The 72,089-nt window shown below is 34.2% G+C and overlaps 5 protein-coding genes across 6 annotated transcripts; 2 read left to right on the plus strand and 3 right to left on the minus strand.

The window, feature by feature from the left end:
• Positions 1–11,515: 11,515 nt before the first annotated feature.
• On the minus strand, positions 11,516–12,756 carry LOC120188217 (protein SLOW GREEN 1, chloroplastic-like). The gene has a single exon (XM_039191716.1). The coding sequence runs from the start codon at positions 12,686–12,688 to the stop codon at positions 11,714–11,716; it is 975 nt and encodes a 324-aa protein (XP_039047647.1). The 5' UTR covers positions 12,689–12,756; the 3' UTR covers positions 11,516–11,713.
• A 2,847-nt stretch (positions 12,757–15,603) lies between these two features.
• Positions 15,604–16,516, minus strand: LOC120188218. Its single transcript, XM_039191717.1, has 3 exons — positions 16,399–16,516; positions 16,223–16,328; positions 15,604–16,121 (listed from the first exon to the last, which is right to left on the minus strand). Exons 1-3 carry the CDS (start codon positions 16,435–16,437, stop codon positions 15,976–15,978), a joined length of 291 nt encoding a protein of 96 aa, XP_039047648.1. The 5' UTR covers positions 16,438–16,516; the 3' UTR covers positions 15,604–15,975.
• A 1,334-nt stretch (positions 16,517–17,850) lies between these two features.
• LOC120188215 (serine/threonine-protein kinase AFC1-like) lies at positions 17,851–35,830 on the minus strand. Of its 2 annotated transcripts, XM_039191715.1 has the most exons (14): positions 35,821–35,830; positions 28,502–28,505; positions 21,402–21,549; positions 20,869–21,043; positions 20,582–20,608; positions 20,286–20,439; positions 20,153–20,201; positions 19,919–20,033; positions 19,564–19,655; positions 19,276–19,432; positions 19,119–19,183; positions 18,703–18,800; positions 18,519–18,624; positions 17,851–18,186 (listed from the first exon to the last, which is right to left on the minus strand). In XM_039191715.1, the coding sequence occupies exons 3-14, from the start codon at positions 21,504–21,506 to the stop codon at positions 18,028–18,030; spliced, it is 1,302 nt and encodes a 433-aa protein (XP_039047646.1). In that variant the 5' UTR covers positions 21,507–21,549; positions 28,502–28,505; positions 35,821–35,830; the 3' UTR covers positions 17,851–18,027. The 2 variants fall into 2 exon arrangements, with proteins under 2 accessions (XP_039047646.1, XP_039047645.1); XM_039191714.1 differs by lacking the exons at positions 28,502–28,505; positions 35,821–35,830 and having other exon boundaries at positions 21,402–21,715.
• An 11,583-nt stretch (positions 35,831–47,413) lies between these two features.
• Positions 47,414–50,862, plus strand: LOC120188201 (diaminopimelate epimerase, chloroplastic-like). The gene is made up of 9 exons (XM_039191707.1): positions 47,414–47,706; positions 47,790–47,957; positions 49,016–49,086; positions 49,267–49,324; positions 49,406–49,585; positions 50,054–50,138; positions 50,319–50,378; positions 50,473–50,546; positions 50,736–50,862. Exons 1-9 carry the CDS (start codon positions 47,431–47,433, stop codon positions 50,850–50,852), a joined length of 1,089 nt encoding a protein of 362 aa, XP_039047638.1. The 5' UTR covers positions 47,414–47,430; the 3' UTR covers positions 50,853–50,862.
• Positions 50,863–53,039: 2,177 nt separating this feature from the next.
• On the plus strand, positions 53,040–58,656 carry LOC120188204 (kinesin-like protein KIN-5B). Its single transcript, XM_039191708.1, has 23 exons — positions 53,040–53,240; positions 53,335–53,464; positions 53,550–53,705; positions 53,792–54,129; positions 54,214–54,352; positions 54,659–54,756; positions 54,849–55,005; positions 55,093–55,162; positions 55,253–55,329; positions 55,477–55,530; positions 55,607–55,687; positions 55,769–55,880; positions 55,960–56,046; positions 56,316–56,491; positions 56,577–56,738; positions 56,832–56,939; positions 57,022–57,180; positions 57,258–57,341; positions 57,421–57,626; positions 57,745–57,846; positions 57,935–58,044; positions 58,136–58,290; positions 58,369–58,656. Exons 1-23 carry the CDS (start codon positions 53,062–53,064, stop codon positions 58,567–58,569), a joined length of 3,141 nt encoding a protein of 1,046 aa, XP_039047639.1. The 5' UTR covers positions 53,040–53,061; the 3' UTR covers positions 58,570–58,656.
• The last annotated feature ends 13,433 nt before the right edge of the window (positions 58,657–72,089 follow it).

Genomic DNA, 72,089 nt, shown 5'->3' on the forward strand with positions numbered 1-72,089 from the left:
TGGATGATTTTTTTGTTTCTGGAGATGACTTTCAAAATTGCCTCGGCAATTTGGCGAAGGTTCTGAAGCAATGCGAGGAGGTCGATCTCGTGTTGAACTGGGAAAAATGTCATTTCATGGTAACTGAGGGCATTGTTCTAGGCCATAAAATTTCTGCAAAAGGCATTGAGGTAGACAAGGCCAACATCGAGGTGATCGAGAAGCTACCCTCACCAAATTCTGTCAAGGGCATTCGGAGTTTCCTTGGACTTGATGGATTTTATAGACGATTCATCAAGGACTTCTCCACCATATCCAAGCCCTTATGTACCTTGCCGCAACAAAACCAACCGTTCGTGTTCGATCAAAAATGTCATGGCATATTCAAAGAGCTGAAGCAAAGATTTATCTCTACACCGTTTGAACTAATGTGTGATGCAAGTGATTTTGCCATGGGGGTTGTGCTTGGACAACGTAGAGGTAAAATCTTTCATGTTATATATTATGTTAGTCGTACCTTAAATGAGGCACAAATGAACTATACTACCACTGAGAAAGAATTACTTGCCATGGTATTTGCATTTAACAAGTTTAGGCCATACTTGATAGGCACCAAAGTCATAGTTCAAACCGATCACTCAGCTATAAAATATTTTGTGAACAAGAAAGATGCCAAGCCTAGACTTATTAGGTGGATATTACTACTGCAAGAGTTCGACTTAGAGGTAATCGATAGGAAATGTACTGAGAACCAGGTTGCAGATCATTTATCTAAGCTAGAAAACATTTCAGAATTCCATGACATTTTTTATATTAAGGAAGAATTTCCTGATGAGAAAATTTTGTATGCCACGATAATTCTGTGGTACGCTGACCTTGTTAATTTTCTTGTTAGTGGTGTTTTTCCTTATGAATTGAACAGCCAGGGAAAGAAGAGGTTTCTGCATGATGTCAAGTTCTATTTTTGGGACGAGCCATACTTGTTCAAGCAATATGCCGATCAAATGATTCGACGGTGTGTCCCCGAAGAGGAGCAATGCGATATCTTACACCATTGCCACACAACACCCTGTGGATGGCATTTTAGAGGTGCGAAGACTGCTGCAAAGGTCCTCCAATTAGGGTTCTATTGGCCATCAGTATTTAAAGATGCCCATGAATTTTGCAAAACGTGCGACAGATGCCAGTGCACTGGGAACATTTCCAGACGACACGAAATGCCGCTGCAAAATATTTTGGAGATAGAGCTCTTTGATGTTTGGGGCATTGATTTCATGGGACCATTCTCATCTTCCTTTGGAGACTTATACATTTTTCTTGCGGTGGACTATGTATCTAAGTGGGTTGAAGCGATTGCCACACCGAGGAATGACTCGAAGACGGTGCTCAAGTTTATTCATAAGAATATCTTCACTCGATTTGGAGTACCAAGGGCTAGGGATGGCAACGGGTCGGGTTCAGGCCGGGTATTTGTCCCCCCGTCCCCGTCCCCGTTTTAAAAACCCATACCCATCCCCGCTTAAAAAACTGCGGGGATTTAAACGGGGATTCCCATCGGGTAATCGGGGAAAACCGTGGGGAAACAGGTATCCCCGTTTAGCATAAACGGTTATTTAAATGGGTATCGGGTCGGGTATATATATTTAAATTAAATATATAAATATTATATATATTTTTTAATTTAAATTAAATTTATTAAATATTATATATATATATATATATATAATTATTTTTAATATTTATCGGGTCGGGTAATTGGGTAATCGGGGCGAGGATTACTAAACCCGTCCCCATCCCCGTTTAACATAAACGGTTTTTCCCCATCCCCGTCCCCGTTTAGCATAAATGGTTTTTCCCCCTCCCCGTTTAATTCGATTTTCGGTTTTCCCCGTCAGGTTCGGGTTTTTTTCCCATCCCTACCAAGGGCCATTATCAGTGATGAAGGCACCCACTTTGATAACAAGCTAATTGCCAAGGCATTACAAAAGCATGGAGAGCGACATAAAATTGCCACAACATATCACCCACAAACGAATGGTCAAGCTGAAGTGTCCAACCGCAAAATCAAGAAAATTTTAGAGAATGTAGTGAACCCTCAAAGGAAAGATTGGTCCCCAAAACTCGATGAAGTACTCTGAGCCTACAGGACAGCATTAAAAACACCTTTGGAATATCGCCCTTCAAGATGGTATATGGAAAAACCTGCCACCTACCAGTTGAGCTAGAACACAAGGCATACTGGGCAATCAAGAAGCTCAACTTTGACACGTAACTAGCAGGGGAGAAAAGATTGCTCGATCTGAATGAAATGGATGAGTTTAGAGCACAAGCATACGAAAATGCCAAGCTCTACAAAGAAAAAACTAAAAAGTAGCACAACAAAATGCTTTTGCCACGGCATTTTCATATGGGCCAGAAAGTTTTGCTGTTTAACTCTAGGCTCAAACTCTTCCATGGAAAATTAAAGTCATGATGGTCAGGACCATTCGAAGTCCACCATGTTTACCCGTATGGTGCTGTTGATATCAAGAACATGGATGATGGGTCAATCTTTAAAGTCAATGGCCAGCGCCTGAAGGTTTACCAAGGAGTCCCACCATTGCGTGACAAGTTTGCGCTTCTCTTGCATGACGTAGATTCTAGGCTAACATCTTGGGGATACTGAGACATTTTAAATTCACTCCTGTGCATAAATAATTTTATTTTGCTATTATTTTAGTATTTCTTCTTTCTGAGTTATAATTTTTATCTTAGTTTTTTAGCAAGGATTATCCCACATAGCTAGCACGTGCGGCGTACGATTAAAGCAAGGAAAATTTGGGCGGAAATTAAAATAAAAAAGGAGGGAAAACCATTTTCATTTTTAATTTTACTTTATAGTTAAAATTTTCACTTTTCCTTTGTCTTTTTCCCGCCTAGGCCCCACCGGTTAATTAAATACTCCCTCCAAAATCTTTTTTTTGTTCTTATCTTCTTTTCTTTTCACTTCACTTTTTACTTTTTACTTTCTTCCATTTTCTTCTTCCCTCCTATTGCACCGACAACCTCCATTTTCACCAAAGCTTTAAGCTTTCTCACTCTTTCTTTGTTTTCTAGTCTAAACAATGGTTAGATCTCGTCCGTCCGCCTTTCCTATTGCCTCTCCACCACGGTTCATGGATGACGCATCCCGAGACTGGTTTCAAAGCATAAAAAGTCGACGGGTATTTTTTGAGTTAGGGTTTATCTTTTCTGATAAAGATGAGGCTGACTTAGGGAGTGACGTGATCGATGTTGTTAACAAGCACAAGTGACAGAAATTTGCCAAGCATCCCGCCACTGTCAACACGTCGATAGTGAAGGAGCTTTACTCAAACATCACCGAGCCAAAACAGCATGCCGTTGTGGTTAGGGATGGTAATGGGTCGGGTCGGGTCAGGTTTTTGGGCCACCCGACCTGAGAAGAAAGGGGTTTTCACCCGTGACCCGACCCGACGAAATTAAGGTTTCACCCGACCCGACCCGACCCGAATATATGACTTAGAAACCCGACCCGACTCGACCTGACCCAAAATAATAATAAAAAAATTTTATTCAATGAAAACAGTGACTTAATTGAAAATAATTATATATGGAGGGACATTATTGTAATTATCCCTAAATATATAGGATAAAATTATATATATTTTTCGGGTCGGGTCGGGTCGGATTTTTTTCACCCTAAACCCGACCCGACCCGACCCGAACAGTACATTTAAAAAAAACCCGACCCGACCCGACCCGAACCCGAATTTTTTTTTAAAAAATCCGACCCGATCGGGTCGGGTCGGGTCGGAACCCGTCGGATTCGGGTTGAGTTGCCATCCCTAGTTGTGGTTCGTGAAATTTCTATTCGATTTACCCCCACTGTCATTAATCGTTACTTTAAATTGCAGGCTGTGGAAGATCGCCATACCACCTTCGCGTAAGAAGCAGATAATAAAACATATCAAGGCATTCTGGAAGACCTTTGTCTTCCCAACACCCAATGGAATTGTCAGCAATTGAGCTGCAGGATCGTAGATCGAGAGCGGTTACTACCGCAAGTTAAGTTGTGGAACCATTTTATGAAGCACAAGCTTCTACCCACTTCCCACAACACCACTGTGTCCTGTCAGCGGATGTTTTTACTGCACTCAATTATATTCGGGCGCTCCATTGACGTAGGGAAAATTATTGTAGAACAAGCTCATTTATACCTAAAGCGACCTGCAAGTGCCCTGGTATTCCCGAATCTCATCACTGCCTTATGCCGTAAAAAGAAGGTCCCTGAAGAACAATTTGACGATATTTTACTGGGCATCGCTGGAATTACTAAGGCAAAAATCCATATGTTATTGGGTCTGAAGGAAGCAAAAGGGAAGGTAAAGGAGGTAACCACATCTCGCGTTTCAACATCTCAACATGCCAAGGTAAAACCAGATGCCTTGGAGCAGGCCATTCAGCGCACTCAAGCGCATGTCGGGCATCTGTCCAACAAACTGATGACATATTTTGCCTACGCTAAGCGTCGGGATGAGTTTTTCACCAACACATTCTTAGAGTTTCTCCCGCATAAAAACTTCACCGTCCCAGACTTCCCTGCAACACTAGTGCCACCAAATACGGATGCCAAGGCATCTGCATAAGTACCTCGTCCTGCCCCTGCGAATGCTCATCAATCACCCAGTGTAGAAAGTCCCTAGCCCGCTGAAGTAGAAGAACCCGCTGAGGCAGAAGAGCATACTGACCCAGATCTAGTCCATGCTGTATCGCCCGATGCAAATCAAGAAGTCAACCTCCAACTCGCTCGTCACCCGGAATCCCAAAAATTTGTTAATCCTTTAGTGGAAGAACATTATGATATGCCACAACCTGCCGCGCCAATGGAAGAAGAGCACCCTGAAGTACCGTAGCCCACCGAGTCAATAGAGGAGTCCTAATCCGAGATGCCACGGCAAGCTCCTTTGCGTAGGAGTCAACGTCCCATGTAGAAGGCATCTAAGCGTGAGGAGCCCCAGCTCTCAACTGTCCTAGAAGGTCCTAGTACTCCTCCGACCGCACCCACCTCTGACTCCAAACACTCCAGCCCCGCTAAACTGAGAAAACGCACTCGTCGAGCGACTGCTGCATCACCACCCGCCTAAAGTGAAGATACCTTGCATTGCATTCATAGCATGTAGTTTTATTTTCTTTCGTTTTAGTAAGCATTGGGGATAATGTTTCTCTCAAGTTTGGGGGAAGTAGGGTTCTCACATCATTGTATGATAGTATCAGTAAAATATATGTCGTGACATTAGTAAATGTTTGAATAGTTCTCTGGAATTAGTTAAGGATGCCCGATGATGATGAATCTTGATGGCTAAAATAGAATATACATGACTGGTTGAGGATGATAGAACCAACTCTAGGACTTGCTTCTTTGAAGTACTTAAACACACGATTGTATGTTTTCCATGCTTAAGAAATTGAGAAAATTTTATAAGAGAATTATTAAAATGTCGTGGCATATAATTTTGAATGATGAAAAACCCACGTAAAAAAATGAAATGAATGAAGTTATGAATAAATGCCTCGGCATATCTGTAGAGGGACACTCCGCTATGCCATGGCATATGAGTGAATGAAAGATATCACAGGATGACTCTACCTGACTAGCTCGGGGGTGGAAGGTATACTCCCTTTCACCTAGAGTGTGGGATGGTAGAGTGATAGGCTGACTCCCCTTGTAGCATAATTAATAAAAGAAAAGAAACCAGGTGGGAGTGGATTTTGTGAATGCCATGGCAAATTAAGAAAGCTTGCTTAGAAAATTTTTAAGTTTGTTAAGCATGGATGGGATACAAACACGCACACACCCACACAAAGAATCTTGTTCTAGGGGACAGTACTTGAATTCTCAAACCTAGTCTAGCATGTTGAAACCATATGTGCGGAGGGCTGAAATTTTATCCCATAAGACTATTATACTTCTGAACTTGTCATGGAATTTTTTTTTTGCTTATTACTATCCATTGCTTGAGGACAAACAATAGCTTAAGTTTGGGGGTGTGATAACTCCGTAAAATGACGTATTTGTGACCTTTTCACTTAAGTTATTGAATGTTTAAGAGCTCATTTAGGACCATGTAGATGCATTTAGAAGCATTTAGTTGCATGTGGTGGAATTCAGTTTGCTGCAACATTTTATTTTTAAAGCGGTGTTGCCTTACGAGAAAGGTACTTGTTTATTGATGTACAGGAATTGAGAGCAAGGAAAAGAGGAAAGGAAATGCCGTGATATCAGGAGATTGCTGAGTAGAATAAAAATGCCAAGTTCGACTGGCATTTCGAAAATGAACAAAGTGCGAGAAGATATTTTTAAGCTAGCTGTATCCTACTCTCCAAGAAGCTCTACCCGAGAAATCTACCTCGAAGATCCGCCTTGAGGGATCGGCACTACAACCGTCGGTCCTGCTAATGACGCCGCTTTCCCCTGTAGATCTTGTCTGTCCTTGGGTGCCTGCAACGGGATCATGCCGGTCACTCAGCCAACAACCCAGGCTGTATCATAGCCTGCTCTGTCCGACTCTCAAGTAACTTAACTATAGTTTTGGGGTTTTCTAGGAAAGTCAACACCAAGTCTTAGGATTAATTTTCCCCTATAAAAAGATGATGAAGCCACAATGTTAGAGACTTTCGTTCCACCCGGATTTGAGCTTAAAATGTTAGAGAGAGAAGGCCTTTTCTCAGTCAATCCTACTTGTCGTGGCATTTCTCCTTGACAAGCCTGAGGGAGTGGCATTCTAAGCATCCGAGAGGAGCTAGTTCGCTGGGGGCAGTTCTTGGTGGCCGAGGGAAGCATCTGGTAGTGCACGTTGAAGGCTTTCTCTCCTCCCCTTAGTTCTTTGCTTTTATATTTTGTCATTGGGTTGTAAGGAACGAATGAAACTTGCTTTGTGCTTGTTTATTTTGAACCCCACCATGACCTAATCCTATTTGGTGGGAGTTCGCTTGGATGTTTAAGTTTTTATTTCAATGAATAGTTGTTTTATATGCTTTAATCTGTTTTGTTTATGAAACTTAATGCCTTAAGGTTGTAGGAGCTACGAGAGTAGTCTTTCCTTAGGAGGTTTTTAGGGTTCGAGAGAATTTCTTGGCAAAATATCCTTATTATTCGAGAGAAACTAGGGAGGAACTACATAAACAAGGGGTTCTAGGTAGTAACTAGGCCTAATCCACCTTAGAGATAAGGTTAGGATTTCATTCGACTAAAATGAGTTGTGCAAGAACGATAGGTTAGATGTTAATGATGCCGTAAAAAGGTATTACCGAGACATATCCTGTTATCTAGACCAATAAGATCACTGCAGGGCTTTACACCAATTGGTTTTTCAAGAGCATCTTTAATCTGTCGAATCCCTTACTAGAGATAGCATAGGGCACCTTAGTAGACTCTGTCGGGCAGGCTAGGCTTAGAAGAAATACCATTCGGAGAAATAGACTTAGATTTTCCCAGTGACTCCCATTACTCATTCCCATAACAGATGTTCGTTAAAATATTTTTCTATCAAAAGGGGACTTAGGCAAGGCTGCCCGCTGTCACAATTGTTGTTTAATGTTGTGGGCGAGGCTCTTAGTGGGCTATTTATAAAAGTTGTTGAACTCGAAGTGTGCGGATGGGTTAATATTGGTTCTACAAGATTGGGTGTCTTTCACATCCAATTCGTTGACGATCTAATTATTTTCTCGGAAGTAAAAAAATATAAGATTAAAAATTTGTTTCGAGTGCTAAAATTTTTTGAGGTTGCAGTTGGTCTGAAACTTAATATGCAGAAGACGAAACTAGTTGGTATAAATGTCGATGATTGCAGAGTTAAAGCGTGGGATGATTCCTTGTTGTGCGATTGGGCTAGGTTCCCTACGTCCTATTTGGGGCTTCCGTTGGGTTATAAAAGAAACCTTAAGTAAATGTGGTAGTCGATCGTGGATAAAGTCAGAACTCGTCTCCAAAGCTGGAAAAGTAAGTTACTCTCTTTCGGGGGAAGGGTTACGCTAATTAAATTCGGGTTGGGGAATTTACCGCTATATTTCATGTCTTTACTTTCTATGCCTAAATCCATAGCAAAATTGATTAATAAGTGTGTTGCTAGATTTCTATGTAACGTTAAGAATGATAGAGGAATTCACTGGATAAAGTGGGATTTGGTTTGTGGTCTGAAATCTCATGGTGGCCTAGGTTTTTTTTATATTAAGAATAGAAATCAAGCTTTGTTGAATAAATGGATTTGGCGATATAGTGAGGAGAGCGAAAGTTATTGGAAAAAAAAGTTATTGTTACGAAATATGATTATGATCCGCAATCGATTCTACCAAATGGTTCTTACTATCGTAGGTCGAATAGAGTTTGGCATAATATACTGCATCTGGTGTTGATGAATGATGACAACTTCGCTTCTGATGTTAAGTGTGTCAACATTGACTTCTGGTTAGACCATTGGACTGAAGTTCGTTCCTTAAAAGAAGCTTTCCCTAGAATATATGAGATGGCTATTAAAAAAAGGGCATGATTTGTGAGTTTGGGAGTTGGGAAAATGGTGTTTAGAGTTAGAGGATCGATCTGAGGCGAGGACTGTTCGAATGGGATGTGGCGATCTATAATCAGTTTATTCGAGTTCTAAATAGAGGTGTTGGTATTTGTTCTGGTCAAGATAGACTGATGTGGCTTGGTGCTTCCAATGGTAAATATTGCTCCAAAAATTTCTGCATTAAACAGGCTACGGTTGGCAAGATAGAAGACCCTATTTGGAAGATGGGTTGGAACAAGTTTGTTCCCCCTAAAGTTGCAGCATTTGTATGGAAAGTGGTGTATCATCGGTTGTTAGTTGCGACTGAACTGAATAAGAGAGGGATTATTGACAATAATCATATCATTTGTTTGAGAAGTGTGGAAAAGGTGGTATAAGTTATGGAAAGTTAGATTTATCTTCCCTGGTAATGTTAAACTTCTTCTTGCGATGTGGTTGTCACAATTTATAAGAAGGAAAGTGAAGGATTTATGGAGAATTGGGGTTTTTGGTTTAATTTGGCAGATTTGGTTGTGCAGAAATAAAGCTAGGTTCAATAATTTGTCATTTACAGTGGATCGGATATTCAATATGGTTCTACTACAGATTAGGGTATAGGCTAATATCGTTTGGCCATCCTTAGTTCCTCAAGGTATTGATTTTGTGCATTGTCTTGAATCTATTATCTATGGTATTGAGTGTTGGTGAAATTGTTGTCATTGTTCTATTTTTTTAGTATTCATAGTTACGCTTTAGTCTGATTGTTAGCTTTCCTGTTGTTGATGTATGGTTCAATTGCAGGTTGTAAATGCATTAGCTTTTCTGGTTTTGGTTTGCAGAGTGTGGTTGCTCATTTGAGAGCATTTCTTTGGTCGATGTTAGGTGTCTTTTACAGTGTTAGATCCGGTTGTAATATGGCCTATGGTCGTTATATGTGGTTCCATCCCAAGGTTCACTCTTTTTCCTCCATTTAGGTTTAGGGTGGTTTTTTAATGAGGTCATTGGGTGGTGTACTTTGTGTGATGTTTAATACAAAGTACCCTCTTTCAAAAAAAAATTGGTTAGTTTGCAATCTTTTGCGTGCAAGACAAACAAAATTGGAAACAAAATGAATTCACTTAAGGGTCATTAGAATCTCATACGCATAATGCCAAAAATAGCTCCTAACATGACCATTTTGGTTTATGTTTTTTTTTTGTTTTAGAGTATTTTAGCCCCAACATTTTTTTTCGAAACAAAAAGCTTCCTCTATAAGTGAAAATCATTAGTTAGCACACGATTAATGCTTTAAAATATGAGTCTTTTTAACCTAAATTAAAACGTTAAGGGCTAAAATGTTTTAGAAAAAAGAATAAGAGACAAAATGATTATTCTATCAAAATGTTAGGAGTGTTTTTGCCCTAAAATGAAATGTTGGGAGCCAGAAAGCTCCAAAAAAATTGAATAGGGGGTAAAATGATAATTTTGATAAATATTAGGGACTAATTTTGGCATTATGCCAATCTCATATTATACAACAAAAATTTCCATAGATTCATGCACTTCATCATTTACCAGGATAAAATAGCCTTATAAATTTATTTTTTGAATGTCCTAAGTATTTAGTTAGAAAATTGGAACTATTCGAGTTGATGAGTCGTATTTTATGACTTAAACTTAATTTGAAGTTTTTCAAGTCGAGTGAAGTTGTTCGAGTATCTATATAAATTTAATTTTAATTATTTGTAGTATTATAGTACGAATTAATTATATTTTTCGACTTTCTCTAACCATATAAAATTTATGTATATTTTTTTCATATTACAATGTTATTTAATAAAATAAATACAATCTAAAATTATAAATTATATTTATAAAATTATATTTCAAAGAAGGTATTTTGAGGGTAAAAGATTGATGGGAGCATAAAGGAGTCAAGAAATTGATGGGAAAAATAATTTGCAAATAATTGTAGGCAAATGATCAAATTAAGTAAAATACAAAGTTAATGAACAAAATTGAAAAGAGGGAGTTTATTTTTAGTAAAATTAAGAATTGAAGTTACATTAGTATTCTATAGTGGGAGCATGTAGTTCAAATTGGTTAAAAACGGATTTAAAATGAAAGATAAATTGAATAAATAAGAAAAACATGCAAAGTTGAGAGATCAAATTAAAAAAATAGAAAATTTGTTACCAAAAAGATGATTTGAAAGTACATAAGTATTCTATGATGATTTAGGAACATATAGTTCAAATTTGATAAAAATAAACTTAGAATGAAGAATGAATTGAAAGAATAAGGAAATTAGAGACCAATTCGTAAAACTATCAAAATACCCAATCAATTTTTCTATTCTTTCAATTCACTCAAAATTTTGAAATTTTAACTCGAACTCGAAAATCAATTTGATAATTCGAATTGACTCAAATAATTAGAATAAATTAACTCCAATAACTCAAAAATTTAAGAAAAATCGATTTGAGATTTACTAACCTCAAAACCTTATCACTAAATGACTAATCAACCATTTATTATGGCCATACATAATCAACAGAGAAGATTATGTAACAAAGAGCATTGGACCAATTAAGGTTGGTTGAAGTGATGAGTAGTTTGATATCGTTTTAGTAAAGTCTTCAGTTCGAATTCTTATGTATGCTAAAAATTAATGTCGGAAGATTCACTTATCAAAGTCAGATGTACAACGTGAAGCTTTGAAATCGAAAGGAGAAAAAAAAAACATAGGCATCATCATCATTCTTTATTTAAAATGTGTGTGAGAGCGTGTAATTTTATACATTCAGGGAAATCTTACTTGAAAGTAATCACTTAAAAAACCCCAGAAATTCAAGGATCGATAATGAAGATCATAACAAAAGCAGGTTTTCCAATATGTAATTATCAGTCATGATCATAAACTGTCATTTTCTAATGGCAGTTGCCAATGATGAAGAAACATGTTTGAAAACCAACTAGAAATGATAACAAAAGAAACTTCAAGTTAACTTCCATATTATATAAAGCTTAGCTCAACTAAGCGATGCTTATCTTTATACTAAACCCAAACACATATGTAATGCAACATTGAATTAAACAGAAGGCCAAAAGCTCAACTGTTGCAATGGAGCTGAAAGAGAATTAAAAGGAAAATAATAGGAAATAATTGAAAAAAAAAGGGACCTCTTTGAAAGAATATCATCCTTCATCTCTCAACGCTTCTCGGCGAAAAGCCTGGTGGCCAGCATGTTGTCAACGAAGTACTCCCTGTAAGGGTGATTTTTAGGAACAAGTTCCTTGAATTTCTCGAACTGTTTCTCAGCTTCGTTTTTGTTCTTCAGTAAAGTGTAGATAATCCCCATGCATAAGTATGGCCTAAAATCCTTTGGCTCTTCCCTAACCAAAGCTTCATAAACCTTCAAAGCTTCAGAATGTCTGCCTTCAATGACCCGGATTTGTGCAATTAATAGCTTAAAATCTCTGAAATCTTTGTTTCTCTTTTCTTTCTTGCATTTATCCATCGCCCCTTCGATTCTTTTTTCAAGTTCTTTCAATTTTTGACCCGAATCGGAATAAGCCATTACAAGGCCGTGAAATGCCTCGACGCGATCTGGGTCTTTGGCTAATATTTCTTCGAACTCCTTCTTGGCTAGATCGAAATCACCGGCGTAGCTGTGAATTTGGGCCTTTAACATTGGCCATTCGGGGTCTTGGGGTTCGAGCTGGATCAAACGGTTGATGACTTCGATGGATTGTTGGAGTTTCTTCAATTTGATACGGACCTCCATGAGGGAGCGGAGAGTTTCGATGTCATTCGGGTTCTTCGATAATTTTTGTTGGAGGGTTTTTTCCTGATCGTGTAATGAGGCACCCTTGTCCGTCGAGGTCTCCATGGCGGGAATTGCCGATATCGAGGCGAGCGCGGGCATCTGGTGGAAGCGCGCGAAGAAGAGTGCGGCAGCGGCGGTGATGGAAATGCAAGTGGATTTGAGGAGAGGCTTAAGCGATTGGAGAAGCAAAGGCTTCGGGGGCTCATAGGACGGAGATGAAGCCCTGATGGAGGATACTTTGAACGGCGACGCCCTGAAGGAAAGGGAGGAGATGGGTTTGGGGAAATACGGACGGTGGCGATTGAAAGAGAGGTGGAAAGGCAGGTTTCGGTAGTGCAGGTTAACGATAGACTCCATCGTCGTAGAGAAAGAGAGACCTTTTCTTTGTGTTCTCCCTGAAACACAGGTAGATGATAAGGAAGAGTAACGAAAACAATTCAAAATCAAACCAGTTGGAGCAACGAAGAAAAAGGTCCCAAAAGGTGCGGTCTTTGAAAACTGAAAACCCACTCGTTTGAAACTTGGGTAAACTATACGGATGGTCCCTTATATTTTAGTCCATCCGAGTTCAGCACTGGTTCCGAAAAAGAGTAGGTTTGATTCCTAACGCTATCGGTACTTTCGATTTTAATCTGTCATTAACTCTCGTCAACCCGTTAACAAAAAAAATATGAGTTGTCAATTAAAAAAAATGTATGTGTTTTCTTCTTCTTCTTCTTTCATAACCTGTAAAAGAGGATGATGGATAATTGACAACCACCAACTTATCTTCTTCTTATTCTTTTTCCACCATATTTTTTTTTCAAAACGAAAAAGAAACAAAGGTTATTCAGCCATTCACCAATCATCGCATTCCATAAGCGCTTGAACTTAACAGTGACATTGATTTTTTTCATTTAAGAAAACCCTTTGTCCAATATTAATAAAGTTCTTACATTATCAAAGTTAATAAAGTATTTATCCATAAGTCGAAGACCAAAGTTAGCTAGCTTCTGTAGCTAGCCGTGGTGGACGTCTCATGTGCTCTTGATGTAGCTACTTGTACTTGTGGTTTGACTGGTTGCAAGTTGCAACGCCAAGACATAGTGCTTCGGCCAGTGGTCCACCAGACGATGACTCCATCCATGAAATGGTATCCATCATTTGAGGTGGTGATCTCAAGGTCCTCACATTTTTCGATGCTAAGCCCATGAAATTGTAACCGCTCATCTCATGACTGTTCTCATCGTATTTGAAAGGAGCAGCTTTTGAAATGTTTAGACGTGGCTTTGAGCCAAGTTTGTGAAAGGAGCAACATTTCCGAGTCCGACAACGTATTCGAATGACACAACTACAGCTGTTGATAAATTGCTTGTCGCTCCTATAAACTTGATAATTTTGTAACAAATTATGCTTCCCACAAGCTTTATTTTGGAGTATAAATCTTTTCAAATGGATTCCTTCCATCACTTAGAAAACAAATTAATTAATTCGCCCTAAACATTGGTCACATTAACACTTATTAGAACTCTTTTCTATAGTTGTCGAGCAGTTTATAACCTTAATCTCCATGCATATATTCCCACCTATCAACTTTACATAAAAATATTTTTTTATCATTGAGTTCAAGAATCTAATTCACATAGTATTCAATCGAGGAAAGATTTTTAAACAATTCTGAGAACTTACACTTTATAAAGAAATGACTGAGGATGGTATAATTTACTGACAAATAATTAGCATGCATCCAACAGCACCCAAGATTGCATGTTAGTTCAAGCACTAACTGAACTTAAAGCAAATTAAAAGGTATATGACAATTGCTTATTTTAGTATTGGGGATGATGACTATATACAGTGATGAAAATGCTTGAAACCTTCTTTACTGGGATAAGACATGGAACTGCATGTTGGAAGCTAATCTCATCAAGCATTGAAATCAACTTTGAATTCTTTCTTTTATTCTCACCGTCAACTCCAACACTAAGAGGATCATCAATAAAACTAGTAGCATTCAAATTCTGTAATATTGAGGACCCCATCAAAGAAGAACCAGAGTTATAGCAGCTTCATGAGATTGGAGTTATGCAAATGGATATCTGTTAGAATAGTGGCTAAAAACCATATATATGTGTAATTAAAATGCAGCTTCATGAGATCGGAGTTATAGCAGAATCGATGGAAGCAAGTTTGAAGAAGAAGAAGAAGAATGGAAGCAAGTTTGAAGAAGAAGAAGAGATTTGGAGATTTGATTTCCAGCTAGCAGAACTTCCGTTAGAGGGGGGAAGAAGAAGAAGAAGAGATCTCTGGAGATTTGATTTCCAGCTAGCAGAACTTCCGTTAGTGGGGGTAAGGGAACTAACGATTGAGGGACTAAAATATATTAAATTGATAATGTAAGAACCAAACTCATTTTTTTTCTGAATTGGTAACTGAAATCGGATGAGACAAAAATATAAGGGACTATCTTTATAATTTACCCTTGAAACTTTGAAACCACTCGATGCGTTTGTTTGTTAATTTAGGCCCTCTCAAGTAGCCCAATCCACCAAATATTTTTGATGAAATCAAGGTAACCCATCCATGTTAATTCACTTTTGATTTTAGGGTTAGGTTTATTAATAACTTGAATTCGAGTAGCTGTGTTTATATATATAATTATATAATAAGTTGAAAATTTTATGTTCAAGTTATTCAATGAAATTTTAAGTTATTCGATTGTATTTTATAAATCGATTTGAACATAAAGTTGGAGTCGAGTCGGAAAAATCAATTTAGCAAATCGGGTTTTTGCTCATCCCTACTTACATTGAACCAATTTAAAAGTTTAGTGGTATAATATATTACTTTTTTTAATAGTCTAGAGTGATTATAAGATATTATATATTCATAATCTTTCTTAGTCATTAACAACGTACACAAACTCTACAAATATAATTATTCGAACTCAAAACCTCTAAAAAAAACAACACTCACTTTAATCTTTAAGATTGTTGATTAGTTCATAATTATATTAATTTTTAATTTAAAGATGTAATCAATACAAACAGTAAAATTCAATGATATATAATACAATTTACCTTAAAAATGATGGAATTGGAAAGCGAAGCCAAGCGGAAGAGAACAAGAATTTACAGAAAAGCATCTTTGACCAATTGCAGAAATGAAGGAAACGACAATTGGGCGAGCCATTGGCAGCTACCGAGGAACTCATAAATAGTAATACATTGTGTAGGCCATGTTGGTTTTGTCAGCGGAAAAGAACGAAAACAAACAACGGTGTTGCGTTATAATTCATTTGATGAAAACCAAATTAAAACCCAAAAATCTTGGGACTGTGACAACTGCGAAACACAGTCCACTCGTCCTCTTCTGACAAAGAGAAAGAGTAGCCGACTCTAAATGGGGGTAAAGGACAAAGTGTGTTAAACTTATTGGAAATCAACCGATAACATCGGATCAGTATCAGACCCAATTCAAAGAATGTGCTACACTAGCAGACGAAATTGGCCATGGCTCCAATGAAGTTGGTCTAAAGCTAGAAAGCAAACACAAAGTCTGCAGGACTGGCAATTGTAAACATATTCATTTCATCATGATAAGGCTAAACCACTTAAACAAGTCTATATCTTGATTTGAGCTATATAGATCATGGATTAATTAAACTAATCCTTATTGGCATCCCCCTTCATGAAACTGTCAAGCTTGGATTGGATTCTTTGCTTTTTCTCTATTTCAGTAGCTCTCTGGTCTCTATGCCTTGTGTAAGCCTCAAAGAACTCCCTGTTCTCTTTTTCCAACTCATTCCACACTGTAACCAAGAAGAAGAAAATAAAGCTTATATAAGACCATTAATTTCTAGTCTTTATATCACACAATTTCCATGGAAAGAAAAAAAAAGATGAGTGGAACCTGTTGAAGTAATGACTGGTTTAACACTTGCATGCTTAGACAAAGCTTCCATGCACTCTTCTTTGCTCATGTTGAATATCAAGCACTCTTCTATAAGATGGTGCACCTGCATACATACATACATACATGATCATCATGGAAACAAATCATAACTGGATGGAAATTGTTATACTTACCATATGGATGTATGAAGCAGAAGAGTCATCCATGGTCATCAAATTATACGAAAATTAATTCTTAAAGAAGAGCTCTTCTGCTTACTACTGTTTAGGTTATAATATCTAAAGCTGGAAGAGTAGGAACCGAGTTAAGAAGGAAAAAAGATGAAGAAGAAACAAGATATATGATGTCACGGGTAGTTGGTTGGGTGGATCCAATGACCCACGTGGGACGATGCGTATGATTGGTGGGGATGGGATTTTATTACCAAGCACAACCCTCTTGTCCGAAGCTCCATTGTAGTATAGTATAGATAGAATTTTTGTCAAAAGATTGCAGGATTTGTTAATACCAATGCAACAAATAGAGAAGAGCAGGTATGGAACTAGTCAAACTCAGATCGTAGCTTGATTGCAAGATCCTGTACCGGCATTTAAGGATTAACCTCCACCTGACACAGAATGTAGCTTTAAAGAATAAAAAAAGACCTTGAAACAACTCAAGTTGCAAGATCAACAAAATAACCAATTGATTTGTTTTATAAGGACAATAGAACCATGCTGTGATAGGAAAAGAAAGAAAATAATCATATTCATGGTGATCTTCATCCATCCATCACTTTCATTTCCCTACAAACAGTGTGGAATCGAAGGTCAGAAGCAGCTGCTTCAAAATACGGCAAAACATCCATCTCGATTCAATAGTCTCTGTAAATGGTTCAGAGTCATTTATTTACATTTGTCTCAATATTAAGAATTCAAAATCTTTTGACTTACATCACAAATAATACCTATATTAACCTTTTCATCTAAGTATTTAAAGTATTATTTTATCAAAATAAATATCTAAAGTTATCATCTTATTCATCTATGTACGTAAATTATTTTCTGATTAAAATAAATACCTAAAATACAATACACTTTTTGTTTAAGTTATTAAAAGTTGATTTGTAATATTGATTAAAATATACTTTTAGTACCTAAAAGAAAAAAAGATTGTATAATTCAACCTCTACTTTGATAAAAAAAAACTTTAGATGTTTAGATACCAAAAAATATTTTAGATGCCTAAACGGAAAAGTTGATATACTTTATACATTTATTTAGGTATTTATTTGGGATATAAAACATCTTCTATTTTCGTTTATCTCAATTCAAAGGGTACATAATCACTTGTTTACGTTTGTACCGTAACCTAAGAAATTTTTAATTTGATCCTTCAACATGATATTTCAATCAAACAAGTCAACTCCCAATTACAATCATGACATGTTCTATGCAGACTCAAACTTTTACTCCCGGATGGGAGGAAAATATAATATAGAGGCAGTTTTTATAAATTCTTAAACCAACTTTTATATTGATCTTCTAGAATAACAGACCGCAAACCGGAAATTATCAGGTGGGTAACAATTCAAAGATGACTTACCGGAGAACGACAAACATGTTGGTGAAACGAAGAAAATGTGGGACTAACAAACAAAAAAATATGAATCGAACCTTCAGGAATGCGAATGGAGTATATACTATACAATATATGTGTATGTGATCAAGCAAATATATTTTTAAGACACAATGCCATTCCACATTTGCCTCAGTATGCAAGGTTGCTCGAACTCGTCATTTGACAAAGATCCCAATCTCCAATTACAGGGGATACCCGAGCCTTCTATGATCTCTTGTAAAAAATGGATGTCTTAGTGCTTCTCTAGCTTTAAGTCTCTCGACAGGATCATACCGAAGTAGCCCTTGCAAGAGATCAATCAAATCACCAGCAGAATGATCCACATGCTGCATTATTAAGTTCTGCAGCACATAAAACCAAAAAAAAAAATAATGAAGAGTGGTTTAGGAGTAGATGGAAAACAAAAAGGCTAGGGTCATGTCCCAAGTTCCGGAGGATATATCAACTTTAGAAACTAATGTAGGAGACGATACAGATGGACTCCAAATCATATGCCTAAATGATTCACAGGATGATAAAGAGCCTTGTCAGTAAATCCAATAAAATAATTCTGCCTTTTGATAATAGTCAATAAGATGAACACCAAATGCAGCAAATAGTTACCATCAATATCAGGTGAGTTCAGATAATTGCAAATGAGTTACAAAAGAAGAGCATACTCATGATAACATACCGGCAGACGGGGCAGTTTCCAAACTGCCTTCAGGCTTTCTCTTGAAGTTTCACCATCAGGCCAATCCAAACGTGCGCCCCTCCGGAAATATTTCTCAGCACGGAAGCTGCAACAATATCAGACAGAGTGTAAGAACTTCCTCAGCAACAAACTCAAAACGAGAACAAGCAACAGTCACTCTTACTCAGCTCTGACCACCATATGTTGGGGTAATGGCCCTAAAACCCTCTCCATCATGGCAAGATGCTCCAGGTTCTCATGAGTTTGGAAAAGTGCCTCACCCTGGAAGTAAAGTACAATCTTTAGATTCCAGCAGATCAATCATGAAAAATTTTAAGTTGGCATCTTATTTTATAATGAACATAACAAACAACATTCTAGCTACCTTAAAATGAGATTTATCTTCTAGAGGCTAGGTCATATTAAATGAGATTTATGTACTTGATTAATCTCTTGCATCATTTTTAATCTAATCAACTGATGACAAGTTCGAGAGGTTTCTAAAAGAGACTCATTTCCTCTTTCTAGAATATATAGTACTCTGCTCCAGCATTCAGTAACACCAATAAGGTACTAACTTATCTACAAATATTCACTTACAGAGCATAGTTCAACCAGTATGCAACCCACACTCCACAAGTCACAGGCATAGTTCCATCCAAGACCTGTAAAACTGACAAAACATGTCAAGAAAATGTGCACACATGCAAACACACACACAAAAAAAGCACATCTCAATTATGAAGATGATGATAACCAAGTATGACTTCTGGTGCACGATAATGTCGAGTTGACACCACATAGCTATGATCCTGGTGTTCAAATGTTGTACTCCCAAAATCAATCAGCTTTATTGCACTCGATTTTGGCAGGTTCTTAAAATAGGAACCATCTTTTGTAGAGTGTGATAAAAACTAGAGCACATAAAAGAACATTTTTCAAGAAATAAGAAATCAACGATGCCTCAGTTTTGAATTAAGCAATCCTCAATTATGCACACAATTGTCAAACAGCATGCCTAGGGAATAGAAAATTGAAGTAATACCTTATAATCTGGAACCTTTATATATTCGGAAGAAACAAGCAGAATGTTTTCTGGCTTCAAATCAGTGTGAATTAACCGCAAATCATGCATAACTGCACGTTAGCAAAAGAAAATTAATTAAGCTAACTAGAAACAAAACTAACAAAACTTTTAATCCTTTTTAGGGAAGGAAATACGTTATAATCATCAACCCCAGCTTGTCTAATCAAAACTAAGGTTTTCGATTTTTTTCAAGGAAAAAAGAGTAGAAACTTGCTAATAAATTAACTAATATTCCAGAGCTTTGCTTCATACTAAAAGGGGTTCCAAGTAAATATAATACAGATTATAAACAGTGCAAGAATTATCCACACACATGCTACAGACTCCAAAATTTGTTTGCCAAGCTCCCGAACAAGATCAATGGGAACTGAACGGTAGCTGTTTTTGCGGAGAAAATCATATAAGCTAGGTCCAAGCCTCTCAAATACCTGTTGAAACCATTTCAATTCATCCGCAAGTTTTTTTTATATCAAGGAATATTTAGGAATTAAAGAGCTTGCATTGCCCCCTCAAATTAATCAAATAACAAATACCAATAAATACTTACAATACAAATATGATTACGATAGTCAAACCAATTCCGTATTTGCACACAACTGCAAGGAATGAAACCACTTATACCATAATCACTTCAATTTCTACAATGAATAAGATAACAAAAAGGATGAGGACATCCTTACCGAGAACCACCAATATCATGCCTAGCAAGTCTTTGAAGAACATCAATTTCAATCATGGCAGCTTCACGATACTTATTTATGGAACGAACAATTTTAATGGCCACAACTTCTTGTTTTTCATTGTCAAAACATTCCAGAACTTGTCCAAATGTTCCTGCATATACGCAATCCACAGACCATAATCCATGTTAATCAACAATCCAAAATATCTACATGGATTAGAATATTCAAATGCTAATCAAATGGAAGCCGCTCCCCATAATTGCCAAACCAGGATTGAGAACGAGAATACTAACCTTCGCCCATTTTACTGAGAATCCTGTCTGCGAACATGAAGAAAAAAAGAATATAAGCGAACATGAAGAAAAAAAGAATATAAGCGAACAATTTGAATATGAGATAGATGGGGAAAAGATGCAATCGTAATCAAGGTGATTAACAACGATGACTACATAATTTCATTCAAAGATATTGTAATAGTTTAATATTTACCGTCCAAAAAAACGATTTAAGCATGTAGATATTATCAAATCCACATAAAAATATACTATGGTAAAATTTGCAGCAAGAGAGACAAAATTACATCGAGGAGTTAGGCTTTCTCCAACAGCAAAAACATAATGGCCATCTTTATCATCAGGTCTCCATGGAGGAGATCCATTAAGAGAAATTCCCCTGTAAAACATATTACTAGGAAATGAAAAATTAGATATCCCTCCATTCCCGAATTCCTGACCGCAATATATTGCTGGAAGAACCTGCAAAGCCAAAAGAACAAAATGAAAAATCACAAGGGAAAAAAACTCATTCCTCAAATCAAATAATAATTTCTTTACATGAAATATAAACAAAAGAAATTATTCCGAGTGTAGATCACTTCTCATTTCATTGCAATTAAATTTCCTATAATATTATTTACAATTTCTGAATCACAATATAAACATGATTTGATTGAAAATATGGAAAAATTACGGAATTTTGTTAAATAACCACATCAAAGCAAGACGTTGAAAATTACTATTATTCTGATAGTAATTCCCCATCATATAAGAGAAAATTCTGAAAAACTTCAACAAAAATAAAGGAGAAAAAAAAAGATAAACTTCTTTCTTTTACCTTAGGAGGAGGAAGAGGAGGCACATCCCATGTTAATCTGGGCCTTTTCCTGGGACGTTTATCCATAATCTTGTGAGGAAACTCTACTATCCTCTGCGTCTCCATTTTTTTCTTTCACTACTTTTTCTCTTTTTTTCAATCAATTCACGCTTAACTAAAAAAAATGAAGAACTCTCAGAATTTTTTATGCAAGAACTCGTAGATTTGACCTTATAATCCAAAAAGAATGGAGAGATCGATCGATTTGGGAGGTTTTTGAAACCCTAATCATTTTTTGGAAGGGAATAGATAGAGATGAGCTAAACTCCTAAGGCGGAGAGGATCTAACCCGGATAAGAGGTTAATTTAACTCTCGAGATTATCTATGGTTAAAGTGGGACCATCTTCGCTGCACTTCTTTTTCTTTTTCAAGGTGGGCCCCACCAGTTAATTGGTGCGTTTAGTTGACGCGTGGAGATTAGTTTGACCCCGAGAATCATTAATGAGTCGGGCTCACGAGAGTTGGTTTTGGAGTGAGATTATTAATTTTGGGATTGTCTCAGGAAATGCAGGTTAATATACGATTAATATATGGTATTACCGGATACATTAAAAGATATTTAATAAATTCGGTTTAGCGCTATCTATTATGTTGACAGACTAATAATATTTTAGATAGAAAACATGAAAAATTATTAAAATAATTGGTAACTGGTAAACTTTGATTATCGGTAAGTATCTATCCTTTTTATAAAAGTGTCCATACTTTCAACATATCAGATAAATTTTATCGATTTTGTCATAATGAAATTGATTTTGTCATATTTTTACTTGTTATATTGTAAAATATTTATCATTTTTATAAAAGTGTCCATACTTTTTTTACTGTGTAAAACATTAATTTAAGGTTATCTTTTAAGTAAGTTTTAAGATATTAATTTAGTAATTATAGGCGTCTAATGATTTATTTTTTACGTTACGGTATATATTATTATTAAATTAAAAACAATAAACATATATATTACATATTTATTATTATCTTTGGTTAATATTGTTAAATTTAAATTCTAAATAATATTTTATAAAATATCAAAACAATCAAATAATTTTTTGCGTAAATAAAATTATTAAATTAATATTGTAGGTGGAAAACATGAAACACTATTAAAAAAATTGAAACATAAATTACATAACTTTAAAAAAAGTATCGATCCTTTTTATAAAAAGTATGAACACTTTCAATATAATAGGTAAAAATATGATGTAATAGGTAGCGCATATATAATGTAATAGGTAGCGTTTATATAATGTAATAGGTAGTGCTTATATTGTAAAGTATCTATCCTTTTAATAAAAGTGTTCATACTTTTTTCACTGTGGAAAACAGTAATTTAAGGTTATCTTTTGAGTGAATTTTAAGATATTAATTTAGTAATTATAGGCGTCTAATGATTTATTTTTTACGTTAAGATATATATTATTATTAAATTAAAAACAATAAACATATATATTACATATTTATTATTATCTTTGGTTAATATTGTTAAATTTAAATTCTAAATAATATTTTTAAAATGTCAAAACAATCAAATAATTTTTTGTGTAAATGAAATTATTAAATTAATATTATAGGTTGAAAACATGAAACACTATTAAAAAAATTGAAACATAAATTACATAACTTTAAAAAAAGTATCGATCCTTTTTATAAAAAGTATTGACACTTTCAATATAATAGGTAAAAATATGATGTAATAAGTAGCGCTTATATAATGTAATAGGTAGCGTTTATATAATGTAATAGGTAGTATTTATATTGTAAAGTATCTATCATTTTTATAAAAGTGTCCATACTTTTTTCACTTTGGAAAACATTAATTTAAGGTTAGTTTTAAGATATTAATTTAGTAATTATAGGCGTCTAATGATTTATTTTTTATGTTACGGTATATATTATTATTAAATTAAAAACAATAAACATATATATTACATATTTATTATTATCTTTGGTTAATATTGGTAAATTTAAATTATAAATAATATTTTATAAAATATCAAAACAATCAAATAATTTTTTGTGTAAATGAAATTATTAAATTAATATTATAGGTGGAAAACATGAAACACTATTAAAAAATAAATGAAATATAAATTACATAACTTTAAAAAAAATATCGATCCTTTTTATAAAATGTATGGACACTTTCAATATAATAGGTAAAAATATGATGTAATAGGTAGCGCTTATATAATGTAATAAGTAGCGTTTATATAATGTAATAGGTAGTGCTTATATTGTAAAGTATCTATCCTTTTTATAAAAGTGTCCATACTTTTTTCAATGTGGAAAACATTAATTTAAGGTTAGTTTTAAGATATTAATTTAGTACTTATAAGCGTCTAATGATTTATTTTTTACGTTACGGTATATATTATTATTAAATTAAAAACAATAAACATATATATTACATATTTATTATTATCTTTGGTTAATATTGTTAAATTTAAATTCTAAATAATATTTTATAAAATATCAAAACAATCAAATAATTTTTTGTGTAAATGAAATTATTAAATTAATATTGTAGGTGGAAAACATGAAACACTATTAAAAAAATTAAAACATATATTACATAACTTTAAAAAAAGTATCGATCATTTTTATAAAAAATATGGACACTTTCAATATAATAGGTAAAAATATGATGTAATAGGTAGCACTTATATAATGTAATAGGTAGCGTTTATATAATGTAATAGGTAGTGTTTATATTGTAAAGTATCTATCATTTTTATAAATGTGTCCATACTTTTTTCACTGTGGAAAACATTAATTTAAGGTAAGTTTTAAAATATTAATTTAGTAATTATAGGCGTCTAATGATTTATTTTTTACGTTACGGTATATATTATTATTAAATTAAAAACAATAAACATATATATTACATATTTATTATTATCTTTGGTTAATATTGTTAAATTTAAATTCTAAATAATATTTTATAAAATATCAAAACAATCAAATAATTTTTTGTGTAAATGAAATTATTAAATTAATATTGTACGTGGAAAACATGAAACACTATTAAAAAATTGAAACATAAATTACATAACTTTAAAAAAAGTATCGATCATTTTTATAAAAAAAATGGACACTTTCAATATAATAAGTACAAATATGATGTAATAAGTAGCGCTTATATAATGTAATAGGTAGCGTTTATATAATGTAATAGGTAGTGCTTATATTGTAAAGTATATATCCTTTTTATAAAAGTGTCCATATTTTTTTCATTGTGGAAAATATTAATTTAAGGTTAGTTTTAAGATATTAATTTAATAATTATAGGCGTCTAATGATTTATTTTTTACGTTACGGTATATATTATTATTAAATTAAAAACAATAAACATATATATTACATATTTATTATTATCTTTGGTTAATATTATTAAATTTAAATTCTAAATAATATTTTATAAAATATCAAAACAATCAAATAATTTTTTGTGTAAATGAAATTATTAAATTAATATTGTACGTGGAAAACATGAAACACTATTAAAAAAAATTGAAACATAAATTACATAACTTTTTAAAAAAATATCGATCCTTTTTATAAAAAGTATTGACACTTTCAATATAATAAGTAAAAATATGATGTAATAAGTAGCGCTTATATAATGTAATAGGTAGCGTTTATATAATGTAATAGGTAGTGCTTATATTGTAAAGTATCTATCCTTTTTATAAAAGTGTTCATACTTTTTTCATTGTGGAAAATATTAATTTAAGGTTAGTTTTAAGATATTAATTTAGTAATTATAGGCGTCTAATGATTTATTTTTTACGTTACGGTATTTATTATTATTAAATTAAAAACAATAAACATATATATTACATATTTATTATTATCTTTGGTTAATATTGTTAAATTTAAATTCTAAATAATATTTTATAAAATATTAAAACAATCAAATAATTTTTTGTGTAAATGAAATTATTAAATTAATATTGTAGGTGGAAAACATGAAACACTATTAAAAAAATTGAAACATAAATTACATAACTTTAAAAAAAGTATCGATCTTTTTAATAAAAAAGATCGATACTTTACAATATATCAGGTAAAAATATGATGTAATAGGTAGCGCTTATATAATATAATAGGTAGCGCTTATATTGTAAATTATCTATCCTTTTTATAGAAGTATCCATACTTATTTCACTGTGGAAAACATTAATTTAAGGTTATCTTTAGAGTGAGTTTTAAGATATCAATTTAGTAATTATATGTATCTAATGATTTATTTTTTATGTTACGATATATATTATCATTAAATTAAAAACAATAAACATATATATTACATATTTATTATTATCTTTGGTTAATATTGTTAAATTTAAATTCTAAATATTATTTTATAAAATATCAAAACAATCAAATAATTTTTTGTGAAAATGAAATTATTAAATTAATATTGTAGGTGGAAAACATGAAACACTATTAAAAAATTGAAACATAAATTACATAACTTTAAAAAAAGTATCGATCCTTTTTATAAAAAGTATGGACACTTTCAATATATTATAATGTAATAGGTAAATTTGTAAAGTTATCGGTATAAATATACCAATTTACTTATAAAATAGGTCAATATAAGCGCTACCTATTACATTATATAAGCGTTACCTAATATGTTATTGTACTTTATAATATTTCCGGTTAAATAATATAACATAACCAGTCTAAATTTTAACCGGTCACTTGTTTAACCGGTCACGCCGTATATTAACCGTTTTTTAGGGGCCCACCGCAGAACTACCCATTAATTTTAGTTACACTAAATTATTATTTTTTAAATCATTATTAGTATTATATTTTGATTTTATTTTGGTCACTTATAGTTAAAAATTTAACTGACTTGTTATCATAAGTTAATGTCATATTATCATTGAAAAAATTATCGCATCATCAGTTTTGTTATTTTTTTAACATCGGATGACTAAAACAAAACCAAAATATAACGTTAGTGATAATTTTGAAGAAAAAAAATTGTTGAGTGACCAAAAAGGAACTAAAGTGATAATTGGGTTATTAGATACATTGTTTACCTTTTTTTCAAATTGAAAAGGAGCATAAAAGTATAGATAGTATTCGATCGGGTTAAGTCGGGTCAAAAAATTAAGTTAATTGAATTTGGTGAATCCTATTTTATAATTTGAACTTTATTTGTATTTTTTTTTTCAAGTCAGTCAACTTATTCTTCTTTTTAAATTTAATGTAAATATTTATAATATTATGGTACTAATTGATTCTAATTTAAATGAATTTATATATATATATAACTTAATATAAAAATAAGTGTTCAAACTATATCTTTTTTTCATTTAGGTGCCAAAACTATTTTTCAGTCAAACAAACATTATCACTTTAAGTGTTTCGATCGTAACGATCATTAAAAGTATCAATTAAATGATGTGTTACATTTTATATTTTTTATTTAAGAATTAAAGAAAAACAATTCCCCTCCCTCGTGCCTTACCCCTTCCCCTTCACTCCCCCCTCTCCCTTTCCCCCCAGCAGTTCTTGGTCGTTCCTCTCCCTTCCTTCCATGAGAAAAATCAACTCTTTCTCCATCCAATAAATTTAGGGTTAGGGATTAAGATCTCATCCATTGATTTTAGGGTAAGGGTTTAGGAGTTTATGAATTTAGATGTTAGTGATGACAAAAAAGATGATGGCTAGTTCGTGGATGGACGGTGATAGAGACAGTGACTGAAAATGACTAAAAATGAGAACTAAAATTAAAATGTTTAGGATTTTAGAGTTTTTATTATAATTTTAAAGAAATTTTGAATTTTTTTTATTTTCATGTTTTTTAAATAAATTCTTTTTAAAAAAAATAAGTGTGACACGTGTGACTTAACGAAATTTTTTAACGGTGGTTACAACCGAGGCACTTAAAATGTAACGTTAGACACATGGATTGACCGAAAAAAAACTTAGATACCTAAATGGGAAAAATGTATAATTTGGACACCTTCTTTTTACTAAGCCTATATATATATTCTCCGTGTTTTTTATATGTATATATATATATATATATATATATATATATATATATATATATATATATATATATATATCATACAGAGTTGAAGGATTCAACTCGAATTTAAAAATCAATGTATTAAATACTAATTTTTTTTAGTTTTTCAAGTTACTTGAGTCATATTTTATAACCCAAATTTTATTTAAAACTTTTTAATCAAATCAAAATTTTTAACGAACTACAATATCAAGGTGCATTCTTCTCTTTAGGCCTGTAAACGAACCGAACAAACACGAACGAGGGTATATTCATGTTCGTTCGTTTAACTTTAACCGAACAAATGAACTGTAACATCCTTAAACTGGGTTAGTGACCAAATTGTAAAATTTCAGAATTTGGTGATTTAAGCATAATAGTTGAATAGTTCAATGATTTATTTCAAAATATTTCCTGAAATTTGTTAGTAATTATCAAAGGAATTAAAGGGCAAAATGGTCATTTGACAAGAAAGATATTTTCCCCCTTTATATGAATGATTCATGTGGGGAGGGAAGAGAGTTATCTTCTTCCTCTTGCTTTCTTCTTCTCCAACGTGCCCAAGCTAGAACAAAGGTGAGTTTTCTATTTTGTTGATTATTAGCTGAAATTTAAGTTGGGTTTTGATCATTAGATAATAACTAAGCTTAAGGAAAGCTTAAGTTATCTTAAAATCAAAAGATAAAGGAGTTAGAGAATATTAAAGATTTGGAGTTCTTGAGTGAAATCTTGAAATAGAGTTGATAAGTTGAATTTGAAGTTAAATTTGACTTGTCATCAGCTTAATTAGGAGATATGAAGTGATAGAATTGGATTTAAAATATGTTGAAAATTGGGTATGATTCTTGAAGTTCATAAAGAGGAGAGGATTTTGAGGTTTAAGATGAAATAAATGGATATAAATGAGTTTAAGCATGTATATGTGAGTTAGGAATATGAAAGGGAATGAAACATGAAGTATTGAAACTGAAAATAGTGAATTTTCGTGTTTGAATAATGATTTTCTGGGAAAAATTTATAGATTTCAATAGGGGTACCGATACTCTAGGGAAAGGTATCGATACCCCCTAAAGGAAAAAGTGAATATGGGTCTATTAAATTCGTTTAAGCTATTAGTATAAAATTACAAGGTGTAGATATCTGATAATTACCTTAAAATGTATGGTTATGTAGATATTGAATATGAGTGAGTTCCGGAACAATTGAAGAATTAGGATCAAATCAAACCAAGCAAAGCTAAGTTGAGTGCAATTTAATTTGTACTTATATTATCGAATCAATATTGGCTTGCGATGAGCCAGTGACGGAGTTAGTATGGTAAGAAGTGACTCCTAGAATGTTATTTGATATGTAAATTTTTATGTGTGTGCATGAGTACATGAAAACGAGTATAGGTTATTATATATGAAATTATAATATAAGATATGTGTAATACATGAAAATGTGATATAAGTTGTGTAATAAACCATGTGAATGGATATAAATAATTAGGAGAATAAATGAAAAAGTGAGATAAAATAAGTAGTATTTACTTATAAGGTAATAGGAGATTATGTGAACAAATAGTATTGATAAGGCACATAAGACTACATGTTTATCTTTTAATGTAATAAAAGTGATATATGTGATGTATTGGAAACACATAAGAACAAGAAATGACATGATTTGTATGATGTATGAATTCATGAGTAAAGGCATATGAGAATATGATTTGTACGCATTATATGCCATGTGAACATAAGAGGATAGAGCATGAATTATATGATATGAGATATATGAGAAAAGGTACATGTAATATGAGAATTGACATGAACTACGTGAAAAGAAACTACATGATTACATGTATATGTGAACGAAGCTATGAGCTTATATGAAAATGTGAAATGATAAATAATAATGCCCATGTTATATGTCATGAGGGCTAGAGGTATAGTTGGCATGCCAAGAGTCGAGGGTTTTATGTGGTCCTTCAGGACATATATGTAATTCTATGGAACATATATGTGGTACTTTGGTACACTTATTTGGTCCGTTGTATTATGTATATGGTTCTTAAGGAGTGGTCCTTCGGGACATAGTGATCCTTCGGGACATATACAGTGGTCCTTCGGGATATAGTGGTCATTCGGGACAAATATTCGGTGCCCCTAGTGGGAATTTATTCGAGTTGTGGTGACAACATTCGTGCACAACCTCAATGTACTCATTTACCTCATGTTCTCAATAATGTACATGGGCAATACAAAGATAAAGTGAAGTGAAACTTGCATAAGACGATAAATTTCATATATGCATGACATGATCATATATGTTATAGTGTAATGGATACATGTAGGTTATAATGTTACGATTGAACGGTAAGAGTGTATGTTTCATGAATTCATTGTTATATATTTTATTATGCCTCACTAAGTCTATGATTTAACGTGTAAGTGATTTACACGTAGGTACCAAGAATCATGAATAGGAGAAATAGGAGTGGCAAGAACAACAACACTGCTAGAAGATCAGATCAGAAGTAACTGATAGAGTATGTATTTTGATTGTATATAGTATGTTGGCATGTAAGAAATGTTTTAGTACGAACGCTCTGATCGACTTTTCTAATGTTTTAAACATATATATGTAAATGGTAATTTTGTATAGCGATGAAATGATAAATTTTAAGAATTTATGTATGTTTTACGGAAGTACTGTAGCAGTACTGTAGCAAGGTATCGATACCTTGTAGCAGGGTATCGGTACCCTGTCAGCAATCTGGAAAATTTTTAACATTTGGCACTGTTCACGGTACAGTTCATATCATATAGTACTGTTCATAAATACGTTTTTGACTTGAATTTTTATAATGAAACACAATTTAATGAATATAATCATATTTTCTTAAAATGAGTTCAAATGTTTTGATATTTTGTAAGAATATCGTTTTTAAAAGTTAATGTGACATCTCGGACTCGTATCCGGGTCGGGTACGGGTTGGGGTGTTACATGTACCAACACGAACATAAACGAACAAAAAAATTCTTGTTCATGTTCGTTTGTTAAGGAATGTAGCTTGTTCGTGTTCGTTCGTTAAGGAATGTAGCTTATTCGTGTTCGTTCATATAAATGATAAACAAACACAAATGAACGAACATAAACGAACAGATGTAAACGAACATAAACAAACACAAACGAACGGATGTAAACGAACACAATAAATGAACGTAAACGAACACAAACGAACAAACATAAACGAACACAATAAATGAACATAAACTAACGTAAACAAACATAAATGAAAATATATTTTTCCTTCCTTACAATTTTAGGATTATATTTTATTTAATTGTTTTGAGCTTTTTTTTATTGTATTTAAAATTAATTGAATTTTAAAATATTTATGGGTATCAGATTAAAACTTATTGGACTTTAATATTTTAAATGGGTCTAGAGAGATTGGGCTAAACATAGATAAACACACATAAACGAACATAAATGAACGAACATAAACAAACGTATTATCGAACGTCCACGAACGTAAATGAATGAGCGAGCTCTCTGTTCATGTTCGTTCATTTAATTAAACGAACACAAAATCTTGTTCATGTTCGTTCGTTTAATAAATAAACGAACATAAATGAATTTTCATTCAAACGGTTTACAAACGGTTCGTTGAACGTTCGATTCATTTACACGTATACTCATCTTGCATCGATAGTTAGCAAGGGGTAGATTAACTTAAGGTTATTCTAAAATTATTAAATTATTTTATTGACCTTAGGCTAGATTTGTTTTAGATGAATATGTGTTTTTATTCCAAACCAAACTTAACATACAAAACCTCCCTACAAAATAACATAGGCAGAGAACAAACATGTACACACAACAAAGGGAAAAAAAACCCTGCAATAAGATTAAAATAAATAAAATCACCCTATGAACCGGAACCAACAATGCCACAGTTTCACAGAGCAATAAAAATCATACCCCTAAATATATACACTCATTCAGGGGAAAAAACAAACCCCCTGCAACAAAAATTAAAAAGAATGAACAAAACTACCCTATAGACCAGAACCATCTATGCCCCAAGCTCCGCAGAGCAATCTATTACCAGACCCCTAGCTTTAATCTTCATGCCATAAAACCTCATTCTCACAAACTCCCTAATTTACAATCCAATGTCATCAACAACCATAACCCTACTTTGAAAAATCTTACGATTCCTAAACACAAGCCACCAAACAGTTCCAGGCCAGTTTCAAAAGAGCCGAGAGCAGAGCCCTCCATTTCAAATGGTGACAAGCCCAATGAAACTCGTGTTCCCAATCCAGAACTCCCTCCACAGCTGACAAGTCTGGAGAATATCATCCCACACGGCCTTGGAAAAGCCGCAGTTGAAAAACAAATAGTCCCTCGTTTCCTGCTCACTTGAACAAAAAACCCACAAACCATCAACAAACATACCAAAGAAAATGAGTCAGGTTTTAGTAGGCAATCTATCAAGGATCGTCATCCAAAAAGTATCGAAAACCTTGAAAATATGCCTCAGATGCCACACAAGCCTATCCCAAGCTGTTTTTTCACGCCTTACCCTCAACTCATTATAAATCCATGAGCAGAGGAGCAAGGAACCCCAGCAACCCCTGGACCAACATAGCCTTTGGATGAATCCGTAACAAATTCCTCCAAGTCCAACAGCTGTTTTGGGAACACGATAATAACCAAAAAGAAATATTTTTTATAATATAAACATGAATCCAAGCTACCCAAATATATCCATTTTTAAGCAACAACTTCCGAATCAACCCAATCATGTGAGCTTGATTCCAAGTCTTCAAATCCTTAGGCTAGTTTCGTCGAGTGATATGTGCACTTTTTCCCTTCACTGAATATATGGCATACCCGTCCTTTAAGGAAGTCTCATAGTCCTTCACCGAAACACTTATTGGATGATCATTTTTCGAGTTATCATTGTCGCGATCATCTTTCGGGTGGGCCCGAAATTAGGCTTCAACTTGGATAAAACGAATTGGAGTTGTCGCCGATCATTTTAAAACAAATGGGTTGATCGGATACCTTATTTCTTACCAGATATGCATCTTACCAAAGATATGTCGGATTCGGGAGTCGGTTACAGTCAAGGAAGGGTTAACACCCTTGAACTGCACTTTCGGTACTACGTAATTTCCAGTTATCTTAAATTAAGAAAAATGTAATTTAAACTAAAAGGTAAAAAATACGATCCGAGTTACTTACCTCTAATTAATTGAAATACCCTTAAAAGATAAAAATGTTAGATTCGTAGTGCAGTATAAAATCGATTTAAGATAGCAAGTGTGCAATTATGAAAATAATAAACAAAACAAAAAAAAAGGAAAAATAATAGAACAAGTAAAAAATTAATAATAAACAAAATAAAAAAATGGCAAAAAAACAAAGATAAAGATAAAGGAAAAAACTAATGGAATAAAAAACACGAAAAAAATAAAAGAAATTAAAAAAATGAATAAAAATAATGTGTATATATATAATGTGAGAAAAAAATAAACAAAAGCAAAAGAAAGAAAATAATAAAGAAAACAAAATAAGGGGCTCCACTATATTAATGCACCGAAGAAAAAAAAACATATTTGATCAAAAAGAGGGGACATAGGGGCCTACAAAGAAAAACAAGTTAGATAATATATATATATATAATATAGTACTTAATATAAAAAATACTAAAATATATATAACGGTATTTAAATAAAAAAGGGGAAAATAATGATAATATATATATATATATATATTAAGATATTAGTAAAACAAATAAATAAATAAAAATGAAATATGTGTATATATATACATAAATAAAACATCTAAAAATATGAGGGAAAATATAAAAATAATAAATAAGGAAAAAGTCCAAAAATATAAAAGATAATAAAAAATAAAAATAATATATATATATAGTAAACAAATATGACATATATAATAATAATAATAAAGGACTAATTTAGAATCAAATCAAAATTAAAAGGTCCAATTAAAAAAGAAAATTGGTGCAGAAGCAAAATTCAGGATCAAAATAAAATGTTAAAAAAGAAGAGTGATCGAAAACGAATTTCCCCTCTTTATTTCAGAAACACACGGGTCTAGAGGGCTTGGATCGGGTCAGCGGGTCTCCAGTCGGATTGTATAAAGCCCAAATCTTGGCAAAAACCCTCATTTTTCTCATCTTCAAACCAAGAGACCCCCATTTAAAAAAATACTCTCAACTGTTCATCATTCTAATGAACAACCACCCCATTTTCCAGAACATGGCCACCGCGCCGCCTCGCCGGTCATCGGCGGTGAAAGTAAAAAATTTTGCGTTTTTCAAAAAGATTTTCCTTCCCTCTCTTCAAATATCAAAATTGTTTTTTCAAAAACTCGACGTGGAAGCGTAGATCTAAAAAACAAATCTCGAACTTTTTTGTTATTTTTGAATGTTTTTTGGGTCAAGAGCAAGCGAAAACATCACATACATCCTAATAATAACCGAAACAAAAAGTAAAAATGTTACATTTTTTTATTACTTTCGAACGCTACAAGTGCTCAAATTTTTGTGTATTTTTTGAGTATTTTCCGTGTATATTCATGTGTTAATAGTGTTGATTACATCTCTATTTATAATCTAAAAGAGTCCCATTTATTGAGAGTTTAACTTGGACTGGAATTCTTATTATTGCATGTTCGTTTGTTGGTGATGGTTGTTACCGAGGAAATCGTCGGATGATTCGAGGTTGGTGGCATGTAGCCATGAAGATCGGAGTGGGGCTCCCCTTAGCTGCTACGGTGCTAGTGAGAATATGAGTTAGGGTTTGTAAACCCTAACTATTTCGGTTCAGTTCGGGTTAGACCACTACATTCGGGTTGGGTCTTGGACTGTTTCTGGGCTGCTTGTTTTGTAAACGGGCCTGCAACTTTGTACATGGGCCTCGGGGTGTTTGGTTTTGGGTCTGTAAACAAAGAAAGAAAAAATGTAACATAAATATATGTATCCTTAATATAATAATAAAATATAAATGAAATCGGACGAAAATGCGTGGCTACAGTTGCCCCTCTTTGTCATTTTTTCGTGGAACAAAAAATAGGACAAAGATAAAAAGACGCAAATTTTCGTTCGATGGAGTTGAAAAATTGACTCTGAAAGAATAACTCCCTGTCGAATTGAGTTGCGGATGACTCTTCTATTGTGAAGTCCAGTTCATCTTGAAATGATTTGGAATTGAATCCGTAGTTCGAAATTTGGACCGGAATGTGGCTTCTTGTTGCCAAATTCTTCTTCTTGATTTAAAGACATTGGTTTAAAAATTCGTCTGGAAAATAGTTCCTTAACTCCACCATGTGGTTGATAGTCTCTTAAAATTGAACTCATAAATCTTCGTTGACATATAACTTTTCTCGAGTTAAGCTACGTTGCACTACGCTAAGAGATTGCCCCAGATCTTCTTCTTGACTCAAAGACCTTGGCTTCAACCAAAAAGTATTTTTTTGATGATGTGTCATCGAGCTGAATGGAATCGAACTCGACGGTTTTTATTGACAAATAACCCTTCTCGCCTTGAGTTATGTTGTTAATTTGATGTGCCTTTGAGCCGAGTGTAATAGAACTCGAAGGTATTTTGGTGGCAGATTGTCCTTCTTGCCTTGAGCTATGCTGCAAATGATGTGCCTTTAAGTTGAGTGTAATCGAACTCGAAGGTTTTTTGGTGGCAGATAGCCCTTCTTGCCTTGAGCTATGCTGCAAATGATGTGCCTTTGAGTTGAGTGTAATCGAACTTGAAGGTCTTTGTTGATAGATAACCCTTCTAACCTTGAGTTATGCTGCAAATGATATGCCTTTGAGCTGAATGTAATCGAACTCGAAGGTCTTTTGGTGGCAGATAACCCTTCTTGCCTTGAGTTATACTGCAAATGATGTGCCTTTTGAGCTGAGTGTAATTGAACTCGAAGGTCTTGGCTGGAAGATAACCCTTCTTGCCTTGAGATATACTGCAAATGATGTGCCTTTGAGTTGAATGTAATCGAACTCGAGGGTCTTTTGATGGCAGATAGCCCTTCTCGCCTTAAGCTATGCTGCAAATGATGTGACTTTGAGCTGAGTTTAATCGAACTTGAAGGTATTTTGTTGATAGATAACCCTTATCGCCTTGAGTTATGCTGTAAATGATGTGTCTTGGAGCTGAGTGTAATCGAACTCGAAGGTCTTTTGGTGACAGATTGTAACACCCCCAACCCGTACCTGACCCGGATACGAGTCCGAGGTATCATATTGACCAGACAAAGCATATACTTTTATAAAACAAACCATAGAAAATTTAAAACTTCTATTCTATAAGAAATTCTTTTACATAAACGTCTCAAAAACCTTAACAGACTCCATCAAAGTGTACATATTTAGTGACTTAGTTATATGTCAACATACTAAATTATATGATATGTCGTACTTTACAAAAATATTTCTGATCTGAACTTTGCGTGGAGATATACTGCTTTACGGATCCTAAGCTTGATCTTATGATTGATCCACACCTACGTGTAAGACACTTACACGCTAAGTCATAGACTTAGTGAGACATGTAAATATATAAGGTAAACTAACAATTGCATGAACATCTTATGTAATACACATTATACTTATACACCTATTGAACTCATCATTAACATGTCTATCCTTACTTATTTCCTTGTCATTAATTCCATTCCATTATATGAGCATATATTGAATGTAAACATATAATAAACTTCACACACAACAATACATGAATAATTACTATGATCATATCATACATAACCATATAACATCTCATATCACCATTACACATATGCACTTGTTACCATTACTATCATATGATCCTAACTTATTACTTATATATGTCACATATCACATATCACATATAGCATTTCACGAGAAACACATATATCATTATATCAAATTATGTTTCTTTTCAAAGCCACTGCACACTATTGAGAACTTAAGGTATGTGAGTACATAGAGGTTGTGCACTATGCTGTCACCACAGCTCGTATAAATCCCACTAAGGGCGCATAGAATTTGTCCCGAAAGACCACATATAACATATATGTCCCGAAGGACCACTATGTCCCGAAGGACCACATATAACACATATGTCCCGAAGGACCACTATGTCCCGAAGGACCACATATAACACATATGTCCCGAAGGACCACTATGTCCCGAAGGACCGTGTAGGCCCTCGACTCTTGGCATGCCAACTATACCTATAGCTCTCATAACACATGACATGGGCATCATCTTTTACCTCATTACACATTCACATATTCATATCACATAGTTCTTTCACATAGCTCTTTATCACATTTCATATGATCACATAGTCACGTAGTTTACTTTCACGTAGCATTTTCCATGAAATTCACATTATTCACCCTTTTCACACATGGTCACATCACATATACCTTTTTCTAATATGCATATAACATATTATTTCTTATCTTTTAACTTATATTACATATGCATGTAATCTTATGTCTTATTATCAATATCCAATCTATCTTATTATACTAACATATCATATAACATTCTAATAGAAGCACATATGAGTCATATTATTTTCATATATATTTTATCATATATTTCATGATCACATGACCTATTATCATAATACATGCATTTACATAGTTCACACATAGAAATGCATTCAACAATTAAACATATGTATTTACTCATATACCATACATCTAACACCATATCATTATATGTTTATGCTTTAGTACTTATATATCATATAATATCGGAATTGGACTCATCACAAGTCTTAATTCCTTAACATAACATATACTTACTATCATGTACTCACCTGGTCTCAATGAACACTATTAAGCTCTTGTTTTCTTTGCGTATCTTACTCTGCAGACCTATCCGAACTTTACTTTCGAGCAATGTCTACACAATCATATATTTATACTATCAGAATTCCATTGATATACTATAATCTATAATTTCTTAGACTGAAAGAAAGATTTATTTCATTTCCTATTGAAGTGCATCGGTACATTATACCATGCATCGATGCATCCCTTAACATGTGCATCGATGCACTACTCATGCATCGGTACACCAATCTTCTTCAATGTTTTCATTTTAAGGGGGTGCATCGATGCACTCCTTATGCATCGATGTACTAAAGGCATTCGATGTTTATTTATTTGAGAGTGTATCGGTATACATTAAATGTGCATCAATGCACACAACCCTAAAATTACATCTTAAGCACGAAAATGTCTTGTTTTGACCCCAAATTCTACTTATTAATCCTTCCTTGTACCTTAAAACTTATCTATACATATATAAACCTTCTTCTAACACTATAACACTTTACCATCTCCCATAATCCACCATAATTCTTGAATCAAAGAATTTCATTAAATTTTCCATGTGTTCTAAATTCAATTCTATCACCTTTAACTTCTCAATTAACCCATTGACAAGTCAAATCCATCCTTATAACTTCAAAAACCTTTCTATAACAAAAGTTCATTTCTAAACTCTTAATAGAAATTCCTTTCTAATTCTTTCCTCTTGGTGTTTTAAGCTTATATAAGCTTTCTTTAAGCTTATATAAGCTTTCTTTAAGCTTATATAACACTCAAAGAATAAAACACAACTCAAATATTCAAGAATTAACCATCAAAATTAAAACTCACCTTTGAGGCTTAAGCATGAACACACGGGAAGAAGAAAGAAAGAAGAAAAAGAAGAGTTCCAGATAACTCTCCAACCCACGTGTTTCATTCTTATAAAAGGGGGGAAATATCTTTTCAGCTAAAATTACCATAATGCCCTTATAATCCTTTAATATTTACCCCTTTCACCCAATACTGAAATAATCCTATTTAAATCCTTGAATTTAAATTTTCCTAAATTGATCCCCAAATTTTAAAAATTCTTATTTTTATCACTAACCCTGATTTCAGGATATTACAAATAACCCTTTTATCCCTGAGTTATGCTGCAAATGATGTGCCTTTGAGCTGAGTGTAATCGAACTCGAAGGTCTTTGGTAGATAACCCTTCTTACCTTGAGCTGTTCTGCAAATGATGTGCCTTTGAGCTGAGTACAATTGAACTCGAAGGTCTTTGCTGACAGATAACCCTTCTCACCTTGAGTTATGCTACTAAATCCTTTTAGTCAAAACTTGACTCTAAAAGTTACAAAAATCATGTATGCTAAAATGATGAATGTGATGCTCTTAAGTATGTCTAAGATGCATACAACATGAATGAGTTATGTTTTATTTATGGATGGAGTCTTGTGCTTTATCTGTCGATCTTGTAATGGGAATCGACCGTGTCCCATTTTCTTCTTGGGTTTCAGTTTTTCATATTTGAGGTTGTCCTGTTTGAAAGTGTTTTTCTCCTTTCTCTTATTTTAGGAGGGAAAAAGATATGAGAATATAAAAATTCTGTAAAACATTGCTCCCAAATTCAGGCTTGCAATCGAATCAAATCATAAACATGAGTTTAAAGTATATCAAAGGAATCAATAGCTCTTTTAATGCTTTCAGAGTTATAACTCTTTGACAAATGTTCAAATGGATGAGTTGGCTTTAGGTTGACCTATCATTTTCTAAGGTTTCAGCCATAAAAATGTCATTTTTTTGTTATTGCAACATGTATTTTTCTTGGCTTGGCATTTTAATTAGATGCGGACAAAATAATGCAACTAACATGATCAATTACTAGACCTTCTATTTAGATCCTCTGAAATCTTCCATTTGTTCAAGCTTCGTAAAATCCTCTAACAAAGGTAGTGCAGAAATATCAGTATAAAAATGAAATTCCTGAGTACTCGTATGAAATTGACTATAACAGGTGTTCCTTAACTCCCTTAGTCAATCTTTACCGAAACTCCTTATTTAGATAAATAAAATTCGCCATTGTCTGGCTTGCTGAATCCATAAATCTCGGGCGTTTAACCAATTTCTTTAGAGGGGTAGTGCAATATATAAACACCTTTATCAGGTTAGCTAAATTTTATCCATAAAGTCGGGGTGTTTAACCAATTTCTCTAAAGGGACGGTTCAAGCTTTATTGTATAAATATTATAATCACCTTTATCAAGCTAGATGAATCTTATATATAAAGTCGGGGCGCTTAACCAATTGCTCTAGAGGGACAGCTCAAGCTTTATTGTATATATAAAATATTATAATATGGGTATACAGATCCAATTTCTTAAGTTTGTCAAGAAGAACATGTTATAGTGTAGGTGTTTGTTGAAAGTAAAAAATTTCATCTTTAGAATTCAATTTCCAAGCAACTGACCTAGACTAGATTCATCTACTGGACTATTCCATCTGTAAAGATCATGATCATCACTGAACATCTTAAACAAAAAGTATAGTAATTGTTGAAAACATTTTGATGTTTCGATATAACAAATCAAGTGTTAATAAATTTTAAGTTTTATATTGATTCTTATATTATGTATTCAATTAATTCGAATATCATAAATTATTACTCCAAGTTTTCAAATGTCTATTTCAATCCTTACTTAAGTGTCAAATTAAGTTTCAATCTTAAAATATTTTTTGAAACAATTTTGTACAAAGTATTTCGAGCCATATTCGAGCCAAAAATAAACTTTATTTAGTATGGTATCGATACCCCCTATAGGGTACTGATACCCCTATGAACATTTTGGTTCCGAGAAATAACAGATTGCTCGGATGGTACCGATACCCCCCAGAGGTATCGATACCCCCATGCAATGGTATCGATACCCACTCAGGAGGTATCGATACCCTCAAGCATATAACGGTCGAAATATTTGAATTTTACACTACATGTACCGATACCCCCGCTCCTAGGAGAAAAATTTAAGTGGTTTTTCACACTACAACGACTCTAACTTCATCCAAATGGTTCCCAACGGTTAGAATCATCCCAAGGTGTATTTAAACAAGTTCTGAAGCCATTGATCAATAAGAAATCATTGAGAGATAAGAGAGAAAACATCAAACACTAAGTTTGTGAAAATCAAGCCAATTTTCCTTCAATATTCATTTTGCTTTCAAGAACACACATTGTGCTCATTTGTAATCATTTTTAGTGTTCTTTTCTTGTTCTAGAATTGTGCAAACATCTTACCTTATGAGGTTTTCCTGTAAATTTGCAAAATTTGTGTATTTCTCTTTGGAGAGAGTGTGCCAAGAATTGGGGTATAATTCTTGAGGGAGTTGTAAGGTTACTCTTTGTCCCTTAAAAGAAAGAACAAATTAGTGAATTTGTTGAAAATCCTTAATGTGGAAGCTAAGGTAATGACTAGACTTTGGTGTTCTTTTCTTGTTCTAGAATTGTGCAAACATCTTACCTTATGAGGTTTTCTTGTAAATTTGCAAAATTTGTGTATTTCTCTTTGGGAGAGAGTGTGCTCAAGAATTGGGGTATAATTCTTGAGGGAGTTGTAAGGTTACTCTTTGTCCTTAAAAGAAAGAACAAATTAGTGAATTTGTTGGAAAATCCTTAATGTGGATAGCTAAGGTAATGAACGTAGACTTTGGTTGAGAAAGTTGAACTACTTTAAATCGCTGTGCAATTACTTTCTACAAAAGCTTCCACCGAAATTTTTATTGCCAATTCACCCCCTCTTGGCCGATTCGTCGATCAATTAACTCAACAGTAATGTCCTATGCAAAAGATGCCCCATGTTGTCTGCACCTATGCATATCTAAATACCAAGCCTATTTTTTATTCTTTATGAGAGGAGAAGGCTATATTAGTTATTTGTAGAAGAAGAACTCTGAATTATTTACAGAGTTTTTTAATTCAGCTGATATTCAAAGAATTTCAAGTCTGCAAATTTTATTCATTGCTCGTCGTCATTAAAGTAACATAAATTTATATAAATGTCATTACAAAAACTTCAAAAAAGGTAAAAGAAAAACAAATTCAAATAAAATGCCTCAAATGAAACGATCTTCCTCACTTGGATGCCCCTGAGTTTTTGAAGTCGATCCCGTTCTTGTTATGCATCTTCTGCACGATTCTCTTGAATGCATAATAGTTCTCAATAGTATGCCCTAGGACACAACCGTGATATTCACAATGAGCATTCTCATCATACCATTGAGGGTATGGGGGCTTCGTGGGTTCCACCAGATATGGTGACACTACATGAGTGTCAAAAGGTTGTTTGTAAAGCTCTTTGTAGGTCATCAAAATAGGGTCGAAATGTTCCCTTTCATTCATGGGTTCTCTAGAATCTTGTTTAGAAGTACTTGACGGTACACTGCAGTTGATTTTGGGTTGGAGATTGTAACACCTTTACTGACGTGGTTGATGTTGTTAATCTCTCCCTCATAGGAGGTTTCTTACTGGCCTCCCCATCCTTAATCTTACCTTGATTTATGGTCGACTCGATCATTTCTCTAGCCATAACTAAATCTGAAAAGCTTTCTGATGTGATGACAACAAGGTGTCTGAAGTATGGAGCCTTCAGGGTTTGTACGAAAAGCTTTCGGGTTTCCTTTTAATCTAAAGGTGGATGAACTTGCACAACCAAATCCCTCTATTTTTGTGTGTATTGCCTGAAACTCTCGTTATGCTTCTTTTTCATGCTTTGTAGCATAACTTGATCTGGCCTCATGTCATTTACGTGCTTGTATTGTTCCAGAAATGATTTGTCCAGGTCCTTCTAGGTCTTGATATATGATCGGCTTAGCTGGTTGTACTACCGGATGGCTGGGCCCGACAGACTCTCCTGGAAGTAGTGGATCAGGAGTTGGTCATTTCCTCCATATCCTGTCATCTTTCAGTAGAACATAGTGATGTGAGCGGATGAGCAACTGCTCCCGTCAAACTTCTTGAATTCTGGGGACTTGAATTTTGGAGGAAGAACTAAGTCTGGGACTAGACTGAGTTCTGCGACATCGACTTCATGGTAATCATGGTCTCCTTTGATTACCTTCATTTGGTTATTTAATTGCTTGATTTTCTCCTCCATCTTCTCTGATTTGTTCTCTTCATCCAAATCCGGTATATGGTAATAACCTGGATTATTCTTTGGGTTAAATACAACAGTCTGTATCTTTGCAATAGATGGGGTTTTTGCCTTAGTAGCAGATAGGTTCCCTTGAAGTTCGGGTAAGATTCCAGGTGTGATAACCACTTGCGGGGTAGGTGGCTTAGCTACCATTTTCGATGAACCTGCCCCAGGTGCACTCGCTTGATGTAGACCAGATAACTTGGCCACAATTTGATCGACCAAGAACTCTTGGCTTTTCATGATTGTATCCAGAGTACTCGGACTACTCTGGTTTATCTTATCTTCTAGCTCTCTCTCTAACTTCATCATATTTTCCTCGATTTATTCGATTCTTTCTTTAATCTTCTTCTTTTTTAAGCGGGTGTTATGTGGATAGGGTGTATCCAATGCTTGAGGTGATGTATCCAATGTTTGTTCCTTTCGAGCAGACATGCTTCTGTTAGTTAATGCGAATGTAAATAAATGAAAATAACAAAATGCAAAATATGTTAAAAGGCATAATGCATGCAATGTTCGAGGTATTGATCCAAAAATATGTATGTTATTATAAATAATCCTTATTGGGGACAAAAGTGCTACGTCTTAGGAGACAAAAAACATTTTAAATGTATAGACCCCGAACAGCTTCAGACTGGTTGATTCATCTTCAGCCTTTTTCTGTCAATGGTTGAATGCCCTATCGAACCGTTCCGGCTTCTCTAGCTAAACTGTACAAGTGACGAGCTGTTATTTGTATTTGCTCCAAGGAGTCTCAAATGATTGCATCCCTGGCTTTCATCCTTTGCTGAACATGTTCCCTAACGAAAATGCCATTGGAGCCCTCCATCGAACATTGGCTTGTTTCTTGAATTCGTCCACAATGGCCTCCAGCTCATCTAGGGTTTTACCATCTTGTTCTCATAGTCTTTGGAAGGACTCTCCGGGTCAGTAACATTTTTCTTATCTTGCCCCTACAACTTTCGTCATACTGTTTTGGAAAAGTTCACTTTTGACGTGCTGTGTAAACTCGGTCTATTCTGAGTCTTTTCTGACCATAGCTGGACTTCTGAGCTTTTCATCTATTGTATTATAACCCCTTTGTCCATTAATGCAAATTATTTACGCTTAATGAACACATTTTTTTATGGATTAACACCTCTTTTGAATGATACAAATGATGAAAATAAAAGAGAACAAAAATGAAAAAGAGTCAGTGAGGTAAAAATAATCAAAACAGTCATGAAGATAAAATTCCTACACACATACTTATTATTCCTACCCATACATGATTTATATCTCGCATGCTAATTTCAAACAAATCCTAACCGCATATTTGTTAGTTCGTATGTTTTGAACAGAAAGTAAAATATGAAATAATTTAAGCATCTTAAGTTTTGAAATGGGGTTTTGGGGTGGGCTCTAACTCTTGTAGTCTCCCGGTATATGTTTTAAAAAAGGTACCCGAGTTCTCCTTGCTGGTGCCCCCTTGGGCTTGCCAGACCCTTAGTCTTAAGCCCATTACAAGCTTGTGCAGACTAAGTTAAACTCGAGAGGAAACATTCTCTTATGTCTGTGCGGTGAATAAATTCACAAGAAGACATAAGGTATATGAATCCCAAAGGCTACTTGCTAGGCCTGTGCGGAGAATAAATTATCACGAAGGTGTCGCTTTAACCCCCACTTAAAAATAAGGTTTAGAGCTTAGGTTTAGAGCCTTAGATGAAAAAAAAGTTTTGGCAAGCTGAAATCATTGAGAAAACCGTCAGTACAAATATTTATTTGAAAAACAAAAAATAATCATAAGTAAGTAATAAGGATAAAAAAGTTACCTTAAAATTTAAACTTATCTTTTTCATTAAAAAGACAACTGGAAATTACCTTAGCCTGACTCGCTTACCTGTTCCCAATGGAGTCGTCAAGCTGTCGCGGCCGTCTTTCGGTTGGGCTCGGAATTGGGCTTCGACTTGGATAAAATGAATTGGAGTCGCCACCGATTATTTTAAAACGAATGGGTTGATCGTATACCTTATTTCTTACCTGATCTGCGTCTCACCAAAGATTTTTCGGATTCGAGAGTCGGTTACAGTCAAGGAAGGGTCATCACCCTTGAACTGCTTTTTCGGTACTACGTAATTTCCAATTGTCTTAAATTAATAAAATTGTAATTTAAACTAAAAGTTAAAAATTACGATCTGAGTTACTTGCCTATGATTAATTGAAATACCCTTAAAAGATAAAAATGTTAGATTCGTAGTTGAGTATAAAATCGAATTAAGATAGCAAGTGTGCAAATATGAAAATAATAAATAAAACAAAAAAAGAAAAATAATAAAATAAGTAAAAAATAATAATAAACAAAATAAAATAAATAAATAAAATGGTAAAAAAAACAAAGATAAAGATAAAGAAAAAAATTAATGGAATAAAAAAACACGAAAAAAGTAAAAGAAATTAAAAAAAGGAATAAAAAATAATGTGTATATATATAATGTGAGAAAAAAAAAATAAAAGCAAAGGAAAGAAAATAAGAAAGAAAACAAAATAAGGGCATCACTTTATTAATGCACCAAAGAAAAAGAAAGAAAACACATTTGGTCAAAAAGAGGGGACATGGGGCCTAGGAAGAAAAACAAGTAAGATAAAAATTTGTTGGATAATATATATATATATATATATATATATATATATATATATATATATATATAATATAATTTAGTACTTAATATAATAAATAAAGAAATAAATAGTAAAAAACACTAAAATATATATATAACGATATTTAAATAAAAAAGGAAAAAATAATGATAATAATATATATATATATATATATTAAGTTATTAGTAAAACAAATAAATAAATAAAAATGAAATATGTGTATATATATACATAAATAAAACATCTAAAAATATGAGGGAAAATATATAAAAATAATAAATAAGGAAAAAGTCCAAATATATAAAAGATAATAAAAAAATAAAAAATAAATATATATATATAGTAAACAAATATGACATATATAATAATAATAAAAAAGGGACTAATTTAGAATAAAATCAAAAGGCCAAATTTAGAAAGGAAATTGGTACAGAAGCAAAATTCGGGATAAAAAAATGTTTAAAAAAAGGGGGATCGAAAATGAATTTCCCCTCTTTATTTCAGAAACACACAGGTTTAGAGGACTTGGATCAGATTAGCGGGTCTCTAGTCGGGTTGTATAAAGCCCAAATTTTTGGCAAAAACCCTCATTTTCTCATCTTCAAATCGAGAGACCCCGTTCAAAAAAAATGCTCTCAACTGTTCATCATCCTGATGAACAACCACCCCATTTTCCAGAACACTGCCACCGCGCTGCCTCGCCGACCGCCGGTCATCGACGGCGAAAGTAAAAAATTTTGCATTTTTCAAAAAGATTTTCCTTCCCTCTCTTCAAATATCAAATTTGTTTTTTCAAAAACTCGGCGTGGAAGCGTAGATCTAAAAAGAATCTCGAACTTCTTTGTTATTTTCGAACGTTTTTTGGGTCAAGAACAAGCGAAAACATATATGCATCCTAAGAATAACCGAAACAAAAGGTAAAATTGCTACATTTCTTTATTTTTTTTCTTGTTTTCAAACGCTACAAGTGCTCAAATTTTTGAGTATTTTCCGTGTATATTCGTGTGTTAACAGTGTTGATTACATCTATATTTATAATATAAAAGAGTTACGTTTTTTTGAGAGTTTAACTTGGACTGGGATTCTTATTGTTGCATGTTCGTTTGTTGATGGTTGTTGCTGAGAAAATCGCTGGACGGTTCGAGGTTGGTGGCGTGTAGCCGTGAAGATCGGAGTGGGGCTCTTCTTTGCTACTGTGCTGGTGAGAACATGAGTTAGGGTTTACAAACCCTAACTATTCCAGATCAGTTCGAGTTGGACCACTGCATTTGGGTTGAGTCTTGGATTGTTTCTGGGCTGCTTGTTTTGTAAACAGGCCTGCAGCTTTGTACATGGGCCTTGGGGTGTTTGGTTTTGGGTATGTAAACAAAGAAAGAAAAAATGTAACATAAATATATGTATCCTTAATATAATAATAAAATATAAATAAAATCGGACGAAAATGCGTGGCTACAACCATTAAATACATCCATTATCTATTTAACATGAAATTCTATAATCAGATGTGGTATTTGTAAATTCTTTGTTAATAAAAGTCCTTATCAAACGCTCCATAATTTCCTAGCAGGTTGTTCGTATTTCCTATTCTCAACATGAAGCAGTGTAACCAATGACCATATTTGTCCCGGATCAGTCCTCATCCAAAGGCAAGGCCAATATCCATATTGCATGCTCCATCTGTACCCACTTTGGTTCTCTTATTAACGAGCCAACCTTGTCTTCCATAGCCATTTCAGTCTCTCAAGCTAGTCTATGGCATACTGAAGCACCTGACCTGGGCGTAAGCTGTCACCTTTGAAGACGACATCGTTTCGATATTTCCATATCCCCTAAAGAATGACGGCAAACAACGATCCCCATTATAATCCGCATTTCTAAGTCTCTGTGGAGCGATAATTCCACTGCAACCGATCTTTAAATCCTCGGGTTGAGAATTGTAAATCAAATTGTGCCAAAATCTCGTTGAGTTGTCGAAACCAATTTGCTAAATTATTTTTGGGACGTATTAATTTTTCTCGAAACATTGGTTTTTTTTTCAGGGTAAATTACTCTATGATCATTAAAGTTTGAGAAAATTTCTTTTCTTATCCCAATAGTTTTCTCATGATCACGAAATCTGATCCCTCAATATCCAAAGGGGTTCCAGGATTGACAATCCGCATACGATTCCACCACCTCTCTTACATTGCAAAAGACAAAAATCAGTTGCCCGTTTCAATTTTTAACTGAAAACCGTCACTGCAACAGCCAAAAATCCGCCGTCTCACAGTAAAAGCAAGGCTTATGGCCACCGCCGCCTCCATTTCCCTCTCTCTCCCACCACAAACTCGCCGTTTCTCCGCCTCGATCTCCGCTCCTCTTCGATCAATTTCTTCTCTTCATTTCGATTCCCGCCGTTCCAACATTTCTTCTCTTAGAAACCCTAAACTTCGAGTCTCCGCATCTTCCATGAGAATCGGAACTCCGGAGAAAATATCCACGACGTCGTTCCTTGATCGAAGGGAAAGTGGATTCCTTCACTTCGTCAAGTATCACGGCCTTGGGAACGACTTCATTTTGGTAATTTATCTAATTCATTTCTAATTTGGCAGAGAAAAATGTGGGAGAAATTGCCTTAACTAAACTTTTGTTTATTGCTATAGGTCGATAACAGGGACTCAACAGAACCGAGGATTAAGCCAGAGCAAGCGGTGAAGTTGTGCGATAGTAACTTTGGCATCGGAGCTGATGGAGTGATTTTTGCGATGCCGGGAGTCAACGGTACTGATTATGCGATGCGAATCTTCGACTCTGATGGCAGCGAGCCTGAGGTAATCAGATTTTTTCTTGCTCATAATATGTTAGTGAATATATTTGATTCAAATTGAAACAGAGCATTAAATGTAAACATAAGCTGAGGTTGAAAGCGATTCTTTGATAACTATTAAACATCTTACAGGCAGTGATTGTGTTGTGTCAAGCCTGGGGAGTCTAACTAGTGATATTAAGGAGATAGCTAGCAACTTTGATTGTATCTTCTTTAAGCATGTCTTGAGATCTGGTAATTAACCGGGTCATCATTTAGCTAAATTTGCATCTTAGGTACTTAGAATCGCTCTATTTGGTGGCATATTTCATCATTTTGTTTTGGTCCGTGGTTCTGTATGGATTCATTTATGATTAATGAATTGACCATGACAGGTGCACTCTTTTTCCACTCTTCAACTCTAGAGAGTGTTTTTATTGAGACACATTTTTCATAAAAAAGGTTTGAAATGTATAATTCATTTAGCGAAGAATCTACTTTGTTAATTTTGAATCAAAATGATGATTTTCCCATCGGAGCTAAAATCTAGTAGTGGAAGTGATAAATATAAAATGATGTTTTACACTTTTTATTTTGATGTACTTTTCATGTATAAATGGAGATTTATAAATTATAAACATAGGACAACAAAAATAGGCATGGATAGAAAAGGGAAGACCTTTTTTCTTACGTTTTCTTTATGTCATGAAATCTCATAATAGATATAGAGCCTAATCTATTCTATATCGTATAGATTTGAATAGAGATATAAAAAAGAAAGGTACCACTAAATTAAATACAAATTCTTCTCTTTTTTTTTTCCTGGATGGTGTATGGAATATAAATAAAAAAGGTGATGTCATATTGTTTTGTTTGTTCTAGAATATAGACATTTTAATTGATTTTCCCATCTCTATTCTTTTTTTTTTATCAAAATGGAGCCTTGGTTTGTCACTTTGATTTTGCTTCTCTGGTTGAACCACTGAAATTGAATATTGAGTGGTTTCTTGGATAGAGTGTTTTTTTTTCTTGGGTGAAATTAGAATTTTGGTTTAAGTTTTTAATTAATATTTGTTATTCTAGATGTGTGGCAATGGGGTACGCTGCTTTGCCAGATTCATTGCTGAACTTGAGAATTTACATGGGAAGCAAAGGTACAGTTAATGTTGTGTACTTCTAGTTTCCCGACTGTATTGATGTTACTTTATTCTTTTGCTTTAAGTAATTCATTATTTTCTTTGCCCCTAAGTGCAACTTCATTATTAAAAAGAAAAATTTGCAGTTTTTTGCAGAAATGTCTATGGGGTTTCATTCTCTTTTCTGATTTTATGCAGTTTTACTGTGCATACTGGTGCGGGATTAATTGTTCTTGAAATTCAAGAAGACGGGAAGGTATTTTATTGGAACCCTATACGTTACAGTACTTTGTATGTCGTGCTTAATGCATCTAACTTGGAGTTAGCATTATCTCAGGTTAAAGTTGATATGGGCGAACCAATTCTTAAAGCATCTGATGTTCCTACAAGGTTACCAGCTAATAAAGATCAAGTTGTTGTTAAATCTGATCTTAATGTAGATGGAGTAATTTGGAATGTCACTTGTGTCAGTATGGGAAATCCACATTGTGTAACTTTTGGTAACAAAGAAAGCCAGGTCTGTATTTTGGTTGATGATGCTTATATTTATATGAACTATTTCCAATTACACTTACTCTGCAATACTTGAATATTTTTGCTTGGTATATATTGTGTATTTAGTAAACTGTTTTACTCGAGGTATGGCTTGTAGCAGAAGAGAGACATCTATCCCCATGCCAAACTTTCGTGATATATTAATTGTGGGCATGAGTATCATAAACCTTTCACCCTTTGTTTTAAGCATAAAAAAAATACAAGGAATGGTTAAAAGAGCTATTTGCTTTTGCCAACCTTGTATCATTATAACAAACTATTCATCGGTGCCTGCTAAATTGTCTTATTTCCATTAAAATACTTGTTCTAGAAGGAAATGGATTCATTGACTGGTTTCTTGAAATACATATTTCCTGTTCTCCCTTCTCTTTATATTTGCATTTCTAATATTTCCTTTCTTTTTTTTTGCTTAATGATTGTGATCAAGCAAAATTTGACTGTCGATGAACTAAATTTAGCAGCGGTTGGTCCTAAATTTGTGCATCTCGAAATGTTCCCAGCTAGGACTAACACAGGTTATTTATTATCGAATCCCTGAGATGATATTCAGCAGTCGATTCCGTGGCTAACATCTACTATCACAACTTCATGCTTTTCGTACCTGATGAAATGGTTTTCCTACTGCATGATTATCATTTATATCCTTTTGTTAAGCAAATCCACTCTCTAACCATGGTTGTGTCTTGTCTGATTAGAGTTTGTGGAAGTTTTTTCTCATGAACACTTGAAAATGCGTGTTTGGGAGCGTGGAGCTGGTTAGCTTTAATTACCATGTGCATACATAAAATTGGGTATCATTTGGGGTTAGTTTTGTTCTTGTTAAAAGCTCATTTCAACCGCCTTTCGCAGGAGCAACACTGGCTTGTGGAACCGGAGCTTGTGCTGTGGTGGTTGCTGCTGTTCTTGAAGGACGTGCTGGAAGGGTAAGTATTGTTACGCGATGTTTAAATTACCTGAATGAAACAAGGTCAATCAGCGTATCTGCATGAGATGAGACATTGAGGAATTTTCATCACATACTTTTCTTATCCCCAAGAACGAGGTATTCAATATAGTTTTCAACTTCAAAGAGGTATTCGATTGATTACTTGATTATCGATGTTGTGAAACAGAGTTGCACGGTGGATTTGCCTGGAGGTCCATTAGATATTGAATGGAAGGAGGAAAACAATCATGTGTACATGACCGGCCTGGCTGAGGTAGTGTTCTACGGATCAGTTGCAGTGTGATGTTCTAATATTGGTAAGCTAATTTTCATGTAGCGAAAACATCGACGATCTTAAATTAATACTGTAGAAAAATGGATTTGTTAACAAAGGTTCAAATTTATGCATCTTACATTTGATTTGAGGCTCCAACTTTTGTGCTTTTCCATCATTAACAGGGTCTTTGCTAGTTTGGGTTGGTGCTTCCCCATAAAATTGTGCTAGTCGCAATTATAATTTATAAATGTTTGATTAATTTGATTAGACAAATCATGTATACAATTTCTCGTTAACTCTATATGAGAACTCAATCCTAACTTCTTTTTAAGTCCATGAAACTAAAGAAAAAATGTCTCGAATTTAAAATGGATAAATTATTCATTAGTCATCAAATCAGGGGTCTATTTTATTTTGGTCATCAAATTAAAATTTTAATAATTATCGTTATAAATTTGTAGCAACGTGGCTACCGTCTGCTAAGACTAATATTACATACTTTGATTATTTTAAATTTGTATAATAACACATTTATTTTTTACCATTTATGTATTTTAATAAATTGATTTTGATTTTCAATAATTTAAATAAATTTAATTTTTTTAAATTTACAAATTATATTAATTTGGTCCAGGAAAAATTTCTGCTCCATCATCATGATTCTTATCCCTTGCATCTAACCCAGGAGCCATCCACCTATACTCATCTTCTCCCCAAACGATTCAAACCATTAACTACTTTTTGTTACTTCGATTGTTACTGATTACCTCTGCTAAAAAATGGCAGCATCAAAATTAGTAATTGTATCATTTATGTAACTAAAGATCAAATATATACTTAATAAAAATGTACTTAATAGTCACATCAATATTTCCTAGTTGAATTTGTCAAATGATTTAGAATTAAAATCAATTTGATGAATATATAAATATGGAGGGCTAAAATTATTATTATTTCAATTTAAAAAGTCATATTATTAATTGAATTAGTAATTTAACGATAAGTGATTTGATTGAAATTAAATTGAAAGTTTAATAATTTAATTGATAAAAAATTTATACAAAGATTAAAATAGAATCGAACTCATAAATTACCAATAAAATAATTTACCCTAAATATTAATACAATGATCAAGGCTTCAATTAGATTAAGGTTAAATTTTTTAGATAATGTGATAAAAAAGAATTCATAAAATAATGCAACTGAATAATTATTTCTTTAGATAGGGTAAATGTTATAATACACATTGAAGATGTATTTGAATCATGACATCCATAATGTGTTGTATGAAACACCATGTGCCTTTGGTTGTCGTGGAGGTTTAGGTCGCAACAATTGTAGTGCGTCTTTATTTTCCATGCAAACATATAGAAAATTGCAAAATTAGACTTTGTTTAGTGCATTATGGAGGGCCGAAAACATCATGTGCCAGCTGTAAAATATATTGGATTACCGAGTAGTGGAGGATTGAATAATTCCTCTTAACCATAATAAGATATGAATTCTATTATATCCAAATATCCTTCCACTAATTGTAATAATATATAATAAGAAATACATCAATCGTTTAAGGGTTTAGGGTCGTTGTGAAAGACGCATTGCAGTTGGTGCGACCCTAAACTCCTATAACTAAAAATGTATAGTGTTTCATGTGACACATTATAAACATCATAATTCTAATGTGTTTTCTGTGTTTATTATAACATTTGCTCTGTTAAAACAACAATTCTACGATTATATTATTTTACTATTATATTATTTTACAATTTTCTTTCAATCAATCATCGTAAAAAGATGTCTAAAAGGCTAAAAGACCTAATTTTCTAGGCGATCAAATTCAAATGCGTCTTATTTGAATTTTCATGGACCCACGCGTTCAAACGGCTCTTACATCCCCGCTCTCAAGTAACCGTTGGGAAAAGAACTCACAATTTGAACAAACGTCGCTGGCAAATAATATATTAATTTTTTTTATTAAAAGTAAAAATTAAAAAGACAAACGAACGACACATTTTTCACTTCTACAAAGCCAAAAAAGAGAGAGGAAAGAAGCTCTTTGCAAATCGCATCTCATTTATTCTTCAGATTCCACCTCAAAAGGAAGAATTCAGGTAAGATTTTAGTATAAAATTTATACTCATTTTCTAAACACTTGTTTGTTTCCGCTTCAATAATCATCCAATGGTTTGATTAGGTTTAAAAAAAATATTGAGCGAGAAAAAACAACAGAGAAAAGATGTCGCTCACTCCAGATCAGTTCAGAAAAACCGCGATGGGAGGATTAATACCATCTCCATCTCCTTTCCTCACTCCCCGACCTGAACGGCGTCGTGCTGACTCTAGAGGACCTGATTGGTTCTGTAATCGCCAAGATAGAGATAAAGAGGTTAACGTCCAAGTCCTACTTAGATGCAGGTATTTTGATTTTTCAGTTTAATTTATTTATTTATTTTAATTTAATTCAGTATATTCTTCTTTTCTTCTTCTTCTTGATGAACCTGGGTTTTAGGCCATTCAGCGAGGATGAGCAGAGGATGAATGTTCCGAGAGTGATTTCGTGTAATGAACTTAAAAGGGAAGTTACAGTTTTGCAAAATGTAGCTAACAAGCTAGTAGACAGGGTTTTCACTTTTGACAAGGTAGTGCCCCAGCATCAATGTTATGAAAATGGCCATCTTACTTTTAATTCACAGGATTAATTGGATTTTGTTTTAAATTTGCAAGGTTTTTGGCCCCAAGGCGCAGCAAAGAACAATATATGATCAATCTATTGCCCCAATTGTTAATGAAGTACTAGATGGTTTCAACTGTACTGTTTTTGCCTATGGACAGACTGGCACAGGTAAAACATATACAATGGAGGGTGGGATGAGAAACAAGGTAAAATGTTGTTATCAAAACAATGTTTTGTTGATATTTTGTATTTGATGCACAATTTTATGTTAACGAATTTATGTTAAATACAGGGTGGGGATTTGCCTGCTGAGGCTGGTGTTATTCCAAGAGCAGTGAAACAAATATTTGATACCTTAGAGGCCCAAAATGCTGATTATAGCATGAAAGTTACATTTCTGGAGCTTTACAATGAGGAAATAACTGATTTGTTGGCTCCTGATGACAGTCCAAGATATGCTGAAGACAGCCAAAGAAAACCAATTTCTTTGATGGAAGATGGAAAGGGTTGTGTTATTGTGAGAGGTCTAGAAGAAGAAGCTGTCTACACTGCTAATGAAATCTACACTCTATTGGAACGTGGTGCGGCTAAAAGGCGTACCGCTGATACCTTGTTAAACAAGCGCAGCAGGTTGGATTTGTTTGGTTCATTTGTTAATATGATGCTTGGTATTTAGGAGCCCTTTAACTAAAGTCATTTTTTTTTGCCTTGAAGCCGTTCTCATTCTGTATTTTCCATCACCGTCCACATCAAAGAATCAGCCATGGGAGAAGAGGAATTGATAAAATGTGGCAAGCTTAATCTGGTTGATTTGGCAGGGTCTGAGAATATTTCTCGTTCTGGTGCTCGAGAGGTAGGGAAATTCAAATTTTAGCTTTGGAGTCTATTATCTGGTGCTTAATTTCTTTTTATTGAATATAGTCTTGGAATTTGACATGTCTTTGAATATTTCTCTTTCTGGTGCTCGAGAGGTAGGGAAGTGCAAATTTAAGCTTTGAAGTCTATTATCTGGTGCTTAATTTATTTTTATTCAATATAGGCTTGGAATTTGACATGTCTTTGAAGGGTCTGCCCCCATCCATTATTTTTCGGTCCCTACCTACCTACCTATAAATTTTTTTAATAGCTTTCAAGTATTTTCATCAAATTGAATTTGCAGGGTCGTGCAAGGGAAGCAGGCGAGATTAACAAGAGCTTACTTACGCTTGGCCGTGTCATAAGTGCACTTGTGGAGCATTCAGCTCATATACCATATAGGTTTGTTTCCTTAAAACGCCTTTTTGTCTATTGAGTTGCTTCTAAGTTTCTTTTGGTGACTGTTTTCTCATGGTTACCGACATTCTTTGCAGGGATAGTAAGCTGACAAGGCTATTGAGAGATTCTTTGGGAGGGAAAACAAAGACCTGCATTATTGCCACAATATCTCCAACTGCTCATTCCTTAGAAGAAACATTGAGCACCTTAGATTATGCCTATCGTGCTAAGAATATCAAAAATAGACCCGAGGTTGATTTAAATGCCTCTTTTGATCTATTTAATTGTTTATGTGTATGTATATATATATTTTACTATTGAAAAGGCTTATAATTTCAGGCAAACCAGAAAATGTCCAAGGCTGTATTGCTTAAAGATTTGTACTTGGAAATTGAGAGGATGAAAGAAGGTTTGGAAAGCACTTACACATCCCAGAGTCCTTTGATTGATACAAAAATACAATTTAGATTCTTATTCATGTAAAACAAAATTGATCCAGATGTTCGAGCAGCTAGGGACAAAAACGGTGTTTACATTCCCCACGAAAGATTTGTTCAAGAGGAAACTGAAAAGAAGGTAAACTGTTTATAATTTGTTGCATCTTATAAAATAGGTAATTTCCTCCAATTTGAAAAAAAAGTACTTTTCTTATTCAAGGAATGATCTTCACTCTTTATGTAGGCTCAAGGGGATAGATTTGAATTTTTACTTATAACCTTGCAGGCAAGGATGGAGAAGATAGAGCAACTTGAGAACGATCTCAACCTTAGTGAGAAGGTTTGATTCCCACATATTGTAGTTTCACTCTTTTCTTGCCATGTAATATTTCTATTGATTCTTCTACACCATGCAGCAAGCTAATAAGTACCATGAGCTGTATCTCACTGAGCAAGAGCAAAGACTGGACTTAGAAAGCGACTTGAAGGATTGCAAGGTAAGCATGGACTGGAAATATTAATATTTTTCTCTCAATTCTGGATGATTTCGGGATTGTAAATTGATGTTGTTTCTCCAGATAAATCTCGAAAAGAATAAGAAAGAATTGCTTGATCTTCAAGAGAATCACAGGGTAGCCATCCTGACACTGAAAGAGAAGGAATTCATTATCTCCAAACTGCTATGCTCAGGTACCATAGTCAATTCTGGAAATCTTCATCGTCGATCATTTTTCTTTTTTAGTAACAACGACAATTGGTTTATGAACAGAAAATTCTTTGATCGAAAGGGCAATAGAGTTACGTACTGATTTGCAACATGCATCAGAGGACATAAATTCACTTTTTGCAAAACTAGGTATAATAACTGCTCTCGTTCTTGGTTACAATCAGTTTATCTTGAGGTTTCCCCTTGAAACTATATAATTTTTCGAAGCCCAGTGGTGTATGTTAAAAACAATTTCCATTCATCCATTAATAAAAGGATTTTTATAAGGAGATATAACAGAATGTTGCACCTGCCAGACATCATATTTAATAGGTGCTACATGGTGCAGTTGTCCTAATTATTAGTCTGGGCAGCTCCATTATTTCAGAGCCCTTAAATATAAATATTTTTCTGCACAGATGATAAGGACAAGATGGAAGCAGAAAATCGAAGCATTCTTTTAACGTTTGGTTCTCAGCTCAATCAGCATCTACAAGATTTACATAAGACCATCCTGGGCTCTGTTTCTCTGCAGCATCAACAACTGAGATGCATGGAAGAGCATGCACATTCATTTCTTGCCAGTAAATGTGATGTAAGATTGGAAAAGTTCAGCTTTGTCTTACTTGATAGCATGCGTCTACATTACTTCTGATTCATGATTTATGAAATATTGACAGGCAACCAAAACCTTGGAATCTAAGGTTAAGAGTATGACAGAGACATATGCATCTGGTGTTGTAATAATGAAGGAACTTGCCAACAAAATCCAAAGGAACGCTTCCTCTGACATGGAGGAAATGAATTTTGCATTTTCATCTCAAATAGAAGTCATCGAGAAGGTATGCTATCCAGGAACACTACTACTTTTCAAGTTTCTTATCAAAAACATGTGATTCTGATTTGCTTAAGCGGTGTGTTAATTGCTTTTGAAGTTCCTTGTCACTGTGGTGCTGGAAGCCAAGGAGGTTATTGAGGATCTCCAGAATTCTCTTAATGAGCAAAAGGAGTTACTGGTTTCCTCTGTTCGACAACAAGAAGAGGTGGGTATATTTGTTATTTTCCAATTGCATTACACTATCACTCTCTTGAGTAAGTTTTTCTCATATTTTTGGATTATGACAGGGATTGTACCGCAACTTGATTTCAGTACAAGAAATATCCAAGGCTACATTTCATTTTCTGACTGACATCAATAATCAAGTTTCCGAGTTCATGACAACCCTTGAGGAAATGGAATCCAAGAAATTTCAGCAAATAACAGATTTCGAAAATAGATTTAAGGCAAGTTGATATTCTACATGCATGATTGAACCGGGGAAAATAATAATGGCTAATGAAATAGAACTGCTGTGCAACAGGAAGAAGCTGCTAGGGAGGAAAAGCAGGCTATGGAAAAGATTGCAGCTATATTAGCAACTTTGACATCTAATAGAAGTGCTAAGGTAAGTATCCATCACTTTATTGTCTTGCAAAACCCAAATATATAAATGCAGTTTTTGATTATAGAAATTATTTTATTAGGTCTCTGAGGCATCGGGATGCATGAAGGACTTGAGTATTCAAGATAATAAAATGTTGCAGCAGCAGATGTCCATGCTGCAACAGGTTTCAGCAGATGTTGGAAAGGAAATGTGCAAGTATATGGAAAAGGTGGAAAGTCATTTCTTTGAAGACACCTTCTCAGCCGCTGAATCTACAAGTATCATGGAAGTTGGCCTTCTAGAATGGTATATTTCAATTCGAAAAATTTCTGTTTTTGTAAATCAATTGGCAAGTTGCAAAGCTTGGAGATAGCTAGCTTCCGTTCTATATCCATTTTATTTGATCCCATCTCATTTAATGCAGCTCGGAAAGAGTGAATGTTTCTAGGAAACAGTGGGAAAATGCTAAGACATACATAAATGAACTTAATACAAGCAGTCTTACTGAGATCAAATCTAATGTTTGGTAAGCTTTTCTTGTTCCTTGTCTTTAGACATTGTTTTTACTTTAGAGGTCTATTCTGAGCTGAAGTCTTTTCTCATTACATTGACAGCGAAAATATCCGAAGAAATCACAGAGTACATGAAGAACTCTTATCTGCACTCTCCTCTACGGATACCGAGTTTGGTACTAGAACTGGAGATGTAGTGGCTGCAATCAGTGGTAACATAACTTATTTTACATTTAGTGCAAGATTGTCATTTCAGAATTGCATTTTTCTCATTCTAACTCGGCAAATACTATCCATTGGCAGATTCGCTACTCCGTGACCATGAATGTAAGAAGGAAATAGACTCCTTTACGAACAGCTACGTAGATCAACTTAAAACAGTGCAAGAAAAGCATGGTGGAAGCATTTCGAATATCAGAAATGAAGCTGAGAAATGCCTCACGAAGGACTACTTGGTGGTAGGTTCCATGTAGTATATAAGTACAGCTACCAGTGACATTCTTGCAGGATTTCTAAACATATATTCGGTGTTGCAGGATCACCATACAAAGCCAAAGAAGCGAGACATAGTCGTTCCCAGCTTAGCCACAATTGAAGAGATGAGGTCGCCGGCCTCCGAAGTAGAAAACGACTTGGAGAACAACAACAGATCAAAATGGGGCAACAATGAAAGTAAAATTCAGCAGCATGTTACAAGTTTCTCGCCCAATAAAACCCCTTTCACAGATGTCAATTGATTAAGATTAGGCAATACGAAATCAGATGTACGGATGTTGTAGAAAACGCTCATCAGCTGATGAGTACATAAAACCTAGTACCTGTTATTACAGTCTTCATAGACATGGCAACTTTCTATATTTTGCATAAAGATGAAAATTAGCCAGGTATCTGATCGTATTAAGCTGTGTATGGTTAAAGAAGAGAGCAAGAGAAAATGGAGACCATGGGGTGCTGGGTGTGGTCGTATCCCCCAAAATCAGAAATTTATTGAATTAAAAGACAAAATTGATAGAATATATACGTCGAATAGTTTTATTTTAAAAAATTAATTTCAATTAATTAAGTGTGATTTAAAAAAAATATAGTCTCAATTAAATCGTGTTTCCTTTTAAAAACAAAAAACAAAAAATAAGAAGTCGTCACTAATATTTGATTAGGGTGTGATTGAGCACTCAAAATGTTTTTGTCATTTTAATATGATTTAATTTAAAATTATTAAAACAACATTTTAAGGTCTGCGTATCAAAAATTGAGTTCTTAAGTCGATTATGCATGGGGAAGGATTAACACTCTCACAACGCCCTAAATCGGTCGATTAATTAGTTGTCTTTACAATAAAACTTACAAATTCGAATTTAATTTAATTTAAGATCTCTTTGAATAACACTACTTGAATTTTAGGACGGAACACAATAATATTTAATTATTTCCTATCGAAAAAAGACATCTCATGCCTTAAAGCAGTGAATTTTTATTCCAATCGAATTAAAAAAATATTACTAGTCTATTCGAAAATCCATTATTAATTCTAATTTCGAGTGCATGAGTAATGATAAAAATAAAACAAGTTAAATTAGAATTTCCAGTCCTCTTAGAAAGAGGAAGGATGTTCGATTATTTAAAGACATCGAGATCAGACCATTTATAAGTTATAACGATTTTTTCTCGACAAATTTAAATAGACGAACATTTCTTTTTCTCTCATTCTCAAATTTAAGGAGTGACCAAATTTTTAGAGTTTTCGCTTAGTAGATACGCTTTCATTTTAAAATTATCGGAAACGACTTTCTTATATATTAAGACAGTCACTTCACAACGACCTCAAAATGAAAAGATATTACCCTTAATCCATTTATTTGACTCGAGTATAATTATGCTACGGGGTATCATACATATTCGAGATATCTAGACCTAAAGGTACAAACAAATATACTTACGTAATATTTAACAAACGTATGTAAAATTATATATTTAATCTCGATAAATTAAGGGATATATTACATCATATTTAAGGCAGGAGTTTAGCTAAGGTGGGTATGTATATATACATTAACAACTTTTAGAACCTAAATATGCGAGAAATAATGAAGAAAAACAGATTTAATTAAGCATGCTAAGAAATATAAAAGAAAAACTCAAGCACCGTATATATTAAAAAATTGGAGTTTAATATGAAGAATAATATGCATAAATTATATATATATATATAATAAGGTACGTATGTAAATATAATATATATACATAAGGTATTACGTATGTTATACATATAGGCTATAATATATATAACATATATATAATAGATACTTAAATAATATAATATATGGTAATGCATGTGTATCTACGCATAAAACAAACATCCATAACAAGGGTATTAATGCAAATATGACAAAGTACCAAAATTAAAATGTAAATAGCATAAAAATAGGTATTGAAATCACAATAAAACACAAAACAACACGGGGACTAAAATAAAAATAATTAAGCCAAATGTATAAAGATCACAAAATACGAGCAAACAAGCAAGATAGACTGAAATATAATGCATTAAATTAACATGCTCTAAACAAAACGATACAACTTCATCCAATGGCCAAAATGGAAGTATCACAAAGATTTAAGCCTTTAACATGTAAATAACCCACAAAAGGGACATGCACCCATCCTAGAGCCAACTCGCGCAGATTGCAGAGGAAAATGGGCAAAACGGCAGTGTTACATTACACATAAATAATGCATATTATAGGGTTTTTTTTGGAACCCTATAATAACAGCCGGCCAAAACCAAAAGAAAAGGGGAAAGAGAGTTAAATGCTCTATGGTTTCATGTAGCCGCCTCTCGCCCCGGCAAATCATCGGTGGCCACCTCTCCACCGTGGTTCTTCCTCGGCGAATAACGACGTGAAGAAGGAGTTCGAGAACTCTCCTCGCCTTTGAACCGCCTTCGAATCGAGGTAAAATCTTAAACTCTAAATCTTATCGAAGAAAATATTCATTCAAATTATTCTGAATTGATTCTCGTTGCTCCTATGTTATTCTCTATTTCTTTTCTTTTTATGATTTTTGTTTGATTCGAAGAAAAAGTTCTCTTTTTTTTGCTCTGTGTCGCAGTCTTTTTTCGGGTGGGCCCGAAATTGGGTTTCGACTTAAATAAGCAGGTTAGAGTCACCACCGATCATTTATTTTTTTGTAAAAAAAATTTGGTTGATAACACACCATCTTACCTGATCTGCTTTTACCAGAAATGTGTCGGATTTAGGAGTAAATTACAGTCAAGGAAGGATAAGCACCATTGAACTGTCCTTTCGATACCATTTTAATTTCTCAGTTATCTTAATTGTGAAAATTAAAATTAAAATTTAAAGGCTTGATTCAAATTACTTACCTTTGATCGATTGAAATTACCTTTAAAAAGTCAAAAAGATTGTTACATTGTAAAATAAAAATAAATAAATATTAAATAAAAGAGAAAAATTAGAAAAAGGTTTAAAAAAGTAAAATCATGTTAACATAAAGAATAATAAAAAAATAGAAAAATGAAGAAAATTTACATTTTAAAGGAAATGAGTAAACAAAATAATAAATAAATAAATAAATAATAAAAAGAGTGAAAAATATTAGTTTTTAAAAAAGGAAAAATGTTAAATTTAATAAAAAAATAACAAAATAAAAAAAGTAAAAAAAACTTAAAGGACAAAATTCGAATAAATTGAAATTCATGGATCAAATTGATGCTAAAAGTTAACTGCAAGAAAAAAAAGAAGTTAGAGGGCTTAATTGCATAAATATAAAGAATATGAACATGGATTAAATCGAAATAATTCAAAATTCAAGGGTAAATTCACAATAGGTGACGAAAATGAATTACGCATCAAAACTATAGGGACTGCAAAAATAATTTAAAAATCTTATAATTATAACCTAATCCCCCTATAAATACCCCAAAACACAAAAAATATCATTCAATCTCATTTCTCCAACAAAAAAAAAAACAATCTCTCACAAAAAACTATCAACTTTCCTCTCAAACCTCTCCCCATTCGACTAAGTGGCCGACCAACCTTTAACGACCTTCCACCGTACCGACCACCGCTAACCGTCGCTCCGTCCGTCGAAAAAACCAAACTTCACCTAAACGTTCCCCCAACCCGATAAGCTCAAATCTAAGGCTAAAATCTCGCAAAAAAAGCCTCGAAAAACGTATATCTACGCCCAAAGTTTCTTTTTTACCTTTACCGATGGTGACCTTTCGACTCTCCGGTGACCTTTGCTTCTCCGACGACACAAAGCTAAGTTTTTCACTCTCGATTTTTTTGTGATTTTCTTTGCTTGGTGAGTAACTCGAATGGATAACGTTTTTGCTCAATTTTTTGGTGGTTCGATGTTTTTTTCTCTTCATTTTGCAGTGTATATATAACCTCTCGGCAGAGGCTTTTCTGGGGGTTGTTTCGAATATAACAGGGGTTGTTTCCCCTGTTTTTCATTTTGCTTGGTTCGTGTTAACCAAAAATGACAGGGACTCCGGATTTTGCTTTGATTTTCGGTTTGGAATGCTTTGGTTTAGCGTGTAGTGGTGACCTTGTCGGCGTGTGGTCTTCACGAACCATTGACGGCGACTGTTGGGTTCCACTTTGGACCAGGTTTGGACCTAAAAATCGAAAATAATATTAATTAATAAATAAATACTAATAATATAATATAATAAATAATAAATATAGTATATAGTATATAATATTCCATATAATATACCATATTTATAATGTAAATATAACACTATAATATATATTATAATATATAATATATATAATATATAATATGTAATATATAATATATACCATATGATATATAATATATAATATAATATAATATATAATATATAATATATAATATACAAAATATATACTATATAATATCCCTGACGAAAATAGGTGTCTACAACTGCCCCTCTTTGTCCATTTTTCGTGTAACAAAAAATAGGACAAAGATAAAAGGACACAAATTTTTGTTCGGTATGAAGGAGTCCCAGAGTCTAATATCCTCCCTTGTGGAGTTGAAAATTGACTCTGATATTGTAATTAGGAATAACTCCCTATTAAGTTGAGTTGCGAATAACTCATCTGTCGTGAAGTTGAGTCAGTCTTGAAATGATATCATTCTTCATGAAATTGAAATCATAGTTCGGTATTTGAATCGGAATGTACTTCTTATTGCCAAATCATAGTCAACCTTGATCTTTTCCTCGATTTAAAGACCTTGGTTTGAAAATTCGACTGGAAAGTAGTTCCTCGACACTACCATGTGGTTAATAGGCCCTCGAGCTGAATGAAATCAAACTCGAAGGTTTTTGTTGACATATAACCCTTCTCCCCTTGAGTTGTGTTGTACTAAGCTGAGAGATTGCCCCAGATCTTTTTCTTGACTTAAAGACCTCGGTTTAAACTTCAACCAGAAAGTAGTTCCACGATGCTACCATATGGCTGATATGCCCTCGAGCTGAATGAAATCGAACTCGAAGGTTTTTATTGATAGATAACCCTTCTCGCCTTGAGCTGTGTTGTAAATTTGATATGCCATTGAGCTGAATGAAATCGAACTCGAAGGTTTTTGTTGACAAATAACCCTTCTCGCCTTGAGTTATGCTGTAAATTTGTTATGCCCTTGAGCTGAATGAAATCGAACTCGAAGGTTTTTGTTGACAGGTAACCCTTCTCGCCTTGAGCTATGCTGTAAATAGTTCCTTTAAGTGAAGAATGACTCCTCTTCACGGGTCTAAGCCGGTCATAATTCTTTAAATGACTCCCCTTTACGGGAAAGCTGAGTGGTATATTCTGTCAACCGTATATCATTCGTCATGGAGTTGAAATCTGGCTTGAAAACATTAACTGGAAACTAGCCACTCGTCGTTGAGTTAAATTGAACTGGATCCGTTCTGAATTGGCTCTTGAACCAGTTTGAAGTTGATTCTAAGATCTGTCGATCTTTCAATATGTCAAGTTGGTTGAGGTGTAGCTCCCTATCGCCGAGTTAAGCAACCACAATCAATCTTTTTTTAAAGTGCTTTTGAATCGAGTATCTTTCGTCATGAAGTTGAAACTTGATTCTAAAGCTACAAAAATTATGTATGCAAAAAATGATAAATGTGATGCTCTTACGTATGTCTAAGATGTATGCAACATGAATTAGTTATGTTTTATCTCCTGGATGGAGCCTCATTTTTGTCTTCTGGTATTGTCCTTGGAATCGATCATGCCTCATTTTCTTCTCAGGTTGTTGAAAATGTCATAAGTTCTATTTGATTAATTGGACTATTTACTTTCAAGAATGTGAAATGCTCCATTATTTAGGCATTGTTTATTCTTTCTTTAATAGAGGCAAAATGAGCCTCACCAGCTTCAAGGACCTTTCACATTTGAGACTGTATTTTTTGAAAATGGTTTTCTAATTTCTTTTATTTTAGGAGAAAAAAAGGATCTTAGAAAGCATTGCCCCTTAATTCAAGCTCACTATCAAATCACGTCGTAAACATGAGTTCATAGAATATCAAAAGAATCAATAGTTTTTTAACTTTTAGAGTTATAGCTCTTTGACAAGTATCCAAATTGATGAGTTGGCTTCAGGTTGGCTTCTTAATTTCTAATATTTCGGCCACTAAAATGTCATTTTTTTGGTCCTGTTGAACATTGCAACATGCCCGTCTTCCTTGGCTTGATATTTTAATCGGATATGGACAAAATGACGCAACTAGCATAATCAATTACTAGACTTTCTAGAACACGTCTATTTGGTTTCTCTGAAATCTTCCATTTGTTCAAGCTTCGTAGACTCATCTAACAAAGGCAGTGCTGAAATATCGATTTAAAAATAAAATTTCTGAGTGCTCGTGTGAAATTGACTATAACAGGTGTTTCTTAACTCCCTTAGTCCATCTTTACCGAAACTCTTTATTGAAATAAATTTGATATGATTTTCCATTATTTGGCTAGCTTTCAGCTTTATAATTGCCTTTATCGGGCTAGTTGAAGGGTTCACCTCATCACAAAGTCTTCCACTTAACAATTGCAATGGAGCAAACACCGAATTGCCAAGTATCCGAGCAATGTCATGGTTTGAAGATAATCTATTCATAAAGCCGAGACTTTTGAGTTTCCTCTATAACCAATTACTTTAGTGGAATAGCTCAGCTTTATTGTATGCATATATAATTACATTATGGATTCAACTTCTTAAACTTGTCAAGAAGAACCTGCTATAGTTTAGGTGTTGTTGAAAGTAAAAAAATCTAATCTTTAGAGTTCAATTTTCAAGCAACTGACCTAAAATAGATTCACATACTCGACTATTCCTTCTGTAAAGATCATCATCATCACTGAACATCATCAAAAGAAGTATGATCTAGTCAGTTTTTTAATGTCATACGCAAAAGATGCCCCATGTTATCCGCTCCTATACATACCTAAATACCAAGCCCCTTTTTTATTCCCTTATGAGAGGAGAAGACTATATCGTTTCTTGCAAGATAAGGGTATGATGTTCGAGCGTGTCTCCTGGGGTAATGTCAAGGGTCGTTGTTTTACCTGTTTTAATCATGTCACTTTGTTAATGATCTATAACTCCAACCATTTATAGAGTTTTTTTTTAATTCAGTTAATATTTAAAGAATTTCAAGTCTGTAAATTTGATTCATTGCTCACCATCTTTAAAGTAAGATAAATTCATTTAAATATCCTTACAAAAAACTGAGGAAAGATGAAAACAAATTCAAACAAAATGCTGCAAATGGAATAAAGCTTCATGATGGAATGAGTTGATCTCTTCTTTATTAGGATGCTCCCGAGTTGTTGAAGTCGATCCATTTCTTGTTACACATTTTTTGCACGATTCTCTTGAATACGAAATAGTTCTCAATATTGTACCCAGGGACACCACCATGATATTCACAATGAGCATTCTCATCATACCATCTGGGGTATGGGGGCTTCATGGGTTCTACTGGGTATGGTGACACTACATGGGTGTCAAAAAATTGTTGATACAATTCTTTGTAAGTCATGGGAATAGGATCAAAATGTTCCCTTTCTCTTTCTTTCCTGGGTTCCCTGGAATCTTGTCTAGAAGTACTTGACGATATAGCTGCAGTTGATGTTGGGTTAGAGATTGTAACACCTTTATTGGCGTTATAGGTGTTGACGTTGTTAATCTCTTCATCCCTCTTCTTCATAGGAGGTTTCTTACTGGCCTTCCTTTCCTCGATCTTGCCTTGCTTTATGTCCATTTCTACCATCTCCCCGGCCATGAATAAGTCAGAAAAATTTCCAGATGTGATTGCAACCAGGTGCCCGAAGTAAGGAGCCTTCAGTGTTTGCATGAAGATCTTCCTGGTTTCCTTCTCATCTAAGGGTGGATGAACCTGCACAGCTAAATCCCTATATTTCTGTGCATATTGTCTGAAACTCTCGTTATGTTTTTTTTCCATGTTTTATAGCATAACTCGATCTGGCCTCATGTCATTAACGTGTTTGTATTGTTCCAGAAACGAATTGGCTAAATCCTTCCAAGTCTTGATATAAGATCGACTTAGCTGATTGTACCATCGCATGTCTGAGCTGATCATACTCTCCTGGAAGTAATGGATCAGGAGTTGGTCGTTTCCTACATATCCTGTCATTTTTCGACAGAACATGATAATGTGGGCTGACGGGCAACTGTTCCCATCAAACTTCTCGAATTTCGGGGACTTGAATTTTGGAGGAATAACCAAGTGTGGGAATTGAGTTCCACGACATCGACTCCATAATAATCATGGTCCCCCTTTACCACTTTCATTTGGTCTTCCAGCAGCTTGATCTTTTCTTGAATCTTCTTTGCCTTATCTTCCTCATCAAAATCTGGTATATGGTAATCATCCGAATTATTCTCAAGGTTGGATACATAAGTCTGTACCTTTACAACAGATGAGGCTTTTGCTTTTGCAGTAGATGAGTCCCCTTGTAGTCCTGGTGAAATTCCAGGTGAGATAACCAACTGCGGGGTAGGAGGCATAACTACCCATCAGACGAACCTACCCCAGACGCACTTTGATGTAAGCCAGATAACTTGGCAACAATCTGATCGACCAAGGATTCTTGGCTCTTAGTGATCGTATCCAGAGTACTTTGATTATTCTGGCTTATCTTTTCTTCTAACTCCTTCTGCAACCTCAACATGTTCTCTTCAAGTTGAGCGATTTTTGCTTCCATCTTCTTCTTTTTTGAACAAGTGTTATGTGGATGAGGTGTGTCCAATGCTTGAGGCGGTATATCAAGTATTTGTTCCCTTTTTTTTATGAGACATTTTTCGGTTAGTTAATGTAAATGTAAAGAAATAAAAACAACAAAATGCAAAATATGTCTGAATGCATGATGCATGAAATGTTCGAGGTATTGATCCAAAAACACGTCTGTTTTATAAATAATCTTTATTGGGACAAAAGTGTTATTTCTTAAGAGACAAAACCCTCTAAAGGAACATTCTGACTAAGTCTTCTAGACCCCAAACAACTTATAACAAATTGACTAGTTTTCTGCCTTCGTCTGTCACCGGTTGAATACCCTGTCGAACTACTCCGGCTTCTCTGGCTAAACTGTGCAAGTATCAAGCTATTTTTGTACTTGTTCCAAGAAGTCTAGAATAACTGCATCTTTGGCTTTCATCCTTTGCTGAACTTGTTCCCTAACGGAAACGCCATTGGAGCCCTCCATCGATAGAAACTATATGAAGTTCACTTGCCTGTTTCTTGAATTCGTCAACAATGACCTCTAATCTTATTCTTGTTATCTTTTAAGGGAATCTCCAGGTCAAAAAACCATTTTCTCATCTGCCCCTGCAACTTTTGCCAACTCAAAAAGTTATCTTTTAATGTGCTCGGTGTAAATCCGGTTCCATTCTAAGTCTTTTCTGACCATAGCCAGACTTTTGCGTTTTTCACCTCTTGTATTATAACCCTTTTATCCATTAATGAAAATTATTTATGTTTAACGAACACATTTTTGTAGATCAACACCTCTTCTGAATGATGTGAATAATAAAAATAAAGTAAAAGAAAACAAAAACGAAAGGGGATAAAAAAGTTAGTGAGATAAAGATAATAAACAAAATAATAATGAAAATAAAAAGTCATAACCTACATGATATCTACCCCACATACTTATTTTTCCTACCCGGACATTATCTCTATCCCGCATGTTAATTTTGAACAAATTCTAACCGCATATTTTTCTAGTTCACATGCTTTGAATATGTCGAAACGATTTTTTTCGGGTGAGGAGTAGGATTTTGAAAACCACCTCATTTTTAATTATGATTCTCTTTATTTCTGATTTTTAATTAAAAACAAATGCGATTTTAGAAAACCTATCTTTTCAAAAATTTGGAAATTCCTTTACAATAAAAACATACGGTTCGAGGAGTCGCCACCAATCTTTGATTAGGGTGTGATTGGACACTCAAAAAACGTTGTCATTTTAAATAAAAATTGATTTTAATTAAAACGACAAATTTACAGTCTATCTTACCAAAATTCGGGTTCGGGAGTCGGTTACGCGTAGGGAAGGATTAACACCCCCACAATGCCCTAAATCGGTACCTAGTCGATTAATTAATGTCTTTGCAACAAATTTCACAAGTTCGAGTTTAATTTGATTTACGATCCCTTAAAATTAACATCAAAAAATGCAAATTTTGTAACATTCAAAAGCAACAAAATAGATTTAATTAAAATTACCAAACCATTAGAAAGATAAAGAATATTCGGTTATTTATAAATATTGAGACCAGACCTTTAGGTGAGTTCTAACGATCTTTTCTCAATGAATTTAAATAGCCGAATATTTCTTTTTCATTCATTTCCAAATTTTAAGGTGATGAATCAATTCTTTTGGTGGCACTGATGAGATACAATTTTAATTTAAAATTGCCAAAACAATTCTCTAGTAAGTTAGGAGAAGTCATTCGGACAGTTTTAAACTAAAAGAGTATTCCCTTAATCCGATTAGGTGATTAGGTTAAATCATGCAAACGAGGCTAACATGCTTTAAACATTACACATAAACAAGTACGTACTAACAACATGCTCAAAATAATATATACATGCATACATTTAAAGTAAACTTAAATTGAACCTATAATTAAGCATGAAATATTAAACAAGGGGCTAAAATATAAAGAAAATAAACAACATGCATTTTTTTTTTATAAAGATTTCATTTCCATTTACTACAAACATACTACAACCAATGGGATCAAAATGAATATTTCCCAAAGGTTACAGCCAATGTAAAAACAGCTTGGAAATAGCTACAACATGATATTGGACTAAAATGACATATGCTAAAAGTTAACAGGCGAAAATAAAAGTCCAGCAAAGTTCGATTCGGTACCAAAACGAAACAGGCCAACGATGGAAGGATCTATGACACTTTTAACCCAATATCCTAAAACCCGGTTCACCTCCCCCAGCTTCAAGACGCTGCTGTTTCACGCCACTGTGAAACTACGCCGTTTTGACGCGCAGATATAAAGGATATTAGGGTAAGTTTTCTAACCCTAGCCTCATTCTTACCCTCAGCTTGTAGACAAAACCCCCAACCGTTTTGTTATCTCAACCCTCTCCCTCAACCCTAAATGAAAACCCCTCAGCCGCCACGGCCACCGTGGCCTCCGTCAACCCCAACGTTTCCGATGAGGAACCAAATGAGTCCTAAGCCTTTCCCTTACCCACAAAAATCCTAGGTCTAATTTCTTCAAACAGAAACTCCATTGACAGAACCCAAAACCTAAGACTTGAACTAGATCCCTAACCCGTACCGTCAAAACACACGACCACCGTGTCCTTCCCTCTCCCTAAGACTCCGATGAGTAACCCAAAACCTTAAATAACCCACACCTTATCCTTTCTCAGAACCTTATCCTCATAACCGCACCTAAACCCCATCTAGACCTCCTAAACCCGAAGCCCTCTGTTCAACATACCCCCAAAACAAAACTCACGCCCAGACAGTAGCTAGAAACACTCAGGGGATAAACGATTTACCTTAAACCTGAATGGGTTTTGGCTCCTAACAACGCGAGGGGAAAGGCGCCTATGGATTATGAAGGTAACTTTTCTTTCTTCTTTCTTTTGGTTATTCCTTCCTAGTCGTTACTGGTCTCTGGTTCCCGTTGATTTTTGCTCGAATGGGTTGTTTTGTTACTGCTGATGGTGGTCTCAAATGGATTATTTTGCTACTGCTTTGGTTGCTGTTGGATGGTTGTTGGTGATGAGTCTCGTTTTTGTTATCGGGTTTGTTTTTTTTGTTCGTTTGTTGTTGGTGGTTACTGATCACTAATGGGTTTCTTTTGTTGATGGGTTCCTCCCTCTTTTTGTTCGTGATGACTGATTTTATTGTTCTTGCCTTCTCGATCCCCTTCCCGTTGTACTCTCGGAAAACGAAAACAAATCTCCTGCGAGGTATGGGCTCGAACATGATGAGAATGGGCGCCAGCAGTGGCCTTGGTGAGTGGCCGACAAGCATGGTCTTTCTCGGTGAGTTCATACACTGTCTTGGAGTTCTGGATGGGTCTGCGCTCGCTGGCTCGGTATTTCGGGTGAACTGTGAACCGTTAGATCGTGAAGCTAGATCCAACGGTCCTACTATTGCGGCGCTGGGCGACATGAAGCTGATGCAAGAAAGCCCTAATGGATTTAGGGTTTCCATCAAACGGGTTGTAGTCACTGGGCTGCTTCTTTGGCTTGGGCCTGCTGTGATTAATTTTAGCAATTTTGGCCTGTAAAAACAAAATATTTACTTAGTGAATCCATTTTCCATATTTATCCATGTATATATATATATGATCACAAGCATAGCTACATAGATAAATAAACAAACACTATGCAATTAAACACAACCCTACAACTAATAAACTAATAATAATATAAACAGATAAACACATGCAAACTTAGTAATGATAACTAATTAGTAATATATATATATATATATATATATATATATATATATATGGAGCAAAAATTCGAACGAGAGCCCCAGACAAAACGAGCATCTACAGCTGTCCCTCTTTGCTCATTATTGTGCAACGAGAATAGAGCAAAGACTCGAGGATGGTCGAGTTTGTCCGACCATAAGGTCTTCACAAGATTAAACTGTTCCAATATAGCTCCATGATAAGCGATACTTGAAAAAATCTTCGGAAAATATGTCTGCTCCCTATTCTTTCAGAGAGTATAGGACTTGAACAATCTTCGATAGGCGGGTTCGGTCCTTATTTTTCAGGGTGTATGGAACTTAAATAATCTTCAACAAACGTGTCTGCTCTCTATTCTTTCATAGAGTATAAGACTCGAACAATCTTCTGCAAACGAGTTCGCTCCCTATTCCTTTCAGGGAGTATAGAACTCGAGAAATCTTCTGAAAACGGGTTCGCTCCCTATTCCTTTCAGGGAGTATAGAACTCGAACAATCTTCTGCAAACGGGTTCGCTCCCTATTCCTTTAAGGGAGTATAGAACTCAAGTAATCTTCTGAAAACGAGTTTGCTCCCTATTCCTTTCAGGGAGTATAGAACTCGAACAATCTTCTGCAAACGTGTTCTCTCCCTATTCCTTTCAGGGAGTATAAAACTCGAACAATCTTCTGCAAATGGGTTCTCTCCCTATTCCTTTCAGGGAGTATAAAACTCGAACAATCTTCTGCAAACAAGTTCGCTCCCTATTCTTTTCAGGGAGTATAGAACTCGAACAATCTTCTGCAAACGGGTTCGTTCCCTTTTTTTCAGGGAATATAACACTCGAACAATCTTCAATAATCGTGTCTGCTCCTTATTTCTTCAGAGAGTATGAGACTCGAACAATCTTTAACAATTGTGTCTGCTCCCTATTTCTTCAGAGAGTATGAGACACGAATAATCTTCAATAATATTGTATACTCTCTATTCGATCAGAGAGTATGAGACACAAACAATATTCAATAATCTTGTCTGCTCTCTATTCGTTCAGAGAGTATAAGACTCGAACATTCTTCAACATCGTGTCTGCTCCCTATTTCTTCAGAGAGTATAAGACTCGAACAATCTTCACTAATCGTGTCTGCTCCCTATTTCTTCAGAGAGTATAAGACTCAAACATTCTTCAACATCGCGTCTGCTCCCTATTTCTTCAGAGAGTATGAGACTCGAACATTCTTCAACATCGTGTCTGCTCCCTATTTCTTCAGAGAGTATAAGACTCGAAT

The sequence above is a fragment of the Hibiscus syriacus genome, unplaced genomic scaffold (genome assembly GCF_006381635.1).
Source record: "Hibiscus syriacus cultivar Baekdansim isolate YM2019G1 unplaced genomic scaffold, ASM638163v2 tig00116939_pilon, whole genome shotgun sequence".
Taxonomy (NCBI): Eukaryota; Viridiplantae; Streptophyta; class Magnoliopsida; order Malvales; family Malvaceae; genus Hibiscus; species Hibiscus syriacus.

Coding starts and splice junctions, on each gene's coding strand:
- LOC120188218 (XM_039191717.1), bottom strand. CDS start 16,437: ATGACCATGGATGACTCTTCTGCTTCATACATCCATATG. Junction 16,329..16,398: donor CTGCTTCATACATCCATATG/GTAAGTATAACA, acceptor GTATGTATGCAG/GTGCACCATCTTATAGAAGA. Junction 16,122..16,222: donor ACCAGTCATTACTTCAACAG/GTTCCACTCATC, acceptor TCTTGGTTACAG/TGTGGAATGAGTTGGAAAAA.
- LOC120188215 (XM_039191715.1), bottom strand. CDS start 21,506: ATGGAGACGCAGAGGATAGTAGAGTTTCCTCACAAGATTATGGATAAA. Junction 20,609..20,868: donor AGAAAGCCTAACTCCTCGAT/GTAATTTTGTCT, acceptor TCATGTTCGCAG/ACAGGATTCTCAGTAAAATG. Junction 20,034..20,152: donor ATCGTAATCATATTTGTATT/GTAAGTATTTAT, acceptor TGGTTTCAACAG/GTATTTGAGAGGCTTGGACC.
- LOC120188217 (XM_039191716.1), bottom strand. CDS start 12,688: ATGGAGTCTATCGTTAACCTGCACTACCGAAACCTGCCTTTCCACCTC.
- LOC120188201 (XM_039191707.1), top strand. CDS start 47,431: ATGGCCACCGCCGCCTCCATTTCCCTCTCTCTCCCACCACAAACTCGC. Junction 49,586..50,053: donor TTGGTAACAAAGAAAGCCAG/GTCTGTATTTTG, acceptor GTGATCAAGCAA/AATTTGACTGTCGATGAACT. Junction 50,139..50,318: donor CCCAGCTAGGACTAACACAG/GTTATTTATTAT, acceptor TTGTCTGATTAG/AGTTTGTGGAAGTTTTTTCT.
- LOC120188204 (XM_039191708.1), top strand. CDS start 53,062: ATGTCGCTCACTCCAGATCAGTTCAGAAAAACCGCGATGGGAGGATTA. Junction 54,353..54,658: donor CTCGTTCTGGTGCTCGAGAG/GTAGGGAAATTC, acceptor TTGAATTTGCAG/GGTCGTGCAAGGGAAGCAGG. Junction 57,181..57,257: donor ATTTCGAAAATAGATTTAAG/GCAAGTTGATAT, acceptor GCTGTGCAACAG/GAAGAAGCTGCTAGGGAGGA.